Raw genomic sequence first — 70,601 nt, 5'->3', positions numbered from 1 at the left:
TTAAATCTTTAATTCCCAGGAGTCCCAAGTGGTCAGCATTACATAAACTTTTATTAAAAATGAATTCCATTCCATGAATAACTTGCATGTATTGTGGAAAATATTTATTAAAGGCAAATGCCATTCCATGAATAGCTTGGGTGCTGCTTACTTGGGTAATAACAGTGTGTTCATTTATTTTAAATGAAGTTCTGTCTTCTGCCCAATTAAATTAGTTTTATGCCTTAGTCTATCACCCTTTTCATAAGTCAAGTCTACAGACACATTTTATACAACATAGGGTTTAAAATACAGCTTTCATAAGAACACATATAAAAAAGGACACTGAATGCAGCTCAATAGTTGCCCTTAACAAAGGCTCAATGGGAGGGAAAAGCAAATAGAACAGAGAGAATAAAATGTCTGTGATGAAGAACCTCTAAACCTGGCCTAGGGCTGGGAGACAACCACACAGGGACATGAATTATTGCTCAGGTCTATGTCCTGCCAAGTTAAACCACTTCCCACATTGCTCCTTCCATGATCCTACGCTGATGGAATCAGCAAGGAGCAAGAAAAAGCAGGAAGACAGAGAAAGCAACACCAAACTCCTGGCACATATTGCAGGAGAAATGGCACAGCACTCTTGCATACTTGTTTCAAAACAGAGCAGCTGCACGTGCTGCTCTGGTACAGAAAGGGTCTCCAGGGAAAACTCAAACAACTGAAAAAAATCATCCTCAACTTTTGTAGACAGGGATCCTTACATTAGGGGATCATCCCTGGAGCCAGCTGCCATCTGCAAGTGTTTCTTGGCTATGCTGAAGGGTTAAATATGCAACTTTTAAAAGCTGGATTGTTGGATGGAGAAAAAAATTGTTTAGACCACCCCTTACCACTGTCCATGCACAGCCTCTTCTCTGTCAAGCTCCTCTGCAGGCAGGTTTGGAGTCTACAACAGTACAAACACACACACACACATATAAAATCTGTAACAGTATATCCTGATATCCTACACTATCTAATATAACAATATGATATTGGATGGTGTATCCAATAAATTGGTCTGCCTTTTTTTTACATACAGCAAGTAAAACTGCAGCCATGCATACACAAATTCCCTTTCCCTCTAACTGAACAAACAAGCTTTTTACAGAAACCACATCATCTGTGTTTCCTGACTGTGTTGTTTCAGATTCTGACTTGCTCACCTTTTTTGCCTCTGGGCTTCTGTCTTCTTTGGTCTTACTTCTTCATTGTTTCTATTCCACACATCCCTTCCAGAAGACAAACTGCAAAATCACAGGAGTGAAACTGCTGAATTTTTGAAACCACAGCTCTCAGAGAAAGATGTATTATCAGCCCATCCTCATCTTGAGCGAAGATTAACTCTGTATTAAAACCAAAAATAATTTAAAAATATTTTAAGTAATAACAAACTGAGAATAAGCCGTGAAACAAAATAAGAAGAGCCCCTTATTCAAATATTGAAGAAGCATTTCTAGAGCATGATTCACCTACTCCTAAGGTCGACACTAAAACAGGTTGGATGATTCACCACCTAAGAATGTCCACTTCTCCCCAGAAGTTTCAAAATCAGAAGACAGTTTAGATACTCTATTTGATTTTTAAAAAATATGTATTTTAAAATTTGGGGATTAATTTCATGATCTACTTTTGACAAGCTCACAAAGGGTTTTTTTTTCTCTAGTTGCTTGAGGAAATTAGGCTTTTTTATCCCACTGTCAGCCCCCCATTTGTCACAGAGTAACCAACTGGCTCATTTCAATCAAATTTAACAAGCTCTTAGGGGAATCAGAGATGAACAGGCTCCTATAGGCAGGGATCAGTGGCCAGGTACAGCAGAGAGCTCTCACTGGCATCCCCATAGGAGGATCAGCAGGGAGAGACTGCCCTTATCCATGTTGTTTGGCAGTTTATGTAATATCTTGTCCAGGCAGAAGGTCAAAATACTTGGTTTGGGGTCACTGAATCTGTTGGGAACATGGGAAGGACAAAAGGATGATTTACAGGAAAAGGGGTGTTGGGAAGAAAGTAAAATAAACAACTGCAGAATGTGTCAATTTTATAATAAAGTATTAACTGGAATATTGGTAATAATGAGCTCTCTATATACTGTTAGGGGTCTTTAGACTGTAAGGATTTGATTCTGTAACACTGCATGTGACCAGGACTTCCACTGCTGTTCACTGAAACAGCTGATACAAGGACTGTCAAGAGCCAAATGTGGGGCTGGTTCACTCCAGCTGAGCCTGGAAGCTGGTGCTCCTAAAATGAAGGACAGGACCTACAGCTGGTTTTTTGGTAGCCCTTCCTCTCTAGACCCTGAAATGCTCACATCCCTTAGAAGATGGGGACCTCTGCCTCCTAAGAGAATCTCCAAAACAGATTACCAGAAATGAATCAGAAATTGTCTTCTCCTATGAGGAAAGGCTGAGAGAGTTGGGGTTGTTCAGCCTGAAGAAGAGAACTCTCCAGGGAGACCTTATGTGGCCATTCAATATTAGAGGGGTCATACATGAAAGATGGAGAGAGGATATTTCTGAGGGCCTGGAGTGACAGGACAAAGGGTAATGGATTTAAACTGACAGAGAGGAGGTTTAGATTGGATCTTAGGAAGAAATTCTTTCCTGTGAGGGTGGGGAGGCCCTGGTACAGGTTGCCCAGAGAAGCTGTGGCTGCTCCATCCCTGGCAGCATCCAAGGCCAGGTTGGATGGGGCTCTGAGCAACCTGGGCTAGTGGGAAGTATTCCTGCCCATGGCAGGGGGTGGGAACTGGATGATCTTTAAGGTCCCTTCAGACCCAAACCATTCTGTGATTTTATGATCCAAGAGCACCTGAGGAGAGAGCTGGTGACATTCCTGAACCTGGGAATCCAAGACAAACCCCCCAAGGCAAGGACACTGGTTTCCTGGCAGGGCTGGGAGGTGCGAGGAGTGAACTGCACATGCTGGTTCCTGTGCTCCACAGGGCCTGGGGGCCTGGCATCCTGCTCCCAGCACCTGGGTCTGAGGTTTCCCCCCTGCACCCATGCAGCATCCCTGCTCAGCCCCAGCAAGAATCCTGGCCAGCCCCACCGCGGGAAGCCACTGGGAATAGGGAGGGGGGTGCCCAGGCTGGGTGGCACCAGCACGTGGCCAGAGAGAAGCAAGAAACCACCACTGAAACCAGGCAGGGAACAGTAAACCTGGTCCAGGCAGGAGCACAGGCACGGGAGAACATCTGCAGGGATAAGAGGTTTGGAAAACAATCCCTGGGAAGAAGCGGGGGAAGTGGGTTTGTTGAGTCTACAGGAGGCTGGAAACAGGGCAGGACATGATAGTGCAGTTGCAGCACATGAGAGGTTTTTGTGAAGAGAGGCAGTGATTACACTGCAGAAAGGACAACAATAGGATCTAATCAACTTAATTTCCAGGAAAGGAAAGAAGACAGGAGAAAAGAAAAGGGATGGATGTTGCAAAAATGTTCTCTGAATAAGCCAGCAATGGAATAGATTATGTGGGAGGTTATGAAACCCCCTGCACTAGAAGCTTGAGAAGTTAACCAGATATCTCTCAGTAGATGGACTGCCATGCTATCCCTCAGCCTTTGGAAAGCAAAGATCCATCTATCCTTTTCAAAAATAAAGTAAAAAGCACCCATGCATATCACACAGACCATTAAAGGCATAAGTGATAAGAATAAAAAGTTTAGCATTTGGGTAACAAAAGTACTGTGGGCCTGGGGAGATCATGTCGGTTGTTTGAGAATCACCAACAAGAAGGAGGTCCAGGGAATGGAACATCAAATATCTAGATCTCATATCCACTGAATTGCAGTTGTGACAAGCTAACCTTTAAACTTTTTGGTCTTTGTTTCTTTATTCTTTCAGTTTTTTTTGGGGGGCTGCAACTCACCTGTCCCAGGAGGTGTCAGAAGAGTCATCTCTCTGTGACAAAAGCACACTGAGCACAGGACCTCAGCCAGTCTACAAGCTGAGCATCCCATGTAATGCAGTGAGTTTTTTTCTAAGGTAGAAAACCCACTCTTTTTATAGGCTCATTCTGCTTTTATTTGCAGTATTATTCTTGTGCCTTTCTCAACTAAATGCAAAGAAAACTAAAAATATCTCACAGCATGCATCACAGAAAAGGCCCTTTCTGTGTGCTGAGGACAAAAGCCTTTGTGTTTTTGCTGAAACGAAACAATCCTGCTTCAGTCTGCCCTTCCAACAATGGCATCAGAGCTCCAAACAAACAATACTTCCCCAGGCCAAGTGCATGGGTGTGTTTCTCTCCAAGCTCACATCCACCTTTACAATCCATCATGTGAGAAAGGTTTCTTTTTCCATAGCTGAGTGGAGTGAGGGGCATGGGGAATCCCCTCTTGGTATAAAACAAGCCAACATCACAGAGGTGACTTCAGGAACCTGTGCTCATTTTTCTGGTATTAAATTTGTGGGCCATTACAGGATCCATGTTAAGTTTAGGGCCTCCAGGAAAGCTGCCATGGGTGGCCTAGCTGGGGTCTGGTCTTGTGTTACCATGATCCCTAGCAAGGGATCAGAAACTACATGAAAGTTTGGTTAAAGGAAGGGCTTGGTCCCACAGAAGATGCCTGTGACCATGGCTATGCTCTCCAGGAAGACCCTGCTGAGTTGTTATGCTGGACCAGCACCTTGCAGGTGTTTTGGAGAATGACATGGACCTCCTGGCAGTTTCTGGATCAGGTTGAGGGTTCAGTGATGTGTGGTTAGTACTGGGTGGTGAGGATGTCAGGATGGGGTAGGAGATCAAGGGCCACCAACCTTCTGCAGGGTAGGGGATGAAGAGAGATCAGGCAAAGCCTAGAGGAGATGGGTTTCTCCTGTAGCTGTCATAAATAGGAGAAATAATTTGCACTACAGGGGAGAGTATTCCAGGCAGTAGGATTTCCTTCCAGTGCCTGACAACCCCTCTCTGTCCAGGAAAAGACTACGGATGGTTTCTTTGGGCTAAACCTGACCTCCACCATGCACAGACATGGAGTGAGCAGCCAGTCTGCAGCCCCACACACCTCCCTGTTATGGTGCCAGCCTTGCCTTGAGCTGAACAAGGGGCTTTCATTTCCTCCTGTGGCTAAAATCACTGATATTTTATTTTGAAAAAAGCTGAAACTACAATAGAATGGTAGATCTTTCTTGAGCACTCTCACAAAAAGCCTTAACAGTAATCCAGTGCAATTGCCTGCCTGAGCCTCACAAAAACTGAGAGGGAAAGCCAAGTTGTTCTTTAAACCTGCTGGTGTGATGCTGTACTGACCTCACCAACATACAGGAGCATGTACAACAAACAGGAGGGTGTTTGTGTTCATGTCCTCCCACCTGGATGCAGGAAACAGCACCTGGAACAGCTTCCCATGAGGGGGCACTGCACTATTACACATCCAGGCTTGGAGACCTCCACCTCAAGGACTCACGCAAAGATGCTGAATGTGGAGGGAGGCACATTTCAGCTGTTTATGCTCCTCTGCAAAAACTAAGCTGATGAGAAATTACTGTGCTTATCTCATTAAAAGTTACACTGTTATGTGCAATTTTATCTACCAATAAAAGCCAAAACGAAACCCCAAATGCTACATCCAGGTCACAGGGAGAATTTGGGATTTCTGTACTTTTAAGTGCTTGATTTCACAGCCATTCAAGAGGATCTTAATACAAACTAGGAACTTTTGTGTGAAATTTTTTAATTAATGGAACCCTCTTTATTGGTGAATGGGACAAATTAATCTGTTTGTGGACTGGATTTTGTGTCTAACCAACAAGAGGGCTGGTCTGAGTCATCACTACTGACCTACACCACAAGCAACACCACTTGGACGGACATTATCCTATGAGGATCTCATCTAGGAAGAGGCAGCTTCCTAGCACAGTGGTTTCCCAGTGAGCAGAGATGGGATGACTGGATGGGGTTGGGGCAGAGGCAGTGCTGCTGTTGTGAGCACAGGGGAAAGCTGAGTGTCATCCTCTCAACTGTGCTGCTCACACTGAGGTGCTGCAGCTGCCTGCCTGGGCAAAAACCTGCACACAGGCAGCTCCCTTTCTGTTGGAACCAGAGGAATATTTGGCAAGCCCCTGGAAGGCAGCACGCTGCTTTTGTTTTTGCTCTCCATGCTCAGTTTTGCAGAGGTCCTAACCATTTCAGCAGCTCTGGACTTGAGTAAGATCTAAATAAATCACATCTGCAGTGATGTGATTTTGTCTGTATTCCACCTTTTCCCTACAATGATTTACTTCTAGGGCTCACAGCTGAGCAGAAACCCTGAAGAAATGACCACAGGGTAACTGACCTACCCGAGCCTAAACAGAACAGAAAGGCAGAATGAAGTGTGCTGGTTGTTCTGGTAGTGAATTGATTTGTTATCAGCATCCTTTCTACAGAGGGCTATGAGTGTCATACACCCCCCTAAGTTAAGTTATTGCCATGAACGCCCATATATGCCAGAAAAGTTCAGAGGAAGACTCTGCTTAAGTTCTTGCCTTAGCAAATGGAGTGTAAGTATTTTACGAATCTTAGTAGCCTTCTCCTGGAAAAGAAGAAAATGGATCATAGATCCTCTCTATTTAAGCCTTTTCTCACTCCTAAGGAAGGGAAACATCAGTCAGTGAGCTGCAGGTAAAGTCAAGCAGCAAGTCTGTCAGAGACTCAAATCCAGCAATTACCCACATGTGGATGTGAAAGGGAGAGGTGTGTATGGAGTGGGCTGGGAAACAATTTACTGCACCGAGACATAGCATTAGGGCTCTGCTTCAGGTTTGCACAAGGATTTAGCTGCATCTTATTCAAGCAATTATCTTCTGCACAGCTCCCTGTCCCTCTGCGGCCACTGCGCAGGAAGGACGGCTGGACACCGGCAAATTCCCGTTTATCTGTGTGCTCATCTCCACCAACTTCCTCCATCCCAAGAGGCCAAATTCACAGGTCATCCACCCCACCAATCTGCAAGGAGAACCTGGTTCTTAAATGCCTGTAGGATCAGGAATATTGCAGGAATAAAGAGAGGAAATGACAGCTTTAAAGAACTGAGGCTATGAATTACAGCCTGAGCTCTGGATGGAGCCCCAGGAGAGGAGCACAGAGGAGCAAAGCTGTTAACAAATTAGTCTCCTGTGCAGGGGAGGCAATATTCAAGACAAGGGATCTGAAGAACTGGATCCCAGACAGCTGGAGACACCACAGCAGCCTCACTGCCTGGACCAGACTGCAATATCCTCAGGAAGCTGCTGCTCCCCAGCGCTGCAGCCCACAAAGCTCTCAGCTGCTCTGAGAGACCTTTGAAGGCCACGTGTATGGGAGATCACAGAGGGACTGGGGGAAAAAATAGCTTTGTTGCAGTGTTCAGAGTCACAAAACACAGAAATTGAAAGCACCAACAGGAAACCAAGAGCTGCCTCCTAAAGCTTCCCTGGGAGCTGCAACAGAGGATTTCAGTCTGTGAGAGACACCTGCCAGGAACAAGCAACTGGGGTATCCTTTGCATGGATCAACTCACAGGGGAAAAAGGATAATCCCAAAGATTTCCTTAAAATTGTAACTGAGCTTGGAATTGCCTTTGTGGATTGCTGTGCAAGAACAGCTGCTTGGAAATGTTTGCGTAACCAGTTTGCATTAAGGTTTCTCAAAATTTGTTTGTGGCACTTCTGGATAGTAAGATCAATGTTGTGAGTCTGGATTACCAAGAATTAAAACTTTTGATGATGAAGTAGCAGCAAAGCCCTTTAAAAGCTTTCCTATCTCTCTCCTTGTCCAACTACTCATTCACCCAGTACAAATGGGGGAATGAGTACATCTTAATAGTACGAAGCACTGAGTTTTCTAACCTGTATTTATTTTTTGTATCCTTGTTTACAGATATTACCTTGTATTTCCTAGGTCTCCTGATGTTTGTGGACAACAGGCCAGAAATCACTGCAATAGTTTTACCTATTGCTGGTATTCAATGTAAACTACAAAAAATGTCCTTATTTATGTTCTTGGTCATAAACCATCTTTTCCCTGTACTAGTTCAAGCTTTGTGTCTTGGGAAAAAAAAACCCTCTATCTCAAACTCGTGTTATTTACCTGCAGGGACACTTCAATATAGATCTCTCTATATTAATCAGGTGGGAATAGGGCTTAAAAAGCCATATATTCAACAGGAAGGAAGGAGGGTGGTGTTAAACTGCATTAGGTATATCAAATGTAATTTCTGCAAATTTGGCTGAGGAAAGTCTTTGTAAAAATGTAAAAGCTTGCTCCTATTTCACTGAAAATTCAATTGCTAAGTTGCCAAATACTACTGATGAGCAGGAAACACTATGCAGGTGTTTCCATTTGTACAAGGAGTCCTTAATCCTTTTTGTACGAAAAAAAAATGAAGTTGAATAAGGATTATAAAGATATATAATTTTAGAGGATTATTTTGTTCCTGGTTTTATTCTGTAGGAGCAAACACATTGTTGTATCTAGGTCACTTGTTGGCTGCAGGCTATTTGGGATTCCCAGGGGAGAAGGCACTTGAGAACCCTTTTCAGTCTGTGCCTGCTTCTCTTGGGATGTACTTGCTCTTTGACAATATGGGTTTTGTCTCAGTGCTACTATTATTAACTCAGATTATGTGGGTTTATAACCAGTTTTACATAGGAAGGCATCTCTGGTCATATCACCTGAAGGACTTTCCCAGCTCTGCATTTTCCTAAGCCTTTCTGTCACAGGCACTTGGACAAATTTCCTTGAACAAATTTCAGGGAAGATTCCAGAAATCAGTACTTGTCTATGTGAAGTCCACAGTTTCTTGCACACCTGGGATAAGTGAGGGCTCTGCCAGACAACAGCAGGAGTTCACCCTTAAAACTGCACCTACAGCTGGCACGGAAGCAGATTCCCAGACCGGCCCAAGCTCACTTCCACAAATGAGGGACTTCCTGTAAGTAAACCAAGAAACAAAAGCTAAAAATACTGCTCCTCCCCAGCTGCTGTCCTGTGGGGAAATCAGAGCATGAGATACACCTTCATCTGAACCAGGGAACCTCAAAGCCACATCCCCGAGAGATGGTTTGCACACTCCAACAGCGTAACATTCCAGCGTATCCCTTCTGCCCTACCGGACTGAATCCAAAGCAATGGCTGTAAGAATAGAGAACCTCCGTCAATCATAAGCCTGTACTCAAGATAAAACAAAGAAAACCAAACCCATGAGCAAACTGTGGAGATGTGCCCTTTTTTCCTCTTTCGGTCGAGCAGCTGCTGTCGCTCGAGGAGGTGCTGGCACTGGCACCTACAACAAGCGCACTGCGGTACCGAAGCTGAGCTGAGGCCCGGGGGAGGCTGCACTTCCCTGGGTGCTGCAGTGAAAACACAGTGCTGGATGCTGGGACTCTGCTCCCTCCCGAGGGAGAGCTGTAAACAAGGGGCAGGAAAGGAGACGAAGGGCCGTTACCGCTGGATGTTCCCAGCAAGCCTTGGAGGAAATGAAGGAAACAGCCGGACCTGACTCACTGGGGATGGGTGTTTTACTTGCCGCTTGTGTAAACTTACTCCAGCTCAGCTTCCAGTCCACTGTTCTGCTACTTTCCATGATTACAAAGGTTCTTCTTGTCATTCACACAGGTTTGCACCTGCTTGGAGTAAGGTATAGCTGCTAAACATGCCTAGGAGAGGGAATTGGTTTTCCAAGGAGGGCTCAAGCAGATGATTTTAGTTAATTTTAAGACCCTTAGAGAACTCCCTTCCTCTGCAGTACTTCTGGCATGTCAGCAGCTTAACCAAGAGTTACTGCCAGGTTCTGTCCTGCTGTCTGCCTGGCTTTTTACATGCACAACTGTGTGCTTTGCATGTAGGAGAATGAAACCCAGAACAATGTCTGCTGTGGAGCAGTGAGGACGTGACAGCACCGGGCTTCAGCGGGACAGGATGTTTACGAGGAGGATGTCTGAGTGGGAGGGCAGTGTCCAAGCTGCCTCTCAGCCTGCTGATAGCACAAGGCACTGCAGGAAGCAGGAGCACATCAAGGTACAGGGCCCTGCTCCTGTTGCTGCTGGGCCTCTTTGCAGCAGGAGGCTTTCCTTGCAGGGAAAGGGGCATCCCAGGTATTCAGGTGGTGCAGCCCAGAGTTCAGTGGGCTGAGACAGGACATGGTGCAGCCCAATCCACCTGGGACACCTCTGTGCTGCTCTCTGTCCCACCTCCCACTAATGCTGGCTCTCACCTTGCCAGGGGAGGACCCCCAGGGATCCCCTGGCCAAAAAACATTGACTCACTGTAGCTCACCTTCTTAAAGGGGGGATAGTCCCAGCATGGAACAGGACCTCACCTGCTTATCCTGTGCAGGGTTCCAGATATGCAGATGTTCTAAACATAAGAAAACAGTTTCTTTTACCACGAGGATCATTAAACTGGGCCAGATTGCCCAGAGAGACTGTGGACTCTCAAGATATTAAAACCCCAACTGGACACAGTGCTGGGCAGCTCCAGCTGACTCTGTTCTGAGCCAGGGGGTGGGCTAGATGGTCTCCAGAAGTGCCAGCCAGCCTCAGGGATTCTGGAGCCCACCTGTTCTTCATTGTCACTGGCAGAAGCACTTCAATGGCACTGCAATTTTGCACAGGCCCACACAGAATTTAGGAGTCCAGTTCCCATGAAGTTAGGGAATGAGAGCTTGGCTCACAGAAGGATACAGGTAGTGATACTGAGAGCTCCACATTTTAACTTCAGGCACTTTCAACCAAGTAAGGCATGAAGAAAAGTCAGGCACTCAAACTCTCTGTGCAATGGCCAGAGAAAGCAAAGTATCTCAGGATATGATTCACAAAAGCAAACAGAAAATTGCCTCTGCAGATGCTGGAGGTGCAAGGACAGGTGTAAAGATTAAGCCCTTCTTAGACAATAAGCTGCCCTTTTCTGAATGACAGAGGTGCTGTTTTCCAGTCAGGATGAGGAATTCCAGCCTACTGCCAGCTGCTAGGAACTTCTAAAATGCAGTAGGAAGAAGCATCACCTATTTATGTAATGTCCCAGAAGTTTGAGCACCAACCTAAGAGAGACATGATCCAGAGTTGATTTCCCAGTATTTTGTGACCTTTGGGAATTTGAAGTATCCCTTTCCTCACTGTTGACTGTAAACACAGTGATGTGGAATAGGAATCTCAGTGGCAGAAGCTGATCCACTCTGCTGGGAAAAGACATCCACACAAAGGAGTTATGGAATCAGAAGGCAGCAGCACAAGTACGATGTCCCTGGTCAGGCCAAGCTCCCTCCTCTCTTTTGCTGAACTCCTCAGAGCACATCCTGGAGGACACACACCTGTGCAAGCCTCAGGAAATGATTAGGGAAAAAAAAAGAGACTTATCAGAGAGATGACTCTGGATATCAATTTGAGGAGACAGAAAATACAGGTAAAGCCATCCTCAGTCACCTGTTGAGCATAATTCTTTGCACACCTTGCATTCTTGATCAGCAAAGATCAATGCTGAAGGAAAGTGCATCCTTATATAAATCCTGTACCCCTTTAAGCAAATCCAGGCATCTATACTGCAATAAGTAAAACTGGGGCAGTGAAGAACAAAGCAACCTACTCTGTTTATTTTGCCATAAACCCCAAAACTTCTGAATTCACCCTTTTTTTTCTATGATCACAATAATAAGCTGTTAGGGCTTCCCTTTTTCCTGCTACTCCCAGACATCCCAAACACATACTGTCTTGTATCTAGTTGTCCTTCTCTCTTCTTCTTTTCCTTTATTTGTGCCTTTTCTCTGCCAGGCTCTGTTCCACTCTCTCATGTGGGGGAAATCTCCCTACAGGCTGTGAACTCCTGTCACTACAGTCAAACTGGCAGACAGGGACAGAATTACCTTTACTGGGAACCGATGTGCTGTCTCCTTTCAGTCCACAGCTGAGCACAGCCAAACAAATCTTTGATGCAGGCAGGGCTGCTCAAGATATTTACCAGTGTACCTAGGAGAGAATACCCAAGAATTTGAGCTGCAGATTCAGCTTTTTAATGCAGCCTACAGAGTTTTTTTACCCACGTCCCACTCAATTTCTTCTAAATTCAGATGTTTCATTCATTTACATTTATCTGACGATCTCAGATGTAATCCTGGGATCCTGTGTAATCCTGTAAAGTCTGGGACAACCTGGCACTTTTCCTTAAAACCCTGGCTGCCTGTTGGGAGGAAACACAAGGTCTTCACGCATGTACAGCTAAGGAGAGGGAAAACAAGAGACTCAGCTAATGAAGGAAACTTAAAAAATAAAAAGCCCCTCTGTTTCTTGAGTCGGGATCAGGTGGGTCAGGTGCACCCTGGAGGTAAAGCAACCAAGCGCTACAAGCTTTCTCCCCTTGCCCAAACCCAGGGGGAGGATGCAGTTATTACAGAATCACAGAATATTCTGAGTTGGAAGGAGCATCGAGTCCAGCTCTTAGCCCTGCACAGGGCCATCCCCAAGAGTCACACCGTGTGCCTGAGAGCGTTGTCCAAACGCTCCTTGAGCTCTGTCAGCCTTGGGGCTGTGCCCACTGCCCTGGGGAGCCTGGTCAGTGCCCAACCACCCTCTGGGGGAAAAACCTTTTCCCAATATCCAACCTAACCCTCCCCTGACACAGCTCCAGCCGTTCCCTCGGGTCCTGTCCCTGCTCATAGAGCAGAGGTCAGTGCCTGCCCCTCCGCGGCCCCTCGTGAGGAAGCTGCAGATGCTGTGAGGTCTGTCCTCAGGGACAGTGCTCTCTCCTCCGGGCTGAACACACCAAGTGCCCTCAGCCGCCCGTACGGCTTCCCCTCCAGGCCCTTCACCCACATTCATATTATTCAATAAAAAAAAAAAAAAAAAAAAAAAAAAAAAAGGAAGAAAATACCTTGCGCCTCGGACGCGTCGGGGGCGGCTTTTCCCGGCCGGGCGCAGGAGCGGGGAGAGAAGCGGGCACAGGACGCGCCGAGAATCCCGCGGCGGCCCCTCGCCGCCCTGCCCGCCCGGCCCGGCCCTGCCCCGCCGCGGTGCCTCGGAGCCAGGCCGCGGCCCCCGCCTCGCCAATCAGGGCGGCCCGCCTGCCTTCCTGTAGGTGTTTGCCCGGCTCACCTGGGCCCTCCGGCGCTCATGACACACCTGCGGCCCCCGCGCAGGGCGGCGGGAGGGCCGGGCGGCGCCGAGGGCGCCGGGGGGCAGCGCTGGCCCCGGCCCCGCGAGTTGCTGAGCCGGCGCAGGTAAAGCTGGGGAGGGGGGGAGGCGTTGCCGTATTCCGGGAGAGGCGTTGCTTGTTCCCGGGATCGGTGATTCCGGATAGGCGCGGGCCCTGGCGCCGGATCCCCGCGAGCCCGTCGGGGCGCACGGACGAGGGGCGCTGCCCCGCGGGCCGGGGCGGGGCGACGGCCGGGCTTCGGGCGAGCGCGGGGCGAGGGGGGACGAGGAGGGAAGGAAAGGGGAGGCAGGGCGGCCGGCCCACCATTTTAGGACCCGAGGGGGGGACGGGAGGAGATTCTCCTGGGAAGAGCCGCTCCGCTCGCTCCCGGTGCGTAGCTGCGCCGTGCGGGCGCCGTCGGACCTGCGCGGAGCCCCCCGCGCTGGGGGCGCGCGGGAGCCCCGGTGCCCGCCAAGGAGCGGTCCGATGGCCGGCTGCCCGCCCGCCCCGGGCAGCGCCGGGTCCGCATCCTTCGGCGCGGGGTCCCGCATGCCTCGCGGGGGCTCCGCGCCCCGACTGGCAGCGCCCGCCCCGCCGGAACCCCCCGCCCGCCGCCGGTAGCGGCGAGGGCCCGCAGCGGCAAGCCCGTCCCAGGCTCGGCTGCCAAGCGGCCCCGAGCCTCTTCCCGCAGAAATGGTGGTGCCTCCCACGCAGGAGCGAGATCCCACGGTGTGCTCGCTCGGGTTTTCCAGCTCCCGCCGGGAGCCGCGGCCCGGGAGCCGCGAGGCTGAACTCTGGACACTTCGTTGTTTTTCCTCCTCGCCTCGTGACTTTTATGGCCTGTCACGGAGGGAAGGCAGAGGAACGCGAGGCGAGATCCCTGCCCGCTGCTCGCTTCCTGTCTCCTTCCCGCAGTCCCGGCCACCGCGGCAACTCCGATGGCAACCCCAGCGCCCCAAACAACCTGCTGCGGGGGATTCCGAGCTCCCACGGCTCTCTCCTGACCCGTCCTGCTTCCACCACCCATGTTTGTCCTCGCGCTTGATGCTTCGTGTATTCCCAGATGTTGGCCAAAACCCGGATCAAACCTGGTAGGGATTACAGGGTCAGAGGAGGAGATCTGAGCTCAGCTCATTGGTGTTGACTTGTTGCAGACTGGACGTGGATGCTGTTGGCTTCTCCTTGAGAAGCCTGTTCCTCTTGGACCAAGCCACATCTGTAACGTGTTGTGGGAAGTTTTGTGACCTGATTCTCTGGTGTTCTGGAGTTCCTCATAACCTAAATGACTTGGAGATGGCTTGGATAAGGGCAGAGTCCTTTAAAAGGGTTGCACAGGGGGGAGGTGGCTTGTTTTGGAGGAATAATGTATGGGTGACCCAGATTTCAGAACTGTGCCTGAATTGTGCGAGCAGGAGGTATCTGTAAATCAGAGTTGAAGTTGTACCATATCTGAATTCTTCTTAATTCTTTGTTAATGTTGGGAGCAGCTCCTGTCCTGCCTGTACAGCAGCCCAGCGGTCTGGGTAGATCTCAGTGGGGTTATGTGGTCTAGGCCCTAGTGACAGCAGGGCCTGAGGTCAGTGTTCCTGCTGTCTGAAATAGTGGGACACAAATACTTCCTCTGGGAACCTCTTGTGCATCCTGATAGATTTTGCCAGTAAGAGTCTGTTCCCCCGGCCTATTATTTTTTTATTTCATCTTGCTGACTTTAGAGGGATGTTCTTACTCTTGTTCTGTTGAGTCTTATCCTTTCTTACGGTTCACTTGTTTCAAGTGCTGTCTAGCAGGAAAGAGCCAAATTACGTTATAGTTTTTGATTTTTTTTTCTGATTTTTTTCTTCTTTTTAATGTAATCTACTTTGGAGTCTGGTTTAAAGTGGGCTGTTTTATTTAATTAGTTTGTATTCATGTAAATTATGTTCAGTCTCAGTGGTTATTCCAGGCAAAATTGAAGAAACAGCCCACAAGGGATTTCAAATTCGTAATTGGAATCACATTTTGTTCCAAGGATGTTTGATTCTAAGAGTTACTGTGCTTTCTGTCATCTGGTATCTTTCCAGCTTGATGTTGTTTACTTAGTTACTGTTTAGCTAAATTATCCATAGCTAGTTTATTTCAGTAGTCATGCCTGGGAAGTTTTGCAATTCCTTTGCAACTCCTCACTGAACTCCAGCCGAATCTTTTAATGAAGTACTTAGCAGTGACTTCAGTGCAAATGTAGCTGTGCTCTACTGTTTTGGCACTTGGGCTGTACAGAGAGGAATGATTTCTCTCCTTCATGAGGTGATCACACAGTTGAAGTTTGTATCATCAGCCATTTGGGGGCAGATGCCTTAACCTGACCCCTGGCAGGTATTTACATTCCCAGCTGGTTATCACTGCATCGAATCCAGAATTCTACTAGAAAAGTAGCCAGTCTTGATTTCAAGATATCAAGCGAGAGACTGCACTAGTTCCCCAGGTAAATTATTCCAATGGCTCATTGCCCTCACTAATTTCTTATCTCAATCTGTTCCGGCCACAAAGTCTTGCTACAAGTTTTCGTGTCAGATTACAGAGCCTTCTGCTGCCAGGATGACACGTTCCAGCAGAAAGATGGCCTGTTAGCTGTGTTCAGCTCTTCCTTTTGGGAAGAGGCAGTCATGGAGGTGGAGCCTGGGTGATCAGTGGCTGAGTGTGTGGACAGGACTTCAGAGAAATGTGATTGAATAACTCATATTGCTTGGAGTTTGCCTTCACGTGATGAGTAATCCAGGCTGCTGTTGAAGGAATGATCCAGTTCTCACTCAGTCCCGATTGCAAACTCCTGCTGCTTCTCTTGGACCGGATCTAGTGACCAGGAGGCCTCAAATCAGTCCCCAGCCCTGTGGGGCAGCCACCCCTCCATCCGTGCGCCCAGGCCCGGGCTTCGTGGGGATCCTGCTCCAACTGAAAATTAACCCCCTTCCAAAATAAAAAATATGACTTTTGGATCTGGAAGTGGGATCAGGTTGTCTTGTGGCCAGACAGTATTAGGATTGCTGTGAAAGTGTAGCATGAGAAACATGGAGAGGGACCACCTCTTTCAACAGCAACCCCGCTGCCTGTGCTGGATTAGATGCCAGAGGGAAACACACGTTTAGTTCCTACGTTTTTGTGCTGAGATAAACAGGCTGTGGTTGCACAAATCCTCTCATCTGGCACTGCTGTTGAAAGAAGCTGTCATGACTACCTGCTGTCATCCATGCTGGTTCCCTGCTCCAGTCTGTTGTGAGACCACACATACACCTGTACCACCAGGAGAGACAGGGCAGTGTGGGGGTGGGAATGAGAAGGGCAAAAGATGGAACTCCTTTTAGCACTGAAGAGTGTGTGAAACTAAGGCTTGAGATACAGGAGTTGTCACAAGCACACCTTACCTTAAATCTTGATAGAAGCTAATGTGTTTTTTTCACCTCCCCTTTGCAGCAGATGTATGAGAGTAGCTGCCCTGATTTACTCAGTAGTGAAGGTTAACTCAGTTGCGTGACTTGGGAGAACTGGGTTTAGCCAGTACTGGATTTAGGTCAGCTGCATTTATGTCTTTGGTCAAGAAGCATGTGTTGCAGTTTGACTTTGTGTGTGGGAAAGAGTATCTAACATAGGAAAAAGAAGGTCTTTGCCTTGTCTGTGACACACTGGTACCTATGACAGGCTCATCAGTGCAGAAAACCATTCATGCATTTTAGATATGAGGTTCTTGGTGGTGTTCAGTGCTGAGCAAGGTGGGGTGCCCTTTTGGGAAAGCTTCATTAATCTTGTCTCTTCCATTAACAAGTGAGTCCAACTTTCCTGCTCTCACAGTGGGATTAGTTTGCTGAGACAAAATCCATTCCCCATCTCTTCTTTTGAACACCATTCCTTCAAGTGCCATGCAGAGCACTGCAGGGGATGAGGAACTGAGCCTGTGGTGGAGGCTTGTTTTGAGCTCATGGTTTGGGGCTTGGATTAAAAGTGACATGAAGTCAAAGCAGAAATTCCCATGACTTTAGTACAAGTTCGGGGCAAGGTCAAGGGGAGGACTATTGGTTTTGATAGTGGGAAAAGTTTAGAAGGGGGAAGGAAGGTGATTACCATGACATGTGTACAAATATACGTAGATAAACAGACATACATATGTAAATATATGCAAAATAGAGGGTGTTCTGATGCTAGGAGAGTTTGAGGAGGAGTGACTGTAGAAACTGTAATTGGATAGTACACAAGGAGTGAACTGAGATGGGAGGAACACATGAACCTGCTGCTCAGAAAATACTGCATTAAGGCAGAGTTGGCCATAAATTTGCTTCCTGAAAACATACCCTATTTGCATCGTCACACAGAAGTGTGTGACATTTAAACGTCAAACCACCTCTCTGTAACCTCAAATTGAACATCCAGCTGCAGGCAGGGGCCTCAGTGTGTGAGGTCCACTGCCCATGGCCTCACTGGTGCTCAGAGTACATTTAGTTCCTGCCACTGATCGTACACAAAAATTCCCAAATCTTTACCTGGATCAGGCTGAGGTGGTGCTCAGTGGGATCCACAAGCTTGGTGGCCCCCTGCATGTGCCACCCATGGGCAGAGCAGAGTTGGACACTGGTGAGCAGACACAGCCTTGCACAGGGTGTGGCTGGAGGAGAGGTGAGGAACGGCTCCTGCTTCGATAAATCCAGCAGTAGAGTTTGTAAATCCAAACACAACCCTCTGGAGGAGAGGGGATTAAGATCTTGGTCATATTAGGGCACGATGTGTTCAGATTGTAGGAGCCCAGGGATAATCAGGGGACACTTGGGATACAAGCAGACCTGTAACCAGTTGGATATGGTCCTTGGTCACAGCTGCCACGGCGTGGCTGCCATGGCTACACTTTCGTAGTCAGTAATAGAAACAGATGCCCAGAGCAGTGTTAAACTAACACATATGCCACTAGTGGGGAGAAGAAGATGCTTTGCTTGAAGTCTTGCTGGGCAGCTACAAAAAGTAAGGATGTGTAAGTTGTATGGTATGTGTGCCTTACACTCACAAAAAATTTATGAGTGTAATGATCAAAAGTGCCTACAAATACACTTTGAATAGACTAAATCTTAACTGGGCCCTTATATCTTCACTACAGATTCCTGTCCTGTGAGGAGGAACTGGTGGAGACTTGGTAAAGCACATGGGTAAGACTTGCTGGTACAGCCCATTTTACAGAAGGAAGGCTGCTGCAGCCGTACCCGTGTCTAGCAAAGCTCTGATGCTGTAGCTGGGCCTGGACTCCAGGCAAAATCCTTTTGGCATGGACTAAGCCTGAGTTTAGATGTGGAAATTCTGCTGTAGGTGTTCCATAGTGCAGGCATCCAAGGATAACTGAACTGAACTGTAATCTGCCTGCAACATTTGAGTTCATCTCCTCTCTGAGGTACTCTGAGATCACTGTCTGATTTTACAGGTGAGCCAGGCTGAGAGTGAAGTTGAGAAGGTGCTGTATGTATCTGTTTTCCCACTGTTGCTGGATTTATAGAAGAGATGTTCTGAGTATGCTGCCAGCTCTGCAGGACAGGGACAGTGTCTCAGTGCATAGTATTTAGAACAGTGAGGATTTGGTCCTGATTGTTGGTATTTCAGATGGCTCAAATAACTCTTCTTGATGTTTGTTGCTTCTCTTTTTCTGTGACTCACCTTAAACATGGAGATATTTCAGGCTGGAGTCTGGGTGCAATATAGCTGATAGATTTTGTGCCTGTTTTTAAAATGATGTACTTCTCTCTCCCTTCTCTACCCTTCCCCATAGAATATCCCGAGTTGGGATCCACGGGGACCTGCAAGGATCATTGAAGTCCAACTCCTGGGAAAGATGTTTTCTCCTGGAAAGGCATATTCCAGGCAAGCAGAAGCTCAGGATGGGCAGTGGGGGTAGCACTGAGAATGCTGCAGTGCAACACACCACCCTGTCAAGACTTTGTGCTGTGACAAACCCTGAGGCAGAGAGAGGATGCTGTGGGGAAAGACAAGCAAAGGGAAGTGGGACTGTCCCTATTTTTATAGCAAACTATGGGTTGTGGTGTGTTTTCTTACATGTGCAAGTGACTGGGGAAGATGGGTTTACCTCTCAAGTCATCCAGTAATTTCTTAGTAACAACTGGTGCTGTGTGGAAGCATGGGAAATACATTACTGTGCTCTTCCTCACCCCTGGGCACAGCTGGGAGGAGGGGATGTGCTGTAAGTGCAGGTGGGGGAGACTGAAAGGGAAGCTCTAAGGTGTTCCTGTAGGCACAGGGTGAACACTGCCCATTTCTGTGCCATCTGGGAAGTCAGTCTTCCTCTGATGTTGCTCCTACAGTTCACTTTGTCTTCCTGCCCCTGCACAATGAACAAACTGAGCTGTTTCATTTTGGAGAGGTGCAGAGATGAGCAATTTGGACGTATGCTGGAGCAATGAAATTTGCCTTATCCTGGAAGAGCAAGGCCAGGCATGCAAGTTATGTGATTGTAGTGTGTGCTCTGACCAGTCACAAGGGAGGGTCAGGGCCTTAAAAGGCAGCTAAAAATGGTGTCTGCATGTATAGAAAAGTCACGACAGCTGAGTTGCCCAGTGGGTGTTATCAGATATACCCACAGACATTTTTCTTTCATTCCATACCAGCATCATTTTTACCTATTCAGCTGTTGAGTGTGTAATAGCAGTGATATCAAAGGCTTGAAAACAGAGGGTAAAAGGGGAAAAATGGATTGACTCCGACTCTGATAGTCATAGCAAAATGACTTTAAAAGAAAAGGCGAGGTATGCTGAATTGTGTGCAAGATGAAACCTGGCATGATTAAAACTCTCAAGAAGAAAATCTACCCTAAAGTGTACTATGTTTCACTAGAAAGTTGCCTTTGAAAAATTAATTTGAAAGATGGCATTGTACAAAGTTTGGTTGTGACCACTTGAAAGAGGGAACAAAGTGCATTTAAAGGGGAAAAAGTACTCACAGATGCAGGAGACTAATACAGAAGTGTTGAGGTAAATGTGCAAAACCATGGTTTTGAACAGCAGATAGTTTTGTGCTTAGAGGAAGCAAGAAATGTCTGATGCTGTATGTCCTAAATTCATAAAATTGATGGAATTGGAGAAAGGGTCTCACCTGAATGTGGACACAGTGAGAAAAGACAGCTGTGAATATCTGATGTGTGAGAGTTTATGGGGGTGGGAGCTTTCTTTGAGCAGTGAGACCCCCACACTACAACAAGTGTGATACCAGAGTAACACTGACCCAGAACGAGCCAAAAAACTAATTACTGTGTGAAAAAGGTGTCTGTTGTTTGTAGTAAACAACTTTACAGCAGAAAAGGAAAATATCCTAGTACCTGTCTTGTTATCTTGAAGCGCTTGGAGGCAAAAGACACAGAAGGAAGGAACAGAGTGAGCAGTCGATATATTTTTGTCGGTGAAGGGATTGCTTAAATAAGACTTTGCTTATGGCTGCAATCAGATACAGAGTTTATAACAGGGCTTTGCATATTCAGTACACTGAGCAGCCACTCCCTGACTAATCCTCAGAGTATGGCTGTGAGGTAGGAGGGGTTAGAATTACCTCAGCTGCACAGATGACCCTCAGACGGGCAGAAACTGCTGGAAACTGCCAGAATTAGGAACTGGTGATTCTGCTAGATAAGGTCTGGGGATGAAGGCATAGTTCTTGGTTGCCTTAAGAAACCCCAAAAAGCAGTTACAATATAAACCCTCTGTAGATCCTTCCTTTAATAAATGACTGCAGCGGGGAATTGAAGGAAGGAGAGCTCCTAATATCCTAACGTGTGTGTTCCCCTTTCAGCCTGGATTATGTTATTGATGATAAGTTACCCTTTGTGGACCCACTGGCTTGAAATTTCTAGTGGCTGCACCAATGTTTAACTGCTCATAACCTGTAGCTGTTGGTAGAGGCAAGACTTAAAATGGCAGGATGCATCCTTGTCACCTCCTGTGAAGGTTAGTGCGGATAGAGCAGGAATAGCCAAAAGTTCAGAGTGCTGAGGTGTTGCCCGTGTGTGCACCAAAAGCAGCAATGCTGTATGTCCTGCTGTAGGCAGAGCTGTAATTTCACCTTCCCTGGTACACCTGGAAGAGGAGAGGTGATGGATTCAGTAACAGGCAGATAATATTTGTGCTGAAAGTTGGGTTCCTTGAGTGTATCAGTGGCAGAAGTAAGATTTAAGGCCCGTTTTCCAGACAGGAAGGTGTTTAGGTAGAGGACTCTAGAAAGGAGAGCTCTGACTCTTCCCTCCTTCTTGGGCATGGTCCACACTCCCAATCTTTCCCCCTTCAAGCCCCTCTGGTGCTCTGATCTTTCTCAAACTACAGTGGTCACACCACATCGTGCTCTTTGCTGTTACATCCAGTGATTTTTTTTCAAGCATTTTGCCCACTTGGGCAGTGTCAGAAGATACAACTGAGAGCCACCTGTGAGGCTGAGCTGGAGGAACTCCACTGCATCTCGTTGACCTTGGGAGACATGGGATGTTTATGTGTTTATTTATGCCCCGCTGATCAAAGCGTGTTGCAGGTAATGGGAAAAAGAATGAGCTGAGTCTTGGGTTTCATTTACCTGGTGCCTGTAGCTTCCCAGGGGAAGTCTCTCATGGATGCTAAGGTATGCAGCAGTCCAATTAGAATATAGGATGCACGCTTGCGTGGGCTGGTGGACGCGAGGGCACCGAGGACTTTGCATTCCTTAGCTGGAGCTGTTTGTGACCGTGCCATAAAAGAGGTAAAGGAAATTGTATCGGGTCGGTTTTCCACTATTAGTCACAGTGACTTAGGAGTTAAGTTGCCTCATGTACTAATTTCTCACTGAAGTCACGAGGTGAATTTGAGGCCCACAAACCTTATTTTACTCCTCTGCGTTGCCATCTGATAGGGTTGGACCTGGGAGGGGAAAGAGAGAGGTGGTTTTACATGCCACAGGGTTGAGGAAAAGGAAGCCGTAGGCCAGTCAAGGAGAGTCAGAGTCGATGTCTTCAAAGACTCCCAAAGGGCAATCTCAGGATTGTAATTGCTCACCTAATATCTGAAGAGCCATGGAGCCATCAAAGAGTACTATTTTAGGAAATCTTGAAGAGTGGTGGTGGGAAGCACACTTTGCCCACTAATTCATATGCAGAAAAATGAAAATGGAGGGAGGAAGGAATAAAATATCTGTAATTGTTCCTTGTGCGTTGAAACTCGTTTAATTATTAGAATGGGAAAAATTTTGTAATAAGTGCGTCATAGAAATGCTAGTGATGTTTCTAAGCTGGTATAAAATCAATCCTTTAAATTAATCCAGACTCGGAGGTGAAAGTGCACTTTCACTGCACGTGAAAGTATGAGGGCAAAATTTTTGCCCATTGACAAATAAGGGAAGATATTGCTGAAATAGAGAATATCAGTATTGTTGATCTGTGTGTGCAATTTCTAAATTCTTTTTAAGATTGTACCTGTAGGGCTCTACTTTTTTTTTTTTTTTTAATTTATAATATGTTCTGTTAATTACAGTATTAGAAACTAAAGCTAAATCTTAACTACAACATCTGTGAGCTGTAATTACTTCTATAAACTTTGAAATAAGGTAGTGGTAATTGGTGAAGCTAGTTATAAAAAGCATTTCATAAGATTGATGTATATCAGTTACACCATTTAAACCCCTGATTTATACATCTTTTCACAGCTCATTCTGAAAGACAAGGTCATAAGAATGTCTTCCCCTCCCCTTCCATTTGGAGTGTTTCCATGTTAGACTTTGCAGAGGGTTTCAGGAGGTTTCCAGGGCTTTCCCTAGGATCTCCTTCATGTTGCTACTTGTTTTCAGAGTTGTTCACAGGGGCTGTCTGCCATGGAACATCCTCTGAGACCCAGTCCTTTGCTGAAGAGAGAAGGCTGTCTTTGGGTTCATGGGAATGATAGAGTCAGTGGCAATAACGAGACAAGGAAACATTAAACCATAAAAATAATGGCTTTGGAAATGTTTGTAAATCCGATTTTGAATATCCTGCTTCCCCTAGTGCCCCCTTCTCAGCTGGAAGGGGAGCAGACGTGTTTCCAGCAGAGGGACAGGAGTGTAGAATTTCCCTGCTGTGCCGCTCCTGTTCTGTGTGGGCTGCTGAGGGAGCATCTGCTCCTGTGACTGAGGTGCTTGGCAGTCACATGTGGAGAGACACCCACGCTGGAGTGTCAGGGACTTACTTGCAGATCCTGGGTGTGGTTTCACCGTAACTTAGGTCCAAGTCCAGGTTTCTGCTTCCCTGCTTGCCAACCCGGTGCCCAGCCCCCAGTTCTTGTCCACTCCTTGCAGTCGTTGCCACAGGTTGTACATCTGCTCCAGGGTCCCCAGCACAGGAAGGACATGGAGCTGTTGGAGCAAGTCCAGAGGAGGCACCAAGATGATCAGAGGGCTGGAGCAGCTCTGCTGTGAGGAAAGGCTGGGAGAGTTGGGATTGTTCAGTCGGAAAACTAAAGGCTTCAGGGTGACCTAATTGTGCCCTTCCAGTACCTGAAGGGGCTACAAGAAAGATAGAGACTATTTACAAAGGCCTGGAGTGACAGAACAAGGGGCAATGGCTTCAAAGTGACAGAGAATAGGTTTAGATTGACTATTAGGAAGAAATTCTTCCCTGTGAGGATGGTGAGGCCCTGGCACAGGTTTCTCAGAGAAGCTGTTGATGTCCCATCCCTGGAAATGTCCAAGGCCAGGTTGGATGGGGCTCTGAGCAACCTGGGCTAGTGGAAGGTGTCCCTGCCCATGGCAGGGGGGTTGGAACGAGGTGATCTTTAATGTCCCTTCCAGTCCAGGCCATTCTATGATTCTATATGCAGCTACTGCAGGGAGCTGTCATGTTTACCTTTATTTATTTATTTTTTTCTCCTGTGTCACACCTTTATGCTGCTCACGTCACTCTGCTCCTGGGTTGTTTTTTTGCCTAGACAACTCCCTGGGATGGCTCACATGTGCACTGGCATGAGGGAGATGATGGCAGCAACCTGGATGCATAGTAAGTTAGTCTGTTCTGGATTTCAGAGTGCCACATCAAGAGTTAATGAAAATTTATTAAGACCTGATTCCAGGTGGTGTTGGATAATTTCTACAGTCAGCAGTAGAAGGAGGTGAAGGAGTTCTATTTTTATTTTTATTTTTTTATGGAGTGGAGCATAAACAAATGGACTTTGCAGAATATTGGGCCTGCCAAATTCAATTATTCATCTTTGTTAACCCAGTTACATCACAGTATATTTTGCTGCCAGTTTTTTAGTTTCTGGTAGCTCATGTAGCTCACTGCATCAAGCCTAAATACTCTGCACTGTCATCAGTTCAATCTGCTGAGAACCTGGGATAAGGCAGAGAGGGAAGGGAGGAGTTGCCCTTCCTCTCCTTAGTCACAAATTCAGGCTTAACATTAAAAATTAAGATAAACCTAGACAGCGAGGTCTAATTTTTGAATCATATTTAGTTTTTCAAGCCTGTTCCTCACCCCTTAAAGCCCATACATCCATTTTTCTGAATTGTAAGCCAAAATTCTCACATAACCACATGATTCCAGGGAGAGGGACTATATGAAAAACAGAAAATATTGGGATGTGCACAATAAATCTATGCTAGTTGGCCATGCAAGTGTTGGACCGTGAGTAACAACAAGTTTTCCTTGTGTTTGCATTAGTACCTTCCTATTCAGCACCCACACAATTCCTGTGGCTTTGGGTGTGTGAAGCTATTTTTCCACGGGGGAGAGGGAAGGGGTCCCCTCTGGTGCTTTCCCACATTTACATTGCTTAAAACATTTTATTTATATCTAATACTTTTTGCTTCCAATAGCAAATTTGTCCCATTGTGCTCGTAGCTTCTTCGATCTGAGGGCACCAATTAAACTTCCAAGAAAGAATGGTTTGTTCCCTGAAAAGCTGGGTTAGGGGAGGGTTGTACCAAAATCTGTTTTCCCCACACACATCCCTACATCCCTTTTGAATGGACTTCTTTTTCTCTACTTTAGCTGCAGTTTTCAGTACAAAGCTCCATCACTGTTACAGTATTGCCAGGTATTTTTGATTATGATACAAATAGCATTACTTTTTAAAACCTCGTTACTGGAGTCATAATTAAAAACACTATGGGGTGTTCAGCTAAGGCTAAAAAGGTGCATTCTGAAGGCACATATGAGGACAAATGTGTGTGTGATTTTGTTGTTGTTGCTGTCTCTTGGTATGCTGACATCATTCTTTTTTTTACTGTTCTCTCCAGTTGATAGTACAATATTGAAGCCATGGCACAGGTTCTGCTACTGTTTTGGCTGATGACAGTGTGCTGTCACCAGCATGGTATGATATACGAGTGCAGTTTTGTGGGTATTTTAGGAATTTTTTTGGTTGCATCATCTGCAGCTTTATCATCTGTCCTGCGGGGCTCTGACAGCTACCAGAAATCTTACTGTTTCCGAGGCTGGCTGTGAAAGAGGTTATATTACGTGTTTGCCAAGCAAATCAGGTGGGTAAGTTCAGAGGCCCTCTGTGCAGGGGAGGACAGTTTGTCCCAGTTCAGTTTGCTGGATATTGTCCCTCGTTATCTGTAGGTTCACTGTGCTCGGGATGGGTACAGGTAACGTGACAACAGCTGTGCTCAGCAATGGTTCCACTGTGCAGTCTGGGCAAGGCCAGGCTTTCAAGTGCGTTTCCAAGTCCTTTGATGTTTTAATGGCATTTGCATCTGTCAAAATGGTTTGGTGCAAACATTAGCATTCTTTAATCTGAGACTCAAAAACAGCAGCGTGGGATTCTGGCTCATGCTTCTGTAGCGTAGTGAGAGACTGTGAGATTTCTGCTTCTGACTGGAGAGTCTCTCTCATGCAGGTCCTGAATCATTCTGCTCAGAGGGGAACTGGGAACTCCTCAACTTTGTAGCAAATATGCCATCTAGGAATGTGTACAGCATGTTGCTGGCACCCACAACTGCATAAAAAAGTAGGAAAGTTATTTGGGAAGTCCTTTTGTGCCCCAGATGTTTCTGTCAGTTGTCTCTCCATTCCCAGGGTTTGTAGAGAGACCTGCACAGGGCAACTTGCAGTGACTCAGTACATTGCTTTCCCTGTGGGAATTGTGCTATCCACCTAGTGGTGTCAATAGTCTTTCTACAAAGCTCAAGCAGTGAGAACCATACACTGTTCTTGTTTACTCTCGTGCTAGAAAGTATGCAGAATATCTAGAAGACTACTGCAGAATATCAAGACTCACTTATTACTTCTATGAATATAAACTTAAGCTCTGCTTAGAGTGAACTGGGTTTTTTGCTATACAGGTCACCCCATTTTATCTGAAGAATGAGTCACTTTTATTGCATCTCTGGGAAGTGCAATGTGCAATCCAAGCCACGTTCTTCACTCGCTGTTTGCCAGATGTTCAGTAGCAATTTCCAAGGTGAAATTTTGTTCTACCCAAAATGAGTTTCTTTGACTTTTTTTTTGTTAGCATTAAATATTATAATTTACTTAAATGTAGAAAAGTTATCCTTAATTTTTTTTCCCCCAATTAGTGAGTCATTAGATAATTAATAGGCTCCGTGTATCTTGAGTGAAAGCTGGTGAGATGCTACTGGGTGTGTTAAAACTCGGGCAAACTGCACTGATGTGCCCAGGAGGTCTCATTTGCTTTCCTCAAGCTTCAGTAGCAGCTCAGATGCATTTTCCAGGAGACTGGGCGCTATTGGCAGGTTTGTTTTGTTCTTTCCTGCCTAAGACACTTGAGGCAGCTCCTGGTTCTACAGTAGAAGACTCTACGTTATTTGGGCACACGCCTTTTAGATCGCCTTTCTTGCTCTATACATCCTTTCCTTTAGCAAGCTCCTTCTGCTCTCCAGAGTCCTTCTGCAGTCCAAAGCTGACTCCATGTAACATTATTTCCCTCCTTCATTCTTATCTCCAGTGCCCTGTGTAATCTCTTCCTGAGCTCAAGAGTTTTGACCCCACTCCTTCACCTCCCTTGATGGGTTGTACAGTGATAGAGCAGCCCAGGGTGGTGTGTGAAGACGGGGGACTGTTTCTTTGCAGAGGGCATCTCTCATATGGAGGAAACATCCAGCTGAGAAACCTGGCCTAAACATGGCCAGAGTAGCTGTGTCAAAATAAAAATTCAGGCTTGTGGCAAGTTTTGTCTCAGCGCAGTTGCTCCGACCCCTTTTCTGGGTTTCTCACCAAACTGAAATAATGCATGGCCTCCTGGGAGAGAGGGTGCTCTCCTGCACACTGAACTCTGGATTTTGTAGGAGACAGGCTGGCTCTGAGCTGCTCCCCAGTGATCCAACTCATAGAATCATAGAATGTTAAGTGGTTGGAAGGGACCTTAAAGTATCACCTAGTTCCAATCCCCCTGCCATGGGTAGGGTCACCTCCCACTAGACCAGGTTGCTCAGACTCTCATCCAACCTGGCCTTGAGCACTTCCAGGAATGGGTCATCCACAGGACATCCACAGCCTCCCCCGGCAGCCTGTTCCTATGCCTCACCATCCTCACAGTAAAAAATTTGTTCCTAGTATCTCCCCTCTTTCAACTCCTTTTAAAGTGTACATGAACTGCATGAAGGAGATGGTTAAGCTAAGCTGAAACAGCAGGAAGAGGCTCAGGGCGGCCTTTTTGCGCTTTGGGTGGGTGTTAGAGCCAACATGGAGCTCTTTGGAGCTCTTTCCCACCTCAGCTGCAGCACTTAAAGCTGGCATTGGCATTTCCACACCAAGCTGTGGCTGTGCCAGCAAGGATATGCCCAAACGATGGACTACTTGGGAAAGCCTTTGTTTTAATATCAGTGTCCTTGCCCACGCCGCCCAGAGGTTGTCGTGAGTGGCCTTCTCATGGACAGAGGCTCACTGCTGCCTTGAGGCAATAAAGGAGATCCATGGAGAAGAGCTCGGGATGCACCGAGCAGCTGCCCAGCGGATGCGGAGTGTCCCTGGCTCATCCCGGCGTCACAGGGCAGGATTTTCTGTGCTGGGAGCGTGTTTGCAGCAGCCTGGGCGTGTGGGCTGCCCTGGTGCCTGTGGCAGGGGAGCAGGATGGGGAGTGGGGGCAGAGGGCGGCCGGGCGGCTCCCGGCACCACGCGAGGAGGCCGAGGGTGGCAGAGGGAAAGCTACGGCTCTCCTCCTCCTCTACGGCTCTCCTCTCCTCCTCTACGGAGGAGGAGGATCTCAGGGCTCCACTTGTGTGCAGCCTTGTTTCCTGGCTGGTTGCAGGGCTTGTCTGTGCATGATAGCACTTGTTATTGCTCCTTTCTTGTTTGTTGGAGAAGGGGGGAGGGAAGGTGAGATACTTTCTATTTAAAACCAGAAGTGTTTGTCATCTCCGTCCAGGTGAATTAACCCACACTGGAAGGAAGTACAACATTCATGGTGCCTTTTGTAATCTGGGAAAGCCGTGGATTGATGTGTGCATCATCGCAGGAATTGCTTTGTTCACTCCTGCTTTCACTTCTGTTCTGCTTACCTGGCCACTCTCTGCACCCTTCCCCTCTCAAATTTTGTGCTTCTGACTGCAGTAGGGCCAAGCATTGCCCCTTTGTTTTCATGCTGGCATGTGGCCAGCTGCTCTCTCCTGTCATTCCAGCTTGCAGTGGGTTTGTACACCCAGAGTCACTCACAGGTTAGATGCCTGTGAGCTGAAGTCTGGGGTTTCCAGGCCCTCTTGGGAGGCTTTATCTCAACAGGGCACATCAGATCACCTCATTTCACAAACAGAGCACATGAGGGAATGATGGCAAGCTCAACATCTCATCCAGAAAGAGCTGGGAAAGATCAGAAAGCCCCAAAAGTGTAAACAGTGAAGTATCTGTGAGAGCTGGTGTAGCCTGGTAGAAGCTGGCAGTTGCTAGATAGGTTCATGTATGCTTGTCTGTCATTGGCCCTACTGAAAATGCTGATTGAAGGTTTACTGTGGCTCGCTGAGCTCCCTGGGGTCTCCTGGGCCCTCCTCTGCTGGAGCTGACTGCAGTAGGAGCACAACATGGCAGAGCTCCGTAGGCATTCTCTTCTGGTAATTACTGGGCTCTTGTATATAGACTGCAGGTGCTGTCAGTCTTGTTTTATTATTTCCTCTTCCATCTCCATGAAATCCTTACTCCAGACATCTGCGTCTTTCGCTATGGTGCACCCAGCCTTCAAGCAGGAGCTTAACTGTTTCCCTGACTAGATGCTTAATTCCTCCCCCACTGTCTCTGCAGAAGGTTTGCCTGCTCCTTCTCTTGCTTCACTTCCCAAAGCTTCTCTCTTGCTCTCCCCGAGGTGTGCAAAACACCTGGCAGTAATATGATGAGACAAATCTCACTTGGCAGCTTCCAGTGTTGATGTGCTGTGCACCTCCCTCTACCCTGTCTCCCAGTATTATCATGGAACTGCTCCAAATGCAGCTTTAAACTTGTCCTTTCACCTGTCCAAATCCCTTGCAACAGAGCCATGGAAGTGGAAACTGGGCTTTTAAGCCTAATAAGAGGATATTCGGTGTACATCAGCAGAGTGAGCAAGACTTCTGCCCCTCACAGAGTGTGGGCTTGAGTTTGAGGGTCTTACTATTCAGGCCTTTATGAGCCATCCTGTCTTTAGTAGTAGTAGACCTTCCTTAGCCATAAGCTTGTGTCCAAGACTACCTGAATCCCTAAACAGTCTCCCTGCTCCTGGGGAATCCGTTTTTGGAAACTGTCTCTGTTAGGCGTGACGAGTGGTACTTTTCTGGTTGTGTAGCAGGGGAGACTCAGGTGAGGTAGCCAGGAATGCTGAGAGCATTGGAGCACAAGAGTGATCTGATGCCATTGTGAAACCTTTGTTAAAGGAGGGGGTACATTTAATTGTACCTGTTGGGGACGTTAAAGTTGATCCTGCCTTGGACAAGGTGGTCGTTCACAAGTTTATGACCCTGCTGCTATCTGTGCTCTGCCAAACCCTCTTGTGTCTGTGCTGGAGATTCTTCCTGACTGTCCTACAGCTTCCCACAGGTTTTAAAAGACTTTAGCAGCACCCAAGTAGTTCAGTACCAGCTGACAGCAGTAAGATGTGGTGGAAGCCCTGTGGGAACTTCCTGAATGGACATATGTCTTTGAAATATACTGTTTGTTGAAATTATAACTATTTACAACTACTCACCACTTGGAAGGGGAAAATCCAAATTGCGGAAACATCCCAGTTTTGGCCTGGTTTTGCAAGAAGGACTGTATTTTCAATATAAACAAAAATTAAAGATTACATGAGAAAAAACACGCAGGAACAAAGTTAACTGATGAATTTACTCAATTTTTTCCTAATTTTTTTTTTTTAAAAGCATTGGGGTTGTTCAGTCTGGAGAAGAGAAGGCTCTGGGTGAGACCTTAGAGCCCATTCCAATACCTGAGGGGGCTTGTAAAAACGAAGGAGAGTGACTTTTTACAGGGTTGGTAGTGATAGGACAAGGGGGAATGGTTTTAAACCAAAAAGGGAGAGATTTAGATTAGCTATTATGAAGAAATGCTTCCCTGTGAGGGTGGTAAGGCCCTGGCACAGGTTGCCCAGAGAAGCTGTGGCTGCCCCATCCCTGGGTATGTTCAAGGCCAGGTTGGATGGGGCTCTGAGCAACCTGGGCTAGTGGAAGGTGTCCCTGCCCATGGCAGGGGGGTTGGAAAGCAATCATCCTTAAGGTCCCTTCCAATCCAAGCCATTTTATGATTCTGTGATGACAGTCCCTGTGATTAAGGTGTATCTAATGCTTCAGTTCTGTCTCCAGAGCACGTGCTCATTGCTTTCAGAGCAGATGTTTTGTTTCACTTGACGTAAGGGAAAATAGAAGCTAAACCAGCTTTCAGGCCAGGCGTGCCCTGGCCATGGAGCTAACTGGGACAATTAGTTCAGATGTAATTATGCCCTTACTGCTTTTACTTTCTGTGTGGGATCAGAGGTTGTTACTTGTGACTATAGAGCCACTCTAGCACAGGGAAATCACCGCTGATCTCAAAGATTTCTCTTTCAATGCAGAGAATTTCCTTTATCTCTGAGTCTCCCAAGTTAAAATTGTTGCACATTTCCCCTCCCTCCACAACAGCAGGTGAAACTCTGGACAAAAATGTTAGTCTTAAAACTTATGGAAATTAGGAATGCCAGAGAGTGAGAAAGTATACAGATATGGCTGTCTGTTTTGAGGAAGAATGAGAACCTCTTTTTTGCCTGAGCTTTGTGAATGGCAGAGCCAGGCGTTGGGGCTTTTTTTTGGTCACTAAACAGCTGTCAGGCTTTTACCTGAAGAAATGTGGAATGGCTTCTCTGACCAAAAGATGCAGAACTATGGATCTGTGTCTGGAAACTTCAACACTTCTAAGATAGGGTGAAGGAGGAGAACACTGAAGCTTTATTCAGGGGGAGGTCTGGCTGTGGCTGCACATTGCAGCAGATCCTTCAGGGCTAAATTGCAAGCTCTGGTATGTGTGCAAGGGGACCCAGTGTATGGGAGGCAGCCCAAAGCAGCACTCTGTAGGCCATTTCTGATAAGCAGGGGATAGGGAATAGAGAAGACAGGCTGGAACACTAGAGAATATGTCCCAAAGGTAGAAGAAAAGGGAAACCTCCATGAGGGTTTGTCTCTTTCTCATGTTTTTTCAGGTAGGGATTGTGGGTCATGGCATAGGTAGAAGGCAGAAAGATAAAAGTGGTGAATCAGATTCTTCCGTTCTTTTCACAGACATATCCCAAATGTACATTCCCTAGTGCTTTGTCATGTCTGAACTTCAAATGCAGTACTGGATGGGAAATTCCACTGTATCCTTTGGGAAACTGTCCAGCAGTCCTGAGATGGCATTTCCCCCCCCTCCATAAATGATGATGTAGTTTCTCTTTGTGGTCTGCAGATATGTCCACACATACCAGAGTTACTCCTCTCAACCCATGTGGTTTACAGCCTTCAAATATCTTGTGTCTTGTGTCATGTCCTAGTTATTTGTTAATCAAATTGTTACATTCCTATGTCTTGTTAATCAGTTTCTGTGATGATTTGCAATAAGGTCCTGTGTTGCACAGACATACACAGAGATCTGTAAAGAGGCATCAGCTCCAAAGAACTGTTGAAATCAGAGAGATTTTTAAGACTCAACTAGAAGAGACCCCACAAAACTTAGTGGAGATTTTTGATAATTTTCTTGTTCTCTGAATGCCTTCTGGTATCCCCTTTTGGGTCTGAGATAACTCACCTTTCATAAGTTGCACTGCAGCCATGGCAGAGATCAGCATCTCTCCTCTCTGACCAAAGTCACTTCCTGGAGTTGCACGTAAAACTAAAAAGACACCAGAGGTATTTTTATGGTTTTATAACCAAAATATGGTTTTATTTTGGTGTTACTCATACTGCAAGCTTACCTCAGGTGCTTGCCTACTCTCAGTCTTTGTATTTGTTTCCCAGCTCTTATCACCCACTAGGTATGCGGGTTGGGTTTTGGTTTTTTTCTCAGCTGCACTAGAACCAGTGAATTAGATTGATTGTGTCATTCTGTTGTAGTAACAGAAAAATGCATTTCTGTTTAGCAGGATGTGTCACTGATGGAGTTTGAAGAAACAAGCGAGGGAGGCACCACTCCCCCAGGAGCCAGCAGCACCCCTGGGGAAGCTTGGGATTCTACAGCAGTTGGAGGAGAGCACCATGCCACTCACACACCAGCCGAAATGAGCACCAGCCCGTCGAGCTCTGCACAGGGAGCAGAGCTCAGCACTCCTGAGGACTGCCTTTCTGCTCCAGGGAAAGCAGCAGAGATGCTGGGCAGACCCTCTAACCCTATGCAAGAAGTGCCAGCAGGACTGGAACAAGAGCAGGGGGATGCAGAGCCTGAAAAGGGACTCTCAGAATGGGAAGGAGAAATGCCTTTAGAGGCGGGTGGACTAGATTATTCTCTGAAACATAAGCAATTAGAGGTAGCTGACCTGGAAAGTAACCAGGACTTTTCCTCTCACAGCACGGTTCAGGATGAGCTGGCCCCTGGCAGCCCCATCCTGCAGGCTGTGAACCTCAGCACTGAGTTTTCTCAATGCCAGGCAGAACTGGCTTTTCCTGGCTCAGACCCTCAAGCCCAGCAACCAAAATCTTCTTTGGCTGATGCCATTTCCTCTCAGAGAGAGACACCTAAGTGCTTTTTGGTGTGTAAAACTGTTTCAGAGGGACATTATAAGGCCAAACCGTTTCTGGATAACATCTCCAAGGATGCTCTGCAGGAGGTTGATGGTGCTGCAGAGCAGAAGCAAAGCAGCGAAAAGGTGGCACCAGCACCTGACGAACAGCCTACATCAGAGGAAGCAGTAGGAGACACAGCTAAACCTTACACTTCTGAAGATGTTAAGGAAAGCCTAAGAGCACCCCAGAGTTTGGAAGAGAATACAGAGTCTTTCTCTTCCCATCAGTTGTCTTCCACCTTAACATGTGACAGCCAAGTAAGTTCACTACAAGCAGAAGGAAACATAACTGGTGAAACAAGGAATGCCAGCGTGGTCAAAGACCAGGGAACACTAATGGTTCCTAAAGAAAACTCACCTACTTCCAAATGCCTTCATCTAGAAGATGATCATGGAAAAACAGAGGGGAGACCTGCCCCTTCAGCGGAGAGAGCCTTCCAAGTAAAGAGTACTGCTAAAAGGAGTGAGGAAGTGAGTGCTTCACAGCATAAGGAGCCAGCAGAGGAGGAGGCAGCGTCTGAACTTCAGCAGGAAGAGGAGAAGAAAGAGTGCAAAGAGCAGAATCTACCAGAAGAAGGAAAATCTTTGGAGCCCAAAGATCAGAAAAACAAGCAACAAAATGGGCAGGAACAACTGCAGAGGGAAGAGCTCAGAGTGGAGGAAGAACTCAAACTAGAGGCTCTATCATCAGCTTTTGGGTCAGAGATATCTTCTGTTCCCAGGTATAAGGTGGATATGTGTGGTTTGGAGAATGTTTCCTCAGCTGAGCAAAGGGGATCAGCATTTCCTCCTGGGGAACCTGTCTCTGTGGATCCTGGTGAAGATGTGCTGCTGAAAGCTCGTGTCACAGAAGCAGGTTCTGGATGTCAGGCACCTGCTGTCAGCTCTCTGTCTTCGAATAACCTGAACCCAGGGGGTGAAGCTCCACACACATGCCGTGTCTCTGACCAGTCGGAAGACCTGGAAGACTCTGGCCGCTTTTCCATCGGTGCTCAGGATCTTGGAGAAGCTCACTGGGATGATAAGATAAGACTGGGCAGGGAGAACGAGCACAGTGATGGGCATGGAAAAGCTGTCCAGAGGTTTGAGAAAAGAGAGGCACCTCTCCATGGAGGAGTGGCAGCACCTTCTGGTGCAGAGAACTCAGAGGCTTCTGTTCCAGCACACCCTTCCTCTGGTACTAATGACTTGGAGCCACCTGATCCCAGAGATTCTCATCCCGCTACAGGAAAAGCTGAGCTTCCGGACTTCATTCCAGCTTTGCCCTCAGAGCTCACCTCAGTGGCTTTAGCGTCTGGCCTACAGAAGGAGGGTGCCAGAGCAGCCTCTGTGACCCCCCAGGACTGTCCTGGCACCAGCCAAAACGAGCTGCCAGACTCTGCAGGGAAGCCACCCAACCAAGGTGCTCCCACACAAGTGTGGGACCCAACACCAGGGCAAACTGCTGCTCTGAGTACAGATCCAGGGGAGGCCAAGGCTTTCCATGAAATCCTTACTTCCAAGGAAGGCTTTCATGAAGACCTTAGTGGCCCATCTTCTTTCTCTGTAATATACACGAGCTCTCTTCCTTTAGAAGAGAGCCTTCCTGGGGATAGGAGGTCTGTGGTTAGCATTGCAGGGCCTCTGGAACCATCCCAAACACCAGGAAGGACTTCCACTCCCCTGAACCACCCAGAGACAATTCAGCAGAACTCCCCCGAAAAAAGTGCCATTATGGAGGGAAAAGAAACAGGAGCAAATGTGGGTCATAAAGCACAACAAATGCCTTTGTTTGATCAGCCTGACTGCAGTTTAGACCAAAAAGAGCTTGGATCCAGAATTTCCAGTGTCCTGAGCACCCTAACTTGGCCCTCTGAAGAAGATACGGTCCTTGCTGTGAACCAGGAAGAACAACCTCTGTCCCCTGTGTCCCACTCAAGCCTACCTCTGGTATCTGAGCCTGATGCCAAACAGCTTCCTCAGCCTCCTTCCCATGTCCAAAGGCCCACTCAAGCTCAGGCCCCTGCACTTAATGCAAATCACCTTGTCCCACCTTCAGCCCCCGAATGTTCCCAGCCACTGGCTCCTGGACCATATTCCAGGCCACACCTCAACTGTGCTATGGACCATAATAGGTTAGGAGCCATTCACCCTGCCATAAGCCATCCTCTCCAGACTGCTGCCTCTGGGTCCCATTCCAACTCTGTGGCCTCTGCTTCTGATGGAGAAAGTCTAGCAGAGAAGGATGGCCTTGTACCAGTAACTGGGGAGTGGGATCTCGGTGACTCAGGTACCCACGACACAGAGACTTCCGATGACTCAGGGGTCAGTTTGTTGGCCAAAAGCTTTTCTGCTGTTGGAAGTGAAATGCTGGTTGGCTGCTCTGACACCAGCCCTGAAACAGCAGACCAGCACATGGATATAGAAAGTGGAAAATCCTCACCTGACCACCCTAATTGGCCCTCGTTGGAAGGCTTGTTAGCATCCACAGACTCCAAGAGCAGAGACTCTGCACAGCTCCTTCCAATGCTTGCATTCACCAACCCAATCCACTTTCTCCAGCTTAGCCCTCCATCACCACCAACCACCAGAACGACCTGCCAGGAAGAGGAGCTGCCATGGGAGCAACCCTCAGGCATCTTCGGTGTGGACACAAAGCACGCCCAGGCTCCACGGGCAGTCACAGAGAAAACAGAACGTGAGAGGAGGGTCAAGCAAAGGCTGGAAGGAGGGGAACATCAGCCAAAGGAAGAAGTGGCCAAACATGCACCCTTGGAAAAATCATCAAGTTGGCCAGACAAGAAGAAGATGGGGGTGGTTGCACAGGAGCCAGCAGCCAACCAAGAGAACCCGATTAGACGCCGAGTGAAAAGCAAGGACTGGCACCGCCAGGGCCTGAAGAGGATGTCAGTACCACCAGACATCTTGCAGGGTGAGTCCTCTCTTCCCTTTCCCTTCCCTGCCACTGCCCCAACTCATTGCAGTTCCCAAAAACATAGGATTAAATTAAACAGGCGGTCTGACAGAGAGGCACGAGCGCTGAGAGCTTCGTGTTGCTCTTGTGCCTTTCTGGTCATATTCCTCATTCCATGCAGCCCGTTCTGTCCTGCCCCGAGCTCCCCCTTCCCAGCTCTTCCCTCCCTGTAACAGCCCCTTTCCAAGCAATAGGGAAGAGTCATGCACACATGCTCAGCAGCCCATATCTGTTATTACTTGTTTATTTACTGCCTCCCTTTATTTTGCAACTGACACTTTTAGGTTCCAATCTGACCTTCTAAAAAACATGATTTTACTGTGAAGGCAGGATTTGAGGTTAGAGATAAGAAAGCAAATTTGTCAAACCCAAGGTCCCAGCTTGCATAGAATTCAATCACTGATGTCACAAGTGGAAAATATGCATCTTCTCTTGTGCAGCTCATTTAAACAGTACCTTCTATCAGGATGCATGTCTGTTCTTTATTATTATATCTGACATGAGCTTTAAACATAGTTGCTTCTTTTCAACTCTTGCTTAGTTTATTTTTCAAGCTCCTTAACATGCTGGATTTTTGGCACAGAGGAAAAGGAGGGGAGTGTGGAGGGGTATAAAAGGTTTGGCAGAACTTGAATCAAACTTGTTCATGTGTTTGACTTGTAAATTCTTGGTTCTGAATTTTAAAACATTCAAGGCAACGGTACTGTCTTTCCTCCAGCCCATACCTGCAGCCTAGTCTTTGGGCTTTCTTCCCCCTTCTGCTTCCAGTGAATTTATATTTAGAATTTCTCCACAGCTTATTTGATTAAATCCCTCACAAACCAAAAGAAAAAGCCATACTTTCTGCACTTGACATAAAGAGATGACTCAAGCAGCAGTTTTGAATGCCCACATATAAATGTGAGAACTGGATTACAACATTCATTGTCAGGCCATATCCCTTTTAAGACTCTTCACAGGAGTGATTTTGTTAGACATTCAGCATTTCTGCCCCAGAGTCACTGAGAGTTTTTGGGGCTCAACATCTACAAAAGAAAGTCTTGGGACCTTCAGACCTGCTTAGTGACTTTGGGTCCATTGATCTCCTGCAAGTAGCTGAAAAGGTAAAGACTACACCAAATAGGGCCTACAGGCAGTGTCTTTGCTCAGACAACTGGAGACAGAAGCTCTCAGGGTTACTGTCACAGCCTAAAGCGTCAGCCTTTGTCTTTGGGTGAGAAATAGATGTGGCTCACAGACGTAAAGTGTAAGCAGTGGCAAGGATTATTAAAACTAGAATGCTTCCGACCCAGAAATAAATGTCACGAGGGCACCTGTACTCCAGCTCCAGACTGACACTTAGGTGGGGTACAGGTAAGTGGTGTCTGTGTATCATTTGGATTGTAGCTTCACTCTAAAAATGGACTTATGTGTTTACTTTCTAATTGTCTTATATACAGAAGTTTCTTCTGTTCCTTCAGAGGAAGAGGCTCACAAGGCACACAGAGAGCCACCAGTCAGCTCAGAAACAGTTATACTGCGGTAAGTCTCTCAAAGGCCCCTTAGAATTTACCCCCATCTCTGTGCAGCACAGACACCTGACACACTCCATTGCTTCTGAGTTACCAAAGCTGATGATAAGGAGAAGAAAACCGTAAATAAATGCCTTAGGCCTGTGCTTCAGTCTCCCCTCTTGAAGAGGACCCCACTGCAGCAGAAGTATTTCTGTGCCTTTAGGCCAGTGGTTCCATCAAGCCAAACTTTGCCCTTTGTTAAGTAGAGCATGTGGAACTTGAGCTTGTTGGAAAGAGAGAGGTCCTTGTTGTGACAGACCAGTTTCTGAGGTTTGGATAAGCCATCTCTGGTACTGTGCTCTTCATTCACTCTTTGTTTTGAAATCCTTATTCCCTAACAGAGAGAAGAAACCTGCAGACACAACAGAGAACTTCAAACGCCGGCACTCCAAGCTGATCAACTCCTGTAAGTACCTTCTGCCACCTCTCTCCTGCATCATCTCTCACCCTTGCAGTGAGCACAAAGGAGAGGGACTCCTGCCATATGGTAGCAGGGAAGACTACTGGAGTCAGTGAACTCAGAGTCCTGCAGTACACTGGGGCAGCTGGTGAGCTTTGCTTACAGCAAAATGTGTTCCCTTGAATTTGGCTGCCCCAATCTGAGACAGAACAGAGTTTCCTCCAGGCTGAAGCAGAGGGCGAGTAGCTGCTACAGAAAGGATAAATGTATGTGTCTGTCTTCACAGCAAGATTGCTGTATCAGGAGTACAGTGATGTGGTTCTGAACAAGGCCATTCAAAGCCAGAAGAGAGTGGATTATCCAGAGGATATAGAGTCAAGTTTCCCAAGCTCCCCGAGGCTACGGAGGAAAGTGCTGTCTCCCCCGGACTCGTACTTGCAACGTCTGTCAGTCTCATCCAATGCATCCCTCTGGCAGGACATCCCCATGATCCGGGGCAGCAGAATGCTGCTCAATATGTCCCGTGAGGAGCAGAGGCTGCAAGAGGTAAGGGACACATGGAACAAGATAAATGGATGGTCTGTAGTCCAGAAAGAGTCTCCTGAAGGGGGGATAAAGCAGAGAGCAAAAACCGTGATGTGGGAATGCAGGTGGTTGAATGCAGAGGTCACCTCTACAAGCACTATGGGGCTGTGCTACCAGTATGTGTGCTGAAGTGCCAAACTGTAGAGAAAGCAGCACTGAAGGACAGACTCTGGACTGTATCAGTAACTTCAGGGAAACAGACATGGGGAAATGGGAACAAGATAAAGAGTTCTGAGCATGTTCAATGCAAAAGAGCATATCAAAGTAGACTTGCAGCTTTCTCCCACACATAAACTCTTGAGAGATCTTAATAAACCTACAGTAAATTGTATTTCCTTTGGTAGAGTGTTAGCTTACAAAATTCACCTTTGTGAGCTGCAGGGCTGAGAGGGAATAGGAAGATGTGTGGGTTCAACAAAATGGTGTAGAGAAACTGGGTAAGGAAAATAAGGGGAATTGAGCAGTGGATGGGAGGACATAGAGAAAGAGGTGAAAACAACAGCATGGGAGATGTGATGGAGAAAAACATGGATGGTACAGATGCTGGACTTCATGGGAGCGTGTAAAATAGGGAACCTTGTGGAAGTGGTGTTAAGGGGAGATAAAATGAGAGCAAGTTTTTGTTTTTAAGTCATGCCACATGTCTGTTTTGTAAAGAAGGACTATAAAGAAGGACTATATGTAGCGGCACACTTGCCTTTCATTTCTAAAGCCTCTCTTCTGTAATCACGTGCTGGAAGGTTTTCTTCAGTCTCCTCCCTGTAAGATTCCTCACAGACTTGTGCAGTCTACTGATGCTGTGCTCCCTTATCTCCCAAGGCCAAGTTTGAGTTGATAATATCTGAGGCTTCCTACCTGCGCAGTTTGAATGTGGCAGTGGATCACTTCCAGCGATCAGCAGAGCTCCAGGCCATGCTCACCAACCAGGAGCGCCAGTGGCTTTTCTCCCGCCTTTCCGACGTGCGCGATGTCAGTGCCAGGTGAGATGTGGCCCTTTGCTTCCAGGACTAATAGGCATGGGACACTTCCCAGCATTTCCCTCAGTAACATTTCTCACTCCTCCCCTCCGTGTTCACTGACCTTCAGGGGAGATACACACACACAGCACTTTGTGATGACGTAACAGCACTGCCTTGAAAGGAACATTTGCCTTTTTGGGTGATGTAAATCCTGGCGTTGAGTCCCAGATATTGTGGCTCAATGGTGCACAGAGATCAAAATGTTCAAAATGGTACCCACGTGCCATTGGCTTCAGCTTTAATTAAACTTGACTAAGCAGACCCCGTCCCAAACCAGCTCCTGCCAAATACAAGACAAAGAGGCAGCTGCATGAGCCCTGACCAAAAAAAGAAAAAAAAAAAGAGGGGGGAGATCTAAGTCACAGCCATCACTTGACAGAAACTAATGTGAATCAATTGAGCATAAGTCATGAAAATGTGGACATGACCCCACATGCAAGGAATCCTGTATGTTGTAGGAATCTGTTCTGCTTTTCCTCCTGCAAGGCTTGGCTTGGCATATCACTAAGCTAGTAAGGGTTGCTGCTACCTTTTTACATTCTACCAGTGGGATTATTCTGGTGATTATTCTTAATTTTCAGTTGGTTGCTGACCATGTGTTAGAAGAATGAGCTCTCACGAATAGAGGGCTTTTGCCTCTGCTTTTTCCTTGCTGACTCCAAGCCCTAAATAGTCATTGTCTACAGACATTATGCTCTCTAGAAGTACAAAGCTGTCTTGTGCTTATCTGTGGGCTGCCAGGGTTTCGGAGGACTGAGGCCATTCCTGCTTTACTTCAATGACACTGATGTTTCCCTCTCCTTTCATGCCACCACATCCATGTGCTGCAGTTTCCTCTTTGACTTGGAGGAGAAGTTTGAGGAGGACATGTTTACCTTCCATGTGTGCGACGTGGCTCTGAAACATGCCCCGGACTTCCGCAGGGTGTACCTTCCATACGTAACAAACCAGACATACCAGGAGCAAACCTTCCAGCGCTTACTGTAAGTTTTCTCTTCTGTTGCACTCTTCTCCCCTCCTACTTCCTTAAATATGCACTCTTTCCAAAGATGGGGAACACTGCAGGTACTGGCTATTGACTACAGGCTGCTCTCACCGCACCCCCAGAAGGACAGGGAGGGACCTTCTTCCCTTCAGTGGCATTTGGGATAGCAGGACAGAGCTGCTGCAGGCTCTTCTCCCATCGCATTGGAGAGGAAAAGATTAATATGTGATCCAGCTGCAGGCTGTTCTCCGTCTGCCCTCTGCTGAAGAGAGCAAAAATGACTGTCTGGGATAATGGTTTTCAGTCTGTGGTTTCCAGACTGTTAAGAACCAGAAAGTGATAATTTCATGTGAAACTTCAAACCTCATCCACTCTGTGATTCTTTAACTAAAAGACCATGGCTGCTGTCAGTAAGCTTAAGCCAGCTATCCAGGGGTCTTTAAAATGGATTGAAAATCCTGAGGCCAGAGAACACCATCAGGCTCTCTTGCTTTAGGTGATGGAGTGGAACATCTCCCACCCTCCTCTTGTGTACCCAGTGAGTGGCACAGCCAGTCATTAATCAGGCATAGGCCTGGTCCTGGGTAAGGTTTCCTTGCCACTTCTGCACTGCTTCCCTTCATAACCACCCAATTCTAGTGAAGCTACAGTGATTCCAGGAGAAGGCAGTGTTCCCAACAGCCTATTCAGGCACGCTCTCTGGGTGCTGCTGCCTGGGAGAGATCTAGTCTCACAATTGATTCCCTTCAGGCAAGGCTCAGTTCCACACATAAAGGACCTCCAGGATATTGTCCAGGACAACAACTACTGGACCTACAACCTTTTTCCCCAGCTCTTCAAGGATATGGGCTTGTCTGTTCAGGAGGCTGGTACCACTCTCATACCTTTAGTCATTTAACTGCTATTGCCCAACATGGACAACTGGAAGGCAGTGGCTGTGTCTAGGAATGTAAGAGAGATGTTAAGGGAGGAAGGCAGCTGCCCTCAAGAGTAGCAAGGAAAGGGAAGCAGCTGTTTCCAGACCCTGAACACAGCCCCTGAAGCTGAATCACTCAGTGTAAGGAGAGAATACAAACCACCACTGTCTCCATGAAAGGTATAGTACTAATAGAAGGAATTGAAATGTAGATGTCACTTCTGCCTTTTATTCAAGAGGGCTGTGACAGAAAGAGGAAAGATATAGTAACAGCTGTACTGCCATCCTGTAGCTTTTACAAACCCACACCTGCTCTTCATCAGTGGTGCAGTCTCTTGACATCTATTGCCCCAGGAACAAACCCTCACTGTTGGGAGTTCTCCAACATTCACTGAAATCTGATACTGAGGAGGTTATTTATTTACTCTGATGCCTGGATGTCTTTTTTCTTTACTACTCCCACAGAAATGGAAATGCAGGGTTCCAGCAAGTCCTGGAGAGACTGGAAAGTGATCCAGTATGCCAGCGCCTCTCACTTAAATCCTTCCTCATCCTCCCTTTCCAGCGCATCACTCGACTCAAGCTCCTCCTACAGGTAACTGTGGGGATTCTCTGCTTTCCCTCAGGTTTCCCTCAGGTTTCCACCAAGTTTCCCTCAAGCTATGTCCAGGAGCAGCTGAGGGAGCTGGGGAGGCTCAGCCCGGAGAAAAGGAGGCTCAAGGGGGACCTTCTCACTCTCTACAACTGTCTGGAGGAGGTTGTAGCCAGGTGGGGGTTGGGCTCCTCTCCCAGGTAACAAATGACAGGATGAGAGGAAACAGCCTCGCCAGGGGAGGTTCAGGTTGGACATCAGGAGGAATTTCTTCACGGAAAGGGTGGTCAGGCATTGGAAGGGGCTGCCCAGGGAGGTGGTGGAGTCACTGACCCTGGAGGTGTTCAAGAAACCACTCAGTGCTCTGGTCTAGTTGAGAAGGTCAAAGGTTGGACTCAGTCCTGGAGGTCTTTTCCACCCTTGATGATTCTGTGTTTCTATGCTGATCCTTTGTCAAGTCTGAAAGTCACATAAACACGAGGTGGCTCCAAGCACCAGGTGGAAACACTGCACACTGCCCTTCATGTTGCATCTGTGCCAAGTTTGGCAAGATGCTCTAAAGCCATTCTGTTGTGTGCTTTGTGAATATGCCTTTGCAAAAGCAAACCCATGTGTCATGGTACAAGTGCCTGCTGTGCACTAGGCCAGCACCATGAGCTGGATATGTGGATATACTGGATATGCCTGCATGAAGCAGTGCAGTTTGTATATTGTTTAGGACTGTGTTGCAACACTACTTTATTTGTACTCCAATAAATAATGTATGGAGTCTTCTCAGAACATGTTGATTTACATTTTATTGAGCTTTTTTGGCTTTCTGCTAGAAAAATAAAGCGAGGGCTCCTTGGCTGCCCTCTGGAAGGCAGCCTGTCTCTCCTCTTTGCCTGCCATGCTGACTAATAGGAGCCTTCCAGACAGGGAACCAGCAAGTCCCTAATAAATTAATTTTGAGCTCTTTCTCTGAAATTCTTTTTTCTGTGTATTTGAGCCTCTTTTTAACAAGAGAAAGGGACAATTCTGTGCATAAAACCATTTGTGCTTGAGTTAGTGGTTGCTTCCTATGCCATGTAACTTCTATGTGATAGTTAATATAGTTTAGTTTTTCAGGAATGTCCTGTTCAATGCGACTTACCAGTGACATTCTGCATCTCAAATTTTTGGCCTTGTTAACTCCACATGTCATAACCTACTTCTGCTTTAGTTTCCCTTGAGACTGGTATCTTGGTGTTCCCTTATTTCTCCTACACTTCACTGATACTTAGGTCCAGCTTTCCCTGTGTGAATTATGAAAAGCATCTTTTCTCACACAGAATATCCTGAAAAGAACTCGACCTGGGTCTGAGGAGGAAGTGCAAGCAACGCAGGCCTACGATGCACTTGAAAAGGTAAGGCTGCCAACTCTTCCTGCAGCCCTGCAGAAAGGGCTCTGGGGGCTTTGGTTGATGGTACCGATAATACAAGTCAAAAATTTTGGGCTCAGCAGTAAAAATATTAGAATTTGTCCAAGGGAGGGCAGCAAAGGTGGTGAAAGAACTAAGAGGGCAAGACTTAGGAGGAGCGACAGGACACTAGGTTTGTTCAGCTCAGAGGAGGCTGAGAGTGACCTCATTGCTGTCTACAACCTCCTCACGACAGGGAGAGGAGAGGGATGTGATGATTTCTTCTCTCTGGATGCAAGGGAATGGCTAAATGCTGTGTCATGGGAAATTCAGATTGGGTATTAGGATAAAGTTCTTCACAGAGAGGGTGGTAAGCACTGGAACAAGCTCACCAGGGGAGTGATCATGGTCCCAAGCCTGATTGTGTTCAAAAGGTGTTTGGGCAACATTCTTAGATACATGGTTTAACTTGCAGTTTGCCTAGTGTAGAGTCAGGAATTGGACTTGATGATCCTCATGGGTTCCTTGCAACTGAGGATATTCTGTGACTCTCTGCAGCATCACACAGATGTGGCCCAATCCTTTTAATTGATCCTCCCCCTTGTTGAGGGCCCATGTCACTGATCCTCACACATAACAAATTAGTGTGTTCATGTGCAGTGGTAGCTTTGAGCAGAAAACACTAAAGCAGGAGTCAGCTGGGATGCAACTGAACTGGCACCAGTGATACCAAACTACTTTTTTCAGGACTCACTTTTTCCAGTCTCCTAACCAGCCCTTTGTGTTCCTTACTTTTGTCTCTAATTAATGATCAACTCCCATCCTAGTCCTTGCAAGAAAATCCTTCTTTAAATAAAAACAGGGCATTGCTCTGTTGCGTCCCTTCTTCCGTCCTGTTTATTACAGAGGCAAGATTTAAAGTCTTCTGGGACAACTTGTTATCTAAAATCTGTACAGCATCATGCAATGGATGTCTCTAGTGTTCCCCCCCAGTATCCCAAAGTTAAAGCAATGCTTGCCACAGAGATTTCATCTAAAGAATAACTTCCTTAAGAAAGAAGGGTGATCACTGTAGGTATAGAGAGGCTTAGAATGCTCACTTGGAAAAATACTCACTCTGCTCTGCACTGCTGCAGCCTCACCTCGAGTCCTGTGGGCAGTTTAGGGTGAGACAGTACAAGAAGAATCTAAAGCTATCAGTGTCCAAAGAAGGGCCACAAAGATGGTGAAGGGCCTGGAGGGGAAGCCATGTGAGGAGTGGCTGAGGTCACTTGGCTTGTTCAGCTGGAGAAGAGGAGGCTGAGGGGAGACCTCAAGGCATCTGCAGCATCCTCACGAGGGGCAGTGAAGGGACAGGCACTGACCTCTGTTCTGTGAGGACCCAAGGGAACAGCTGGAGCTGTGTCAGGGGAGGGTTAGGTTGGACATTGGGAAGAGTTTCTTTACCCAGAGGATCGTTGGGTACTGGAACCCTGAGCAGTGGTCATGGCCCCAAGCCTGCCAGAGTTCAGAAAGTGTTTGGACAACACTCTCAGACACATGATGGGATTCTTGGGGTGCCGTGTGCAGGGCCAGGAGTTGGAGTCCATCTTTGTGGGTCCCTTCAAACTCAGCATATTCTGTGATTCTATTCTATACTGCTTTTGCAGGAGGATGCCTAAGGGATTGTCACTTATGCTGACTCCTGAGGGCTGGGAGTTGTACTGATCCCACTGCTCCCACCTCACTGATGTTCTCTTTTCCTCTGCAGCTCATCAAGGACTGCAATGAAAATGTCCAGCGCATGAAGAGCACTGAAGAGCTGATCTACCTCAGCCAGAAAATTGAATTTGAGTGCAAGGTGAGCTCATCCATTCCCTGGGCCTTGCTCCAGCCTAATGTATTTTCTGCCTTTCCTCACAAAGCCACTTGCACTTTCTCTTTGTTCTCCTCTCCGATATACACAGAACTGTTGAACCAGCTCTTCATCAGTGCTTCCCTGACCCAGTCACTCATGTCAACCTTCAGATAAAGGTGCCTACCACGACTTGCACCTCTCCAGCTGGAGAGCTGAAACATTTCCTCGAGAGAAAGGGAAAAATGCAAATCCAAAGCTCAGGGACACTCATTTGCTTGTACGTGTTTGACGTAAACGTTCATTTCTGTCCTGCAGATATTCCCACTCATCTCACAGTCGAGGAGACTTGTGAAGTGTGGTGAGTTGACAGCACTGGACTTCAACAACCTAAGTCCAAAATGGAAAGTCACCACCCGGCCCATCTACCTACACCTTTTCAATGACTGCCTGCTCCTGTCTCGGCCGAAGGAGTGAGTGCTTCAACACAATTCTTGCTGCCCCTTCTAATACCTGTCTCTTTTGGGGTCTGTGCTTTGGTGACAGAGTCCTTTCCCTCTGCCTGCCAGCAAGTGGCAGCCTTTGTCAAGGCACTCTCCTATCCCAACCTGATGTGAGTATCATGCAAGTACGTGGAAATTGATAGTGCCAACTCCTAATGACAACATACAATAATATAAAAAGATAGCTTGTGGTCCCTAGTGCAACACTTCTATTCCGCCTTTCCATCTCTATAATGTGAAACACTTTAATAATAACCATTTATTCTAGTTTTACTTGGTAAATGATTTCTTGCTACAGGACAGAATGTGCAAATCGCTGGTTTGTCATGAGAGTTGTTTCACTGTGCTGGGGGTTTAGGGGTGGTGGTTTTGCTTCTAAGCTGTAAGATACCAAATTAAATTCTGACAGGACAGAGCTTATTATTTTTATCCTTTTCATTAAATCCCCTCTTCTCTGGCCTTCTGAGACTTATAGCAAGAATAACACTTGACGTGTCCGAGGCAAATGAAGACTCGTTAAAAGCTTTTTACTTTCCTGACCTCACAAAATAACATGGACTCGCTTTGTAACCCTCATCACCCTAAAACTCACAGCTTGTTCTGCTCCTCCTCTTCCCCTGCAGGGGTGGACGTTTCGTCGTGTTCGACCACGCCGCTTTCTCAGATGTGCGTGGGGAGAAGTGTGAGATGAAACTCCACGGAGCAAACAAGAACGTTTTCCGTCTCTTCCTGCTTCAGAATTACCAGGGAAAGAGAGTGGAGTTTTTGTTTCGGACAGACACACAGTAAGAGCTCAAGGTTACCCTCAACATATCCCGTTACCAGACATCTCCTAGGAGCCTGATGATTGCCCCTCAGCTACCCAAATGCTGACATACCAAATGCAGCTGCTGAGCAGAGGTCTTGAAAAACATCCCCTTGCTATAACCATTTCCTTATGAAGCACCTTCCTTCTCTCTCATCACAACTGCTCACGCAATACTTCCACATTATGTCATACCAAAAATGGGAATTTTTGCCTTTTCCCACCCCCCTTCTCCACCTCCCTTTCTCCACTTCCCCAGAGTACCCCCTGAAGCCCCTCCTGTGAGCAAACACCCCCTCCCATGTCAGTCACCAGACTGCTGTCCCTCACATTGAATCCTGTGATGTTTTCCAGCAGTGAGAAGCTGAGGTGGATCTCTGCTTTGGCTCCTCCACGGGGAGAACCAGACCTCCTGGAATGCCCTGGTGAGTCTGCTCTGCTGCCCCCGCAATGGGGGTGGGCTGGCTCAGGGGAGTCACAGTCACTGTGAGGTGGAACATCCCAGAATGATTCCAAGGCACAATACTTGAGGGTTTTTTGTAAATAAAGAAGATACTCGTGGGTTTCCCCTCAGTGCAGGTTGTGCCAGTTATTTTACCTATTTTAACTCCTCATATTAGATGAAGGCCTGTATTGTCCCTTCCGGTTCTCTGCCCTTTAGTGTTTGGGCAGCACCCTATTCCCCACCTCCTCTGTATCTGATGCACACAGGTTTACTGTTGCTTTCTCCTACACCAGTATGATCTTTCCTCCCCTTTAGATGCACCGCAGGTTCAATGCATAAAGACTTACAAGGCTCGGGAAAATGATGAGCTGGCTTTGGAGAAGGCAGATATCATCATGGTTATGCAGTACAGCAACGACGGTGAGCAGAATGGGCAATGGCTGTCTCAAAGTGTTGGATTGAGAGGACAAGGAGACTCTCCATTAGGATGCTTTATTTGGAAGCTGAAAGGGGATCTCCTCCTTTGCTCTTAGGGCCTTGTTGGAGGGGGCTTTTGGGGAAGAATGGAAATAAAATTGTGATTCTTTCGCCTCATGTTGTGTTTCTCCCCACACCACAGGATGGATGGAAGGGGTAAAACTTTCAGACCGGGAGAGAGGCTGGTTCCCCTCAGAACACGTGGAGAACATCTCCAGCAAACATGTGCGGCAGAAGAACCTGAAGGAGGAGCAACGTGTGAAGAATGCCAAGCAGCAGGTCTTCTGCAAGAAATAAAGACTCTGTTTGGACCTGTACAGTCTCCCTGCCATGGGGAAGCCACGTTTTTTTCTATTGTGCCTCAGAAGAAATGCCTCTGCAAAGAGCATAATACAGCACTTTGACAGAACCAGGTGCTTTTTGCCAAAGAAAGCGGGAATTCAATCAGGAAAAATCACTCACTTCCTCTGTGTCAGCAGGACTATGGCAGCAGGAGGAGGAGTAAAGATTGCATGTATTGCTTGCTTTGTGGTAGTAGGGAGGGACTTAAATCGGACAGAGGTCCGGGATCTGGACTTCTGAAAATATATTCCTGTTTTTGCCACTGACAAGTTGTGGGACCTTATGCAAGTCACTTCAGAGTTCTGCCTCAGTTTTCCCATCTGCGAAATGGGGGGAAGCTCACCTACCTCACTGCATGGTGTGAGGCTAAATTCACTAGTATTAGCAGACTAAGAGCTTTGAGCTCCTGAGAAGGAAGGTGCTAAGTGCAAAGCACAACAGAGCTGAGGAGAGTTTTCCATTTGAATAGCCTCTTGATATTCTTCATGGTGTTGATCTCCACAGTGTAATTTCCACTTAGAACAATTTATGTGTTTGATCATGCAGGTCTACTGGGGTTTAGATAGGCAAATATTTCATTGCACCCAGATTTAACTCGGTCTCAGAGTGCTGTTAAGAGTCCTTGACAGCATGAGAAAATCCACTGGAGTGGAGCAAAGTTTTCAGAAGCCACTATGATGATTTTCCCTCACCTTAAGAGGTATCATGCTGAAGAATCTGCTTCACAAAGGTCACCTTTCTTACGAACAAGTGTCCCACTAAGCTGTCTGAAATGACCTTTTTTTTACTCCGCCTCCCACTCAAAGTAGATCAGTGGCTTTTGACAAAGCTTTTTATTATGTGTTGGTACACACCCTGTACAGAATTACCATGACTAAGGCACATGCAATGAAGTGGCACTTTCCTGCTGCTCTTACTCTGAACGCTCATGTGGTATTGCATGCACCATTTTGCACACTTAGGGAGAACACTGAGATATTTAGCCACTGTAGATAAAGTCAAAGTATGCACCAGGGTCTCTGTTCTTTTTTAGAACTCTCTGGTTTTAAGTCCAGTTTACATGCATTTGTGCAGAACCTGTCTATTTGAGGATATGCCTTCAAGTGTAAAATACTGTTTCTGTGTTAAAAGTGTTTGCGTTCAGCTCAGTCAATGCAAGATCAAGTATAAGAATCAATACACCAAGGAAAGCAACGTGTAGCCTTCTTGCATTTAATATATTTGAAGAATTAGTTATCTTCATATTTCCAGCTTTCTGTCTCTGTAACATTCTGCCTTTAAATCCCATTTACATTGTATCTAGTATAGCTTATTACAGCCTATTTATATCAATAATTTTAGCTGGATTAAAAAAAGAGTTGCTTTTAGTCTTAATAAACTCATGCACTTCTCCAGTTAAAATAAAAAAACCTTTCTGCTTTCCTCATTACTTCCGTTTTCCTCTCAAATGTAAGTAATTCAGTATTTACTGAATATACATTCAGTATTTTCATTATTTTTTCCCTTTAGCTGTCCTTTCTAAGTCAGTATGAAGTACAAGCAGCTCTCCTTAGCTGAGGCAGTGAGGAAAACCTGCTTTATTAGCACACTCTGTGGTTCTTTGGTGTTATCCCCAGCCCTGAAGCTGCTGCAAGTTCCACAATGGTGTTGGTCATCCATATCTCAAGGTAAACTGAAGGGATGAACTACAGAAACTGGGAGTCCAGCCCATGATAGCAGTAAGCCAGGAATTATTCAACTGTCTTTTAATCTGCGGTCCAGACAACAATCTACCTACACACTTTTTTCTCCTAGAAGAATTGAAGCTTGCCCTGAGCTAAGAAACAAAGGAAGCCCTACTTCAAACTAAGTGACACAAGAAGGGTTATCATCCTCAACAAGACCCATGAATGTTCAGATATCCAGAATGCCTGCTTGTCCCAGGCTGGCATGAATTTATGCAATACCTAAGTCATCAGCATCATCAGTGTCTCCACTAGGATACAAAAAACACTGGCTTGGGATCAGTTCAGCACATGTCTGTGTAAGGTTATCCCATGCTGTCTGAGGTATCCCATATCCTCATCAGCTTCATCTTGGCTACCTGTACCAAGGAGAAGACAGCCATAGGTACATCAGAAGTTATCTTGTTAAACATTTTAAAAGTCAAGAATTCTTTTTCAACTTTTGCTCTCACAAAACAAGCAGGCAGATTGCTCATTAGAACCTTCCAACGTGGCATCTACATTAAATTCTGTGTGTTCCTGTTAAAATTTGTGTTGAGATAGGAAACCTCAAGGCTGCTGTTGTGATTGACAGCATTTCTATGCTGTTTAACTAGTTGAATCAAAGGTTAACTTCTTCATGTCACAGGTAGAGCCTTTATTTCTTGATGTCAGGCCTTTGTATGTTTAGGAACATTTAAAGGTCAGCTTATGCTTCTAAGTGCTCATGCCCTGGTTTATTTTGATTTCTTGCATTTCAGATAGGCCTCAACTTCTCACTATTTATTTCAATTTTTAACTCCAGCACCATCCTCCCACCAAAATCCATATCTGCACTGAAATGCTTTTTGAAACTGAATAACATCTGTACATTTGTACAAACTTAATCAAACTAGTACAATACGCCTTCCAACTGAGCGTTCAGGATACAGGAATCAAGTTAACAGAGCATCTGCTGTGTCCTATCACAGTCTTCTTTATGAGTCGGGATTTCTCCCTGCATTATCTAATGTGGATAACCTGATTTCCCAGAAAACTGGTGTAAAACAGAAGCATGGGGTTTGTCAAACAAGTCCCAATACTTTTCTGGGAAGATCCACAAAGAAGGCAGGGCATAGGAACAGTGTGTGAGAGGTGCCAGTGTATCTTCTCCAAGAACCTGTGGAGACTGATACATAGTGTATCCAGACAAAAGAAATTCAGTATTTCTATACTGGAAAAAAACCCAAAAAACTCAGAGGGCAGTTACACTAATTTATTTTTGTGACAAGAACAGCAATGAAGTACAAGTATAAACTACATCTAAACAGTTTTGTTGACAGTCTGAGAAAGTCATTGTTTACATCTGAAAATTAAATGTTATGACTCCTGTCATTTTTCATATAAAGAATTATAAAATATATATACATATAGATATATGTGGTTCTAAAGAAAAAAAAAAGCTCATAGCCCTGGGAACCTGTGTTGGTCCCTCCTCAAGGAAAATAAAGCATTCTCCACAGTTCTTATTCCCTTCACAAGTAAAAGCTGACAGTAGGACTAGAGTTCAGTAAATAAACACAACGTTGCTCAGAAACAGGAACCTCTAAAGCAGTTAGTGATTTTTATAATTTGCACTTTTACCTAATATTGAAGAGGTCCCATCCCTCCTAAGATGAGTTGTGTTTTGTCAGCTGAATGCTGTTAGCAAACTAATTGCCATTTTAGCCACACTGACATTGCAGCCAGCATGTCTTGCAGCTGGTGGCTGAACCAGGTGCACAGTTAGACTGATTATACTGTCTGCAAAATGCTGGCACATGTTTCAGCTTACACTCATTTAATGTGATGAAACTACTCTTAGGTGAAAGCATCAGTAGAAGCAGGATCTTCCAAGCTCTAGTGAACCTTGAAACAAAGACATAAGGGAAACACACAGTAGGAGAATGGTGCCGTGAGAGCAACAAGATGGTAAGCCAGTAACCACAAGGAGAATGAAGGATGTTCTATTTTGGTGCATCAGAATGCAGTGAAGCAAGGCTCATTCTTCATGCCAGCACTGTCTTTGCAGACAGTGCAACCCCCGTTGATGGAGAACCAGAAGCACTGCTAAATAACTACAGCCAGAGCACATTAAAAAAGCAATATCTTCCTGACAGCCTACTGGAAAAGATTACAGAATCACAGAGTCATTAGGGTTGGAAGGGACCTCCAGAGAGCATCCAGTCCAACCCCCTGCCAATGCAGGGTCACCTGGAAGAGGTGAAATGGTAGTATGTCAGGTGGGTTTGGAATGTCTCCACAGAGGGAGATCCACAGCCTCCTTGGGCAGCCTGTTCCAGTTCTTCATGCTGAGGTGGAGCTTTTTGTGCTTTAGTTTATGGCCATTGCTGCCCATCCTGTTGCTGGGCACAACTGAAGGGAGTCTGGCACCATCCTCTTGGCACCTGCCTTGGAGATATTTATATACATTAGTGAGCTCCTGTCTCAGCATTCTCTTCTCCAGACTGAACAGGCCCAGCTCTCACAGTCTCTCCTCACAGAGATGCTCAGACCCCTCATCACCTTTGTGGCCTCCGCTGGACCCTCTCCAGCAGCTCCTTGTCTTTCTTGCACTGAGGAGCCCAGCACTGGACACGCCACTCCAGATAACGAGGTTCACCTCGTTCACACGAGTTTTGCAACATCTAGGCTTCGGCGGCGTGCTGTGGGCGGCATTTCCACCAGCTCTTCGCGGGAAGCAGTGTCCCAGGTATCCTGAGCCGAGCTTGAAGCATTCCCGTACCCTCCGTGGGGGAACAGCATCCCCGCCGAGGCCGAGCGGGGACTCAGGGCCCCTGTTCCCTGCGGGTGCGGGGGTCGGGCAGCCTCCCCCGCTGTCCCAGGTGCCCTTGATGAGGCGGCGGGGCCGGGGCAGGACTGACCCCGGGCGGGGCATTAACGGGACCGGGCTGGGCGAGGCCGGGAGCGCCGAGCCGGGATGGACGGGGCGGGCGCGGAGGGAGAGGACAAGGAGCGGGCCGCCGGAGGGCTGGGTAAGGGTTATTGTGAGGGTTAATTTAAGGGTCGTTATAAGGGTTCTTACAAGGGTATGGGTGAGGGTAGTGCCGGTTCGCGTTAATGACCGGAGGGAGGCACCCGGCGATGAGTTTAATGAGCGGCGCCAGGGGAAGGGTAATGGCTCCTCTGGGATGTTATCTGGGCGCTCCGGCCAACATTCCCCCCGCTTCCCTCATCCCCGCGGTGTCCTGACCCCGCACAGACACATCCTGGGGCTCGGTGGCGGACTTTGGGGACGAAGGGCTGCGGGGCCCTCGTGTGCCTTGGCTTGTGAAAGCACCTGGGCGAGGGCTGGGGGCAGGTGCCTTTCCTCTCCTGTGGCGCCGAGGGGGCTCCCGCTGCCTCCGGGTTTCTCTGTTGTACCTTCGCCCCGCTGTCCGGTTTTCCTCCTCCTTGTGTGGATGGACCTCTGGCATCTCTCCGTGTGTGTGCGTTCAGGTGGCTTTGTAACAAATGCCCCAAGAAAACCCTCAGAAGTCTTGCTGTCACAGTGTAAGTGGTTGGCTTGCTCGGAGAAATGTCTAAGGAGGTGGTTGTGAGAAGGGAAGGAGGGCTCGGCTTCCTGCTCGTGTGCCTTCAGCACATCAGGTGTTCCACACTGAACATGTCTGATGTTCCCAGTCAGTTAAAATCTCTTCTGCTTAAGGTTATCTTTATCTAAAAGTGGGACGAAGTGATGTTCACTCTGGTCTCTTGCCATATGGGAGAAAGGAGTGGTTTGATAAGTCCCTCTTTGTTACCATGAAGGCCTGTCTTTCTCTCCAAACTATTTTTATGGCAGCTCTTCCTTGTCAGTCTCAAGTTGTTGTGAGGCCTTTGCTACGTATTTTAGAAATAAGAGTGATTTACTTTCTCTGGGAAGAATCTTTCTGTAGGTAATATAAAACGGGTAGAAGACTTGGAAATTTATTTTGTGGTGTAAACACATACTGGTGTTTGCACAGAAACAAGTAAAACCCCTGCTCAAATCAAAGCACTAAGCTGAAAATGCCATTGCTGATTTGAGGTGTTGGGTGAGTGACAGAATGGACGACACATGAAAATACTGTTTTTTTCACATGATGAGTGAGATGAGCTAAGAGGCAACAAGGAAGGTGGTGGAAAAAGGAATTATACAGAACAGAGCCAGACTGTGCCTCACTGTTTCTTGACCCTCCTCATCAGAATATTTCATGTCAATTGCAGTGGAAACTGTTGTTGCTTAACAAGATCAAATTATTATAGTTTCATAACTTCCTGCTTCTGTTTCTTTCCCCTGCAGTTAATTTGGTTCTCTTAATCCTGTAAAAAGCAAATTAGAAAGTCTTGGAGCAGCCTGGCATCCCCTCATACTTCCATGAAGATTTTCCCATCTGACTGATGTTGTGGGGCTCCTTCTTGACTAACAGTTGTTTCAGAAAGAAACACTGAGGCAGAAAGCAAATCCCTTATTTTGGCATTGCACTAACATATGTCAAAAGTAAACCAGCGTGAAGTGTTAGAAAGTGAATTATTCTAGATCCTTTTCCTCCCCCAAATTAAACTATGAAGTTTCTCTGTAAGCACATACAACTGAAATGCTGCTCAAACTTTCCCCTCTCCAGACAGAGGCAGATACATGGGTTTGGGTTTGTTATTCTACTTTCTATTCTTAAGCATTTATTTGTTTGTTTATTTGTTTATTTTAGTTAGCAGGAATCACACAGACTCAGACATTCTAAGACAACCAGCAGGTTTTTGGAACATTGTTTTTTGGAAAAGTAGATGCCAACTGGGAAAGTATAACACTTCTTTATTATTATGTTGCCTATTTTAATTATTTCTCTTACTATGTTCTCTCTGACCTGTCTTCTACTATTTAGTCTTCCTTACTGTAATACAGTTTGTGCTTTTTGTTAAACTTGGTCACGCTTCTGTGCCTTTTTTTGTCCTCATCCGGCTATTTAATTTGCTGTCTTGTAAGTCTGTTATTCATAAGTATGGCCGAAGCTGCAGAAAAATAATTCAAGGCAGTTATCAGAAGCTTACACAATTAATGGTTTTTGCTTGGTCAGCTTTGGTATGACAGAAATACACAAAAAATTATCTGACATCTGTCAGATAATCCCTGTTGACACAATAGACCAGAATTTCACTTGTGTCTTTCTTTTGCTCATAAATCATTACTTTTTGTTCTGTCCATTATTCCAGAGACCTTTGCTATCCCCAGTGCTGTTTTCCCACTACTGTATTTGTAATATGCAACCTTCCCTTTATTCTCTGTGCTTGGAATTACCTCTCCCTGTAGTTTACAGTTGGACATGTTTTTGCAGACATGTTCGCTCTCAATATGAGCTTTTTCTCATCACAGAGGTTTGACTGTCTCCCTGTTGACCATATCAGTTTCTTTGCTCTTGCTTCCCTGGCAGGCTCTGTCCTGGTGACAGTTTTTATTTTGAACTCTCCAATTCTTGTCACTGTTGGGTTTCGTTGTGTGGTGTTTTCCTTCTTCCATTAACTGAAACCCCTGACCCAGGCGTACCTTTTCCTTGTGCTATCCAGGCACAGTGCATGTGGGGTGGGGTATGGGTTGGGTTTTGGGTGGGTTTTTTTCCCCATTTTTTTCCTTGTAGAGTGCCAGGATGAGGAAGAGGACACGTTGCAGTGTAAGGAGCACTTTGTGGAGGATGCTGATGCTGTTGGTGGCCACGGCACAGGGAGCAGTGTGCTCTCTGCATTCCAAAGCACAGCTACACAAGAAGAACCCAAGGATACCTCAAGAACAGAAGACAGGATTAGCCCTGTAAAGAAAGTGGAAGAAGATGGAAGAGACAGCACCCTGCAGGCAGCTGGGTCAGCTTCCCAAGACTCCATGATCCTTGACAGCCAGCTGGATTCTGCCTTGGTGTGTGGGCAGCCTTCCAATTCCCGCAGTGACATGAAGGCTGTGTCCCCACTTGCTGTAGTTGGATTGGCACAGGAGCCCACAGGTCAGTCAGGGTCCCCTGAACACCGTGAGAGTCATTGCCTTGATGGGACTGAAAAGGAGGCAAAGAAGAAAAAAAGTACCAACAGAAGTGGAATGTGCACCGAGGAAGCACCGAGTGGAATCCCTGGAGCTCCCTGCAGGCAGGATGAGGGTGGCCCAGCTACTTGCCAGTCATCCAAATGTGCTGCAGCCCAGCAATCCTACAAGGTGTCTTCAGTCTTGGAATCCAGAAGTAGCCATGATGCAACCAAGGAGGAGAAAAAAGGGGGAAAGGGGAAAAAAGCCTTACTTGAGAATCCACACATCCTACCACCGGCCAGGAAGAAGTCCCGCACCTCCTACAATGCAGGTAGATACTGGGGCACCCACTGGCAAACAGGGACACTTGGAGTGCCAGGGGCACTGGTGTTCCTTTCCCCATGCTGAAGGCCCATGGAGGTGCTGAGCTGCCCTAAGTGGTGCTGCACTGCATTCCACACCCTCAGATGTGTGAGGATCTTCAAATAGAGAAGATCTTCAAATAAAGTGTCTTACGTTTGAAGCATTGCTAGCAATGCTCTTTTGTTTTTACTGCAAAAGAAGAGTTTTGTTTATTTTTGTGGTTTACTTTTAAAAAAAAAAATCTTTTATGTTGTTCATGTGTTTCTAAATATAATAAAAATGTTCTGGTTTTTTCCTGCTTTCCTCTGCAGTTTTTTTGGTTTTTTTTCTTGTTTATCACATACTCCCCATCTCTCTCTCTCTTTTTGAACAATGCATGGTTTCTAGAGCAGCTAGAAGAGTTGGAGAAGGTGTTCCATGAAGACCACTATCCCGACAATGAGAAGAGGAGGGAGATTGCAGCTGTGATTGGTGTGACACCCCAGCGAATCCTGGTAATGCCTGCGTGGGGACAGTGGGTTCTGTGCAGAAAAGGGATGGACAGGGACTGGGGCAGGGAGGAGGTGATGACTACACCTGCCACTGGTGACAAGGAAGTGAGCTCACAGGGATGGACACTGCTCAACCCTACCCAAAATGGCCATGGAGTCTGCGGTTGCATATCTTCCCATTTCCTAAGATGAATCATACAGTGGGTAGATAAATGAGGCTAAGGAGATCAGAGTTAATCTCTTTTGTCTTGAAAATCGTGGGCAACAAAGGAAATTGGTGTTTGGGGGTGTCTTTCTGCTATTATTTCTCTGTTTGCAACAAATTATGCAGGTTCTTTGGAAGAAAGGTTTCTTGAGGTTCCTTTCTGTCGAAGAAAGGTTTCTGGGCTCACCTGGTGACGTGTGGAAGCAGTCACTGCTGATTTGTTACCAGTGTCCCCATGTGGAGATGTTTTCCTTCCTGAATGCATCCCTTCTTTCCATTCATCAGGTCTGGTTCCAGAATCGCAGGGCAAAGTGGCGGAAATCGGAGAGGCTGAAAGCGAAAGGCAACAGAAAACATCCAACATCGTCACCTCTGTCAGATGATTATGGGTGGGGGACCTACTCTGTTTTCTCATCTTTCCACAACAGATACCTAATGAATTAAATGTTTTCCCTTGCCATTCCCCCTTTACATTTAAACTGTGGAGAGCTGACAGTTGAGTTGGACCTCGGGAGCTCGTCAGATTTCTTGGCAAATTGTAGGGGACCCTCTTAAAAGAGGGTTTGAAATAGATCTGTTGAGACTGCTGTGGAGTCATGTGGAGAATAAGGGATAAGATAGAAAGGTCTGTGGATCACCCCTTCATTTTATGTTTTTATGAATGGTCAGGAGCCCATTGCATTTCCCACCATTGCTTTCCATTTCCATGGATTTTCACTTGGTGATGGAAGTGCTGCTTGCTTGGATCAGTCTTACAAAGTCATGGGCTTCTTTGAATAAATATAAGGTAGCACCTTCCATAGGTGAGCAGGGGACATTTACTGGGGGGGGAAGGGAGTATGTGAGAGGATAGATGGTCTTTCAAGGGGTAGTGAGTGAATGTGTGAGGGAAGAAATTAGTTTCCACAGGGATATATTTGTGGCAATCTGGAGTGAGAAAACAGAATGCAAAGAGGAAAAATTAAGTTAAATATTGGAGACCACCTGACTTATTTCATTGCACTGTCCCTGCTGCCTGTCCTACCCTGGGGACTTGGGGCTGCTTCCCCAAATACTGTCAAGACAGCGTTCCTTGCACACCTAAATCAGCCACTGCTTTCTTTTTCCACCTGCTAGGGATGTAGGATCTGCCCATTGTAGGGTAGAAGGGTGTGTATTTGGTCACAATGCCCTGCCTTGTCTTCTGGTTCATCCTCACAACCCTTTTTGCTGCCTCCAGGGCACCTCCTCTGCCTGTGCCTCTGTTGCCTGACGTTGCTCGTGACCAATCTGCCGTGCTGGGAGGAAACACTGCAGCTGGGAACTGCTCCAGCCTGCTCAGAGCACAGCCTGCACCACTCTCCTCTGCCTCAGGTAAGACCCCGACCAGCACAAGTGTTTTCCATAACTACAGCATTTGCTGCTGGAGCTGGGATGTTCACAGACACTTCAGAGAGGGTCATGTGAATGCCCCACACCATCAGTGCAAAATGTGACACCAGGTCAAGTTGGGATTGATCAGCCTGAAGAAGAGAAAGTTGTGTGGAGACCTCACAGCACCTTCCAGTATCTGAAGGGGCTACAGGGAAGCTGGAGAGGGACTTTTCATCAGTGACAGGATGAGGGAGAATGGCTTCAAACTGAAAGAGGAAAAATTTAGGTTAGATATTATGAAGAAATTATTCCCTGTGAGGGTGGGGAGGCCCTGGCACAGGTTGCCCAGAGAAGCTGTGGCTGCCCCATCCCTGGAAGTGTTCAAGGACAGGCTGGATGAGGGTTGGAGTAACCTGGGCTAGTGGAAGGTGTCCCTACCCATGGCAGGGGGTTGGAACTGGATGATCTTTAAGGTCCCTTCCAACCCAGACTTTTCTATGAATGTAGGTATAGCAGCTCTCTGCTAATTGAGTCTGTCCCAGCTATGTACCAGCACTGTGGTGCTTCTGTGCTGATGCTGGAGCCAAATTTGCAGTCCTTGTTCACGTCCTAGCCCAAGCCAGCAAGGAATTCTGAATATGACTTCATAAGGATAAGTGATAGGGGCATTCTTCCATAATAGCTGTTTGACACTGGTCCTGCTGCTCTAAGTGATGATGAAAGTGTTACTCTGGTTATGATGTTCTTCATGGCAGATACACACATCCCATACCCTGGTTTAGATGGAACCATTCTGGCTGCAACCCGAGTCAAGTGAGGTGTGTGAGGAAGGTGCACTGTACAAACTGTTGGTGTTGTAGAGGCTCCCTCAGGTACTCCATACCTTTAAATGCTCAAGAGGGTTCCTTGGCTTCCCCAAGAAGTGCAATTTTCCATTGTGTGCAAGACCTCGAGGGAGGGAGACAATAGTTGAGTTCCAGAGCTGACGCTGAATTTACTCTCAGCTGCAGTGGAGCTGCAGGTCAGTGGGGTGTGCTGTTCGACCAGGGTTCTACCTGTGCTGTGCTTAAAGGTTGATGGCAGCTAAAGAGAGAGTTTGTTCAATTGTTTATTCGTGTGTGGAGTACCAGAGCATTCCCTGGAGTCAGGAATGCTCCCTAAAGCGTTTCCTATGTATGATTACATTTCCAGGTTGGCACAATTTGAAAAGATTTCCAAAGTGATGAGGACTTCATCACTTCCTTGGGAGGGGTGTCCCAAGCAATATATGTGCTGACATATGGTACTACTGTGTGCATTTTCCTGCTTCCCACTGTAATTCATTCATTGGAATTTCTGCTCCCTCATTTTATTCTAAATGTACCAGTATTTAGTTATCAGTATTAAGGCCAGTTCTTGCAACTCATTTTCTAATAGTGACTCAGTTTTTTTTAATAGTGCTGATACCTTAAAAGTACTTTGGCACTGTAGAAAGCACCTGTAAGATTGTATCAGTAAGCTTTAGACTTATGCGTGCTAAAAGTAAGTAATTGAGAAACTTTCTTGATAACCTAATTTGGTATTTCTGTCATTTAAATTTACCTGTCATCCTCTCAAGGCAAGGGCTACTTTAGTCAATCCTATGACCTATTTAAACAATAGGACTGTAATTCAGTTAGTTCTGGTTTTTCCACTCCTTACAGCAGGGTAAATATGGTCAAAGTGTTTGAATAATTCACTGCTTCCCAGAGTGCTGAAGCAGTGTCATCTGTTGAGCCCTGTATTTAATTAGATAAAGACTAAGGTTTTGCAAAATAATTCATTTAAAGGAAGCAAACCAATTATCCTCAGATTTCTATGCTGTAGGAACCTCTGCTGGTTCCTAAAATACATCTGCAGATGTGCTATTTAGTCAAGAGAGAATTAATAGAATCACAGAATGGTTTGGGTTGGAAGGGACCTTAAAGATCATCCAGTTCCAACCCACTGCCATGAGCAGGGACACCTTCCACTAGACCAGGTTGCTCAGAGCCCCATCCAACCTGGCCTTGGACACTTCCAGGGATGGGACAGTCACAGCTTCTCTGGGCAACCTGTGCCAGGGCCTCCCCACCCTCACAGCAAAGAATTTCTTCCTGATATCTACTCTGAACTTTTAGTTTGAATCCATTTCCTCTGTTAGAGAAATAGAAGTTTCATTCAGGGATGTGATCTTGTCCTCTGTTTCCAATGAGCCATTTCTTTCTGGGGAATCTGCACGCTGGGATGCAATTCTCCATGTGGAAAAGACAAGCAAGCCTTCTGATAGGAGGGAAGGGTCCCATCTGAGTTCTTGGTGCAGTGTGTAAGGAAGAAAAAGGGCAAGTGAATGTCCCTGAGGGTGAAATGGGTATGTGGAAAATGAGTGATAAAGAGAGCTGGGTTTTTACTGCAGGAATCCTTTCAGCTTGCTGCTGACTGCCTCCTGTTGCATTTGCTGTGTGTGCATCCAGCTTTTAGGAAACACAGGCTTCCTCTGCTTGTCTGAGTCTTCAGTGATAGGGATGTGTGAAAACGAGAGTTTACTTCATTCCACTAGATCTGTGTGAGGGAACAAGCCTCCCCTTGTTCTCTTTAAATCAGGCTGGGCAAGAAGTAATGAAATCTATTTGTGTCAGCTAAGGGCTGGTGAATAGTTTCCAGATACAGATCTGTTTGAGGGGATTAAAAAAAGTACCTTTTCTAAGTCACTGTTCAGAAAAGAGGCTTGCTTTGCTAGTGCACACGAACTGTGAGGTTTGGTGAGTGGTTTTGGACCCGGTTGCCTGAGGGAAGGGAGGAGTAAGGTCTGTGTGATGAGCCACGTGCTGCTCTCTTTATTTATGAAACCCACCCTGCCCTCCAGATTTGTTCAGCTCTAATCAGAGGGAAGGTAGAAGTCCTAAAAATTATATTCCTACAAGTCATGGGAGAACTGGTGCCTGGGCAGAGTAGAGACCTAAGGTGGTGTACTCTTTGAGGGAGAAGACTGATACTTGGTGTAGAGTCCTCATAGAAGGGAGATCTGCAGGGCACCATGGCATGGAAAGCTGCAGTTGAAGTTTTGCCTTAACTACATGCAGGGTAACACAGCTATGGAGAATAAAACAATAAAATTTGCTTTTTGTTTGTTTGCCTGTTATCTAGCATTGCATAGGCAGACTTTTCTCTTTAAGAAAGCAAAAACTGAAACAGGGAAAATGAAAGACAACGTGACCTGAATTCGTTCATAAAAAAAAACCTTGCCAGGAAATAGAGCCATCCAGGGGTCCACCTGTTAGCTTTATTAGAATATCTCAGAACATGAAGGAGGCAAAACTTGAATAGGATAAAAATCCAAACTAGCTGAAGCAAAATAAAAGAGGAAACAAATCAGAAAAAAAAAGTTATCAGTTTACAAGGCAAAACCAATTGCTTAGTAATGTTAGATTTCAGCAGAATAATTTGTGGCCTGTGCATTGTGGTGCAGTTGTGCCCATAGATTGTGGCCTGCTGGAGTGGCAGTTCAGGTGCTTTCCTTGGTACCAGTGTATTTAACCACTTTCAGCAGGGCAAGGAAATGATGAGGGCAGTATAATCTGTTACCCAAGACCTTTGGAGAGTGTTCAGTGCTGCCTTTTCCACTGTTTTTCCTTGCTCTGGCCAGTACTTCTGACTGTTGGTTTGTGGGTTCTTTTTTTTTTTTTTTAATGTCCCAGTGTTTTTTCCAGTTTGCCAGACAAGCTGATTAAAAATGTCAGCGAGTTGTATTTGAGACGTATCTTACCTTGATGGCAGTTAAGGCTTCTGATTTGGGTATTGGGCACACTGCTTGCTATGAGAGCCTTTTGTGCCTCAAAACTTCCATTTTGAGCTTGCTTTGGTCTTAGAATTGTTTTTTTACTACTTTTGCTGGACAGCATGCTTGAGATTAATAGATTTTTTGACACTGGCAGTTCTTTGAAGTTTTCCTTGTTTTCCTGAGATTCCTTACTGATATAAATATATCTGTGATCCACTGACTTAAAGCACTGGCTTATGATTTTTTTTGAGTTAACCCTTCAGAAAGAAAAGTTCCTCTGGTTTGTGGGAGGAGATTTTTCTGCCCCACTGGAAATCCTTTGTTTCGTGTGGCTGTATTGTGAGGACACCTGTCAGGAGCCCAGTCTGTGCAGAGAACTCTCAGAGGTGTGGAATGGTCGTGGAAGTCTTGAGAGCAATTGGATGAAGCTGGATATGATCTGTCAGAGAAGAATAAATAAATGGCAGGCTCTAATGCTTTCACTCACAGGATTCTGGCTTGTGAACAAATTACTTTAAAGCTGATGATGTGTAGCTGACATGGCAAGCAGGAATCATATCTTTTGAAGAAGTGGTAGGTTCTGGCCTACTGAAAATCCAGAAGAGGATCAGACTGACAGGCTTCTCAAAGCAATGCAGTTAGAAACTGAATTGGTTCATTGACCATCACTCCAATTAAATGAAGAGCCCATTGCTCCTAAGTTTGATTAATATTTTTTTCCTACTTTCAAGATGTCATTTGCACGACAAATGTGTTCTCTTGTAATTTCAAGAACAGGACAAGTCTGTGAAAAGCTTTGTGATGGCCCTTAATGTCCCAGTAAAGGCTGTAATTACTCAGCATTAAGAGAAACTGTTTGTGACATCAGTGTGTGACACAGGCTTGTGAAACCAGGCCCTGCTGTAAGTTCATGGATACTTCTCTAGGACAGGCCTCAGTCTCCTTTGACTTGTGAAAGACAGACATCCCAGTCATCCCGACAGGAAAACACACATCCATTTCTGTTACTTTAGGACTATCCCACTCATTGGAAGCTGTTTGCACTAAAGAATGGATCTCTGAACTCTGCCAGGATGCTGAGGAGGCAGCTATAGTAGGGGTAAGGCAGCTGTGTAACTGGAGACTTAGAACAGACATTCTTGAGTTAAGGCACATGTCTTAACCAGGGCTGGTTCAGAGATCTGAAGCTGCAAATTATTAAATTGCTCTCCAGAAATTCCCAAGGTTGTCTCATGGACTGAAAATCCAGAAATAATGGAAGTGATAAACAAAAATCCTGCTGTTACATTCCCGTGTTCACTGGAAAGCCTTCTGAGTTATTTATCTCTATATTGGTGTCAGGAAAAGCAACAGAATAGTAAAATGTAGGTATTATCTCCAACCAGTGATCAGAATTCTCCATCAAACAATTCTGGAATCTTCTGTAAATATGTCAGATTTAGCAGATATTGCTTCTCTGGGAATTGTTTATTCCCACTGCATTTGTGACTTTATTCAGAAGGCACAATTTCAGCATCTGTCTTTGAAAGGACTGAGAAGCAGAAAAGTCTTGAGAAAAGGCTAAAGCAGCTCTTTGGAGGCCACGGGTGTCCCTTCACAATCTCTTTGCCTGGGGGTCCTATTGCCATGACCCACAAAGATTATCTACACTGAGTATTGCAAATGTTTCAAAAAACAACTTAATTTTTAGTAGGTGTGAAATTGGGATTAGAAGTGACTTCCTGGGCTGCTTGTATTCATCCTGAGGAAAACTAGTGCCATCTGCAGAACAGCTCACCCTAATGTCATTATTGAACTGAAGCTTTACCTGGAGGTAGACTGGTTTTCAGGTAGGTGTGTTTCGTAATGTTTGTGTGAACATTCTGGGACACGATGGTTAGGAGAACCTGTGCAAATGAAGGTTTTAAAAAAAAAAATCAGGAGAGATCCTCAGTTTCATTTCTGGCTAAGCCATTTTGACTTTGAGGACACTAAATATTTGCTTTCTTCTGCTTTGTTGTGTGGGGGTAGATCTGTGCTACGTCAAACCCTGGGAGTGGGACAGGTATATCATAGATGCTGCCTGACATGGATAAATAGTATGTTCAGACAGAAAAAATAAACCACTGAGAATTGCATGGGCATGTGAATGCTTGAGAGGTGCCATCCTAGCTCTTGCTCCGGTTTTCTAAATGAGCCCAAAATCGAGGTTATTGAAACTTGAAAAGTTTTCATTGAAACATCATGATTCCCTCTCTCCATGGTTGCAGAGAGTTGGAAAAAACTGCATGTGGGAAGATGCAATAAGAGAGACAGAAATGCACAGTGTGATGGGGAATCTGAGAAACGGTGCTATGAGGTGTTGAAGTGGAGTCTCCTCATCAGCTCTCTGGGCTTGCATTCCAAAATTCTCCAAAGGTTGCTAATGCTTGCTGTGGCATCTTTAGGTTTTATGCTTGAGGCCTTTGATTTGTACCTGGTGGAGTGCATTTGATGTTACCCTGTATGCCTGCAAGGGTGAAGTACAACTGTAAACTCTCCCTAAAGCTTTCCTGTGAGTGGGAATAAACCAGCTTTACCTGAACAGTCGGCTGGTTCAGCCCAGCTAGACTCAAAAAATCATTTAAACTTGTCGTGCACACTTAATGGTTACACTTGTGAAGAGACAAATCATTTGCTAATTGCCATAATGAAAGAAAATCTTGTTCTCTTGCCCCAAGTGCAAGCTCCTTGAACTTCTGTGTATAGTTGTTACTCTGGATCACCAGCATATGTGATGTGACATAATGTCCTTTGTGACCTTTAATGTCCTCTATTGTCCTGTTTCCACAGAGGCTCTTCTGTAAGAAACTCTTCCTCTCTCATTTTCTAGCAGTGACCGAAGAGAGAGGTCACCAAACAAGATTCTAGGAACCAAAAGGTGTTGGTTTCTTTTTCTGTGTTCCAGCTTCTTTTTCCAAAAGATCTTCAGCTGACGTCTCTGCTCTTTTAATTTTTGTTTCTGACATGACTCATCCGAGAGAAAATATGGTCAAAACAATGACTGTGGATGTGGATGTGCACGTTTTTGTTTCTTTCAAACCACAGTTAAATTTTTCAAAAGGGTAATCTTCTGAATTGAGTGCAGCACACTCCTCCCAGAGGACAGTAGTGATGGAAGATGACTGGAGGATAATTCCTGGCTTTTTTCCAGGAAGTACTTTGCTTCACTTGGCTGCCTTCTTGAGAGCTGAATAAATATAATATGCAGAGGCTGAAATCATGAAGGTAATTTTATTTAGCCAATAAACACCATCCTGTGCTCCAGAGAGCTTGCTAGTACTTCCTTGTGCTTCTCTACAGCAATGCCGGTACTTGCTCACTTTTATTCCCACCGGTGAATGTCTGGCATCTTGCTTTTCTGTTCTGCTCCTCCTTCCCTCTGCTTGCTCCTGTTCATTCCTGCTGTGGCAGCCCAGTGTGACAGTCTCTGTTTTCATTCACAGCCTCCTCGGTGGCAGGACTGGTGGCATCTTGTGAAGCAGTTCAGACGAAGGTGTCGCAGCAGCTCAGCTTCAGCTCCAGCAGCGTGGAGGGCTTCCCGAGCCTTCCCAGCCCCCCTCCCATCCGCAGGGCCACCAACCTGGCCTTCAACCCCCACAGCCCTGTTGGTTCCCTGGGGCTGGGCACTCCCAGCAGTGAATGCTGCTTGTCCAGTCAGGAAAATGGCTCCAGGGAGGCCTTCACTTACAGCATCCAGAATCAAGGGTAGGAACAGATGAGAATGGGAATGAAAAAAGCGAAGCCTGGGAGAAGCCTTGCGAGGGTGAATGTGGGACATGGGACAAGGAATTAGGTGGGAGCATAAGTGAAAAGTGAGGTGCAGGAGTGACAGTATCTTTTAAATGGAGCATGGAAAGCTGCATGATGTGCATAGTGGGACAGGGCACCTGCTGTGAGACAAGTGATACCTCTGGTCAGAATACTTCCAGAATTGCATACCTGTCAAGTGAAAGAGAGGATGTTTCAAACTTTGGGGTGTGCTTTGGAGAGTGGGAAGATAATCCCCACTAATGCCCATTGGTCAGGAATCCTGCTGTGAAACCACTTGGCTCAAGTGGTTTCTGTTGCCCTTGTCCTGGCATCTTGGAGGAGGGCTTGGAGTCAGATCAGGGTTGGCAATAACACAGTTGTTTACTGGATGGGTTGCTGTAGCTGTTGACCCTACTTTAATCTCTGGATTGCCTCTCCTTGCTCTCTGCAGCTTGAGTTCACTACCCTCCTGCCCTTACCCTGAGCAGCTGGAGACTGCAGGGAACCTGGAGACCACGTACTGCCAGTACAGCAGCCAGGGGGGAATTTACCAGCTGTCCCAATATTCCCAGCAGCACCAGCTCTCCCAGTTCTGCCAACTGCCAGATCACCTGGCCACCAATTTGCTCTCCAGTGACCACCTCCCTCCTCCAACACCTCCTGAGCTCCATCCAGCTTTCCTGGCCTTACCTGGTAACACTGGAGCAGTAACCTATGGAGCCACACAAGGCTATGGACAAAACTACATGGGGGGACAGCTCATGCCACAGCACTCAAGTGGAAACTCAGGTACATTTCTGAAATATTTTGTCATCCTGCACCTCTGGAGTAACTAAACCATACCCTGAAACACTAAGTGGTTTCGCTGGTGGCTGTGACAGAAAGTAGAAACGTGCACATGCATGCACAAATATATATATATATCTTTTTTTCTAATTTCCTTGTATGCTTGTTTTTTTTTTGAAGTGCTGAGTGACCCATTCATTTGAATCAAAAGTTACTATGCAGGTTGCACATGTCAGAAAGAGCATTAAATGTGAATGTGTCAGGTAGTGCAGTGGTTTTTCTCTGGGCTGGAAAACTAATTTTGCAGGAGTGTACTGTCGTGCAAGTGAACATGCCTTTGGTATATGTGGGTGGGAATCAAGGGTGCAGAATGGAAAAGGTGCCACAGCAAGTGGAATAGTTGGAGGTAGAAAGAAAAACAGGCTTCTCACTCTGTTGGGCTTCTGCAGAAACCAGTTTGAAGTTTCATATCTTGGGGTAATGGAAAAGAAGAGAGACAGAAGCCAGCAGAGTATGCATATAGAGTCTTTCTTTTTCTTCCTCTGGTTTGAATTTGCAACAGATTAAGGCACTTCTGCATAATTTTCTAAAAAGTAACTAGGTTAAACTGGCACTGTTGGTCTCCTTGTCTTGTGTCCAGGCTTTGTATTTTGAAGCTATTCAAGCCCAAGTATAATCAAATGATAAACCATTGCAGTTAGTTTATTTGGACTGTCAGGTTTGTTGAATTAAGCTCACAGTCCAAAAACTACATGTTTTGTCTTATCACATAAGAGAATAGTTTCAGACCACAGATGCTGCTGCTGTTTTTGTACTAGTCTTGTGGTCCTTGTCAGGGAGGGAAGTCTGACTCACAGAGTCTGACTCACAGCAGGCTGCAGGCTGGCTCTTGTTCCCATTATTCCTGCTGACACTGTCCAGGCCAGGTTGGCAGCACCTGTGCTATCTACTGCACTTGGCCTGTCTCCCCTCTCTGGTTTCAAGGCATAATTATTCTTTTCAATGGTTTTTCAGTCTGAAGTGCCAGAAGTAATAAGAGGGCTGTGCCCCAGTGCACCAAATTGACATTTTTATAGCGTGATGCCAAAGTGTGTGTTGCATTCTTTGGGGCACACTGTGTGAACATAATGGGTGTGTAAAGGGGCAGGCTGATAAAGTTGAAAGATTGTTGAAGGAACAGAGTTCCTATTCTCTTACTCTGTCCAGAGCACAATCAGCAGTGCATGACTGTTCTGTTCAAGGAAGGGATCCTGCCACTGTTATGACCAATTTCACAGAATCATGGAATGGTTTGGGTAGGAAGGGACCTTAAGGATCATCCACTTCCAACCCTCTGCCATGGGCAGGGACACCTCCCACTATCCCAGGTTGCTCAGAGCCCCATCCAACCTGACCTTGGACACTTCCAGGGATGGGGCAGCCACAGCTTCTCTGGGCAACCTGCCTCACTACCCTCACAGGGAAGAATTTCTTCCTAAAAAGGTTCCAGGTTCCCAAAGTACAGTGGGCAGGGAACTAGCCTGTCAGTGCAGACACACCTGTGAGTCTTACTTCAGCGAGTAAGCAAGTGAACAGCTTAGCTGGATTATAGATATTACTTAACAGTACATTCCTGCTTCCAGCTTCTATAAATGAAAGTGAAGATTAACATTCAGGTTATGCTTGACAGAGTTGGAACCTCTTGGAAAATAGGAGTGGAGAAAAAAAATTGGGGAGTGGGTGTCTCTAATAATCATTACATACTCTCAGGATCAGTGCTGAGTGACATCATGATTTCTTTTTGCATTATAACAATGCTATGAACTTCAAAGATTTTTTCCTCCTAAGAACTACCTTTTGGATAAAACCACTGCAGTGTAAACAGCAAAGTGATCCTTTATCTATATGTGGTGTCTGCTCTACTGCAGTGACCACCAGAGCATGACTGCAATGCTGTTTGCACTGAGCATAGACACGCTGCTGTTATTTTCATTATTCTGTCTTTCCTTTGTTGCTTTTCCCTCTGCAGACATCACTGCCTATCAGGCTGTCCTCTGGAGTGATTTCTGCCTGCAGGGAGCTCAATTCTCAAATCAGCTGCACTCCCAAATGCCATTTTTTAGCACGGCAGAAGGACAGAACTTCACAGAGCCATCTCTTCTCCAAGTGCCCAATGGAACAGCACTGGGATCCACGTCACAGGCTGGAAAGCAAAAGGGAGTGACACCAGACCAGAGCTCAAACCAGAGCCACCAAACAGAGCCAGAGTTGGCACCGCTTGCTGAAGGAGAGAGGATGTAGAGTGGTGTAGCAAGAAAGGAGACACCACTGTTGGTAACTGAAAGGCCAGCTGATTATTTTTTTGGGGGGAAAAGGAAAGCATTCCAAGACAGCAGTAGCTCCTCTGAATGCAGGATGAAAACTGTGGCATGAATGGGAGTGGAACTTCCTTTTTTCTGGTCTGCCATCCGAGGCTGGTCCCGTTATCCTGTACCTGGTCCTTACATTCAGCTGCTCATAGAAACGGGGACTTAGAAGTCAGTAAAATAGATGCCAAAGTTCTGTCCTCTCTCAGACAGCATCTGTTGTGAGCTGAATGGCTGCACAGGACTGACAATTTCTAAGATTTCCAGAGGTATAAACACCTCTCTTCAAGGCAGAACTTCCTCAGCACGAGAGGGGGAAAAGAGAAGAGAGAGTTTTCTGTCTGGATTTCCATTTCCAGGCTTTTTCTTTTTTGGAAACAAGATTATTCTACTTTCAAATGGTTGAAAGGTGTCATATGCCTTAAATATTTTTGGACGTGTATGGGGGTATATGTGTGTCTAATTTTGAAATATGAGACATTTGAAAAATACAAAGTATTTTGTTCTATAGTTTTCCATTGTCTTCTTTCCCCCTTTAGTGACACGTCNGATTACCCTACTTTCAAATGGTTGAAAGGTGTCATATGCCTTAAATATTTTTGGACGTGTATGGGGGTATATGTGTGTCTAATTTTGAAATATGAGACATTTGAAAAATCCAAAGTATTTTGTGTTATGTGAAATCACATTTTCTTATGAATCTGTTTGGAGTTTTTTCAGAAATCAAAGAAGAAACTAATGACTGATGCTGCTGGTCTCTGAGGGGGGAAAAAAACAAAGGAAAAGGAAATATTGCCATTTTAAACTTTGCAAAATAAGAAGAGTCAAAAAGAGAGTCAAGAATAATAATTTGCAACAGAAGCACTTTTTTATTTCTTGTTGTTGTTGTTGTTGTTGTGTTTTTTTTTCTTGTTGCCATAATTATTTTCCTGCTGAGGAAAGAAGCAGGGAAATTTCAGTCAATAAAAGCTTCTGATCTGTGGTGGGTTTTTTTGTTTGTTTTTTTGTAAGTCTCCTGACTTTAATCCTGAATTCTAATCTTGAGGAGCCCACAGCCAGGAAAGAGCTGATACAGGCACCAGAGTCCCATGGGTGGAAATTCCAGATCATGCAAGAGTCAGAAGGTGTGGCTGCTGTCCTGGAATACATGGGAAGAGAGCCCAGGAAGATGTATGCAAAACAGGGGGAGGAACTGCACCAACTACCTCGTTTTAGGGAATCCAGACAGAGAAAGAAATGTCTTTGGAAGTCCACTACCACAGCCTGGCTGGGGACACGGGGAAGTTCACTCAGGGTCCAGCACAGGTTGTAGGGTGGAAAGGAGTGAACCACTTTATTAAAATGGCTCCCCCTTTTACAGGGGAGCTGGGAGAACTTTCCAGAGTATGGTGAATAAGGGGAGAAGTTTTGGGAAGGAAGAACAACAATTGGGTACAGAGTAAAAAGGGAAGGGATAACAATAGAACATGCGTGAGAAGGGAGTGGAACATAGGGGCAGGGACAAACCACTATTAAAAAAATTAAAACAGCCATAAACTTGTAATTTCTCTCTATTCAACAATCTCAGTTGAACAAGTCCATTATTTCAAATCTATTCCTCTTCTTCTGTGAGTTCTTTCAGTGCCACAGACCAGCTCTGGTAGGCTTTTCTCTCTGGTTCTTCGGAGTCCTCATCCACAGTCCACCATTAGTTTGGTGTTTTCTAGCCTTGAATTACTTTAAAAAAGTATTTCCCCTGTAGAACTGTAACAATAAAC

The 70,601-nt window shown here is 46.1% G+C and overlaps 2 protein-coding genes across 2 annotated transcripts; both read left to right on the top strand.

Moving 5' to 3' along the window:
• The first annotated feature begins 13,818 nt into the window (after positions 1–13,818).
• ARHGEF5 (Rho guanine nucleotide exchange factor 5) lies at positions 13,819–49,451 on the top strand. Its single transcript, XM_018086243.2, has 15 exons — positions 13,819–14,204; positions 32,619–36,168; positions 37,650–37,731; positions 38,105–38,169; positions 38,450–38,709; positions 39,568–39,728; positions 40,598–40,750; positions 42,134–42,263; positions 43,571–43,645; positions 45,390–45,479; positions 45,792–45,946; positions 46,600–46,761; positions 47,136–47,206; positions 47,542–47,646; positions 47,846–49,451. Exons 1-15 carry the CDS (start codon positions 14,139–14,141, stop codon positions 47,998–48,000), a joined length of 5,280 nt encoding a protein of 1,759 aa, XP_017941732.2. The 5' UTR covers positions 13,819–14,138; the 3' UTR covers positions 48,001–49,451.
• A 3,232-nt stretch (positions 49,452–52,683) lies between these two features.
• LOC108641993 (homeobox protein NOBOX) lies at positions 52,684–69,049 on the top strand. Its single transcript, XM_029965198.1, has 8 exons — positions 52,684–52,762; positions 55,379–56,083; positions 56,503–56,609; positions 57,097–57,200; positions 58,031–58,164; positions 65,407–65,668; positions 66,165–66,502; positions 68,508–69,049. Exons 1-8 carry the CDS (start codon positions 52,708–52,710, stop codon positions 68,777–68,779), a joined length of 1,977 nt encoding a protein of 658 aa, XP_029821058.1. The 5' UTR covers positions 52,684–52,707; the 3' UTR covers positions 68,780–69,049.
• The last annotated feature ends 1,552 nt before the right edge of the window (positions 69,050–70,601 follow it).

Source organism: Manacus vitellinus, unplaced genomic scaffold (assembly GCF_001715985.3).
Source record: "Manacus vitellinus isolate BGI_N305 unplaced genomic scaffold, ASM171598v3 scaffold_90_pilon, whole genome shotgun sequence".
Lineage (NCBI taxonomy): Eukaryota > Metazoa > Chordata > Aves > Passeriformes > Pipridae > Manacus > Manacus vitellinus.
Note: the sequence above shows the minus strand (reverse complement) of the source record. Positions and strands in the feature narration are given on the sequence as shown.

Coding starts and splice junctions, on each gene's coding strand:
- ARHGEF5 (XM_018086243.2), top strand. CDS start 14,139: ATGTTTGTCCTCGCGCTTGATGCTTCGTGTATTCCCAGATGTTGGCCA. Junction 38,170..38,449: donor CTCCAAGCTGATCAACTCCT/GTAAGTACCTTC, acceptor CTGTCTTCACAG/CAAGATTGCTGTATCAGGAG. Junction 40,751..42,133: donor CAAACCTTCCAGCGCTTACT/GTAAGTTTTCTC, acceptor CTACTCCCACAG/AAATGGAAATGCAGGGTTCC.
- LOC108641993 (XM_029965198.1), top strand. CDS start 52,708: ATGGACGGGGCGGGCGCGGAGGGAGAGGACAAGGAGCGGGCCGCCGGA. Junction 56,610..57,096: donor TGACACCCCAGCGAATCCTG/GTAATGCCTGCG, acceptor TCCATTCATCAG/GTCTGGTTCCAGAATCGCAG. Junction 66,503..68,507: donor GCACTCAAGTGGAAACTCAG/GTACATTTCTGA, acceptor TTCCCTCTGCAG/ACATCACTGCCTATCAGGCT.